A 71,564-nucleotide genomic window follows, 5' to 3' on the forward strand; every position below is an offset into this window, starting at 1 on the left:
GAGTAAGGCAAAATGGAATGCTTTGGTTTAAATTTCTTAAAAGGAATTGAATTAACAAACCCCTCATTTCTCTTCTCAAACGCAACTCTTCATTCTTCTTCCTCTCAATCTCTTCCTTTTGATCAAGGATTTCCAAGGGGTTTGTAAGTGATTTGAGGTAGAAAACAACCTAAGGCTTCCTAAGGTAAGAATCTCTACTTAAGTGGTGTGATTTGGGGTTTTAACCCAATTGAAGTTTGAGGGTTTTCATTCTTTTGGTTAAGATTAGAGGGAAAGTCAAGCTAAACAAGTGAAGGAAGAATTTGTGAAGTCCCTCCATAACAGGTAAGTAAAACCCAACCTAAGTTGAGATTTTGTTTTTCTTGTTGGGTTTTGATGAGAATGTGATGTGTATGTAATATAAATGTGATATGCCATGTATGGAGTTTAAATAAGATTTCTATGCTTGTGATGTTTACACCTTGCAAATATGAGAAATGGTTGTTGTTTGCAAGGTAGTTGAGATGAATTGAAGGGGTGTTATGGAACCCTTTTTGGAAGTGTCTTGTTTGACAGGTTTTCATGGCTTTGTAGGGTTTTTTCCCCATTTGGATGGTTAAGAAAAGTTTTAGAATCATGGCTATAATAGAGTTTTATCGGCACATGAGTTGTTGATGAAATCCTATAGAGTTTGAGTGTGATAGTGAACCTTAATTCCTGCAACATTGCATGTTGGCATCTCATAAGTGATTGGGAATTGAACCTCCATAGGCACTAATTGTACATAAAAAAGTGACCTAAGAAAGAGTAGGAAACTTTGTTGTACAAATACTCTATGAGTAAGAGCTTAGTATTACAATTACTCTAAGGTAGAAGCATTGAAAAATGCTACAATAGAATGATTTAAAGAGTAGTAATGTTGGAGTATGCTTTGTGATCATCACCCGACCGTTATGAGATCGGATTGATGCTTTGTGATCATCACCCGATAGCCCTTAGAGATGGGTCGATGCTTTGTGACCGTCACCCAATGAGTAATGAAATGGGGTAGATGCTTTGTGATCACTACCGATAGTTATTAGATAAGTGGGTTGAATGCTTTGTGATCATCATCCAACGGTTAGTAGAAGCGGGTTGATGCTTTGTGATCATCACCCGATAGTGACTAGAGACGGGTAAATGCTGGTGAACGTTACCAAAAATCCATGAGGAACGGGTAGGTGCCTAGTATCTCCACCCGATAGTTAGGAAGAATCGAGTTGGTGCTTTGTGATCCTCACTCGGTAGTCACTAAGAACGGGTTGGTACTTTGTGAATTCCACCCGATAGCCATAGAGAGCGAGATGGTGCTGTGTGAACGCCATCCGGCCGTACCTCCGGTAAGATGAGGCCATGATGTTTAGTAGAAACAGAGATAGAATCAGAAATAGTATAAGGAAAGAATTAAGAGTTATTCTTACGGGGACAGACAGATAGAGAGTTTTACTTACTGAGCATTATTTTGTGCTCACCCAGTTATTTTCCTTTGTGGATGCAGGTTCTAGGTGATGACGCAGTTGGAGGGGCGTCGGCAAGCGAAGAGGAATAGCTACACTGTTTTCCCCTGTGTTGTCTTTTAAAATGCATTTTTGTAAACAGTAATCTTTGTGTATAAAAGACATATGATTTCTAATGAAAAGAAATTTTTGGGGCCCAATTTTATATTGTTATTATGCATGCATGGTACTAGTTTTCAGTAGTTGTTACATATTTAGTGTAGTAATTATGTTTATATCTCATAATGTAGTAACTATGTCCACGTTATAATGGAATATATATTGTTTGTGTTAATAAAGGAAATCAAATTGCTAGTAAATTTTATAAAAGTGTGTATGTTCTAGTAAGTATTACTATGGATTTCATAATTTACTCCAAGAAAGGAAACTATACTTTTTTATTATACAATGAACTTATTATAGTTAAGAAAAAAAAATTAAACACATATATCTAAATATATGTTTTAAACTACAAGTTTATTCTTTAAATAGGATTTTAAAATAAACTTCTTTCCTATTAAATAGGATTTTAAAATAAACTTCTTTCCTAGGCGTGTGTTTTCTAGGTTCTCAATGGCCAAGGGATACTTAGGAAATACCCGGCTAGGGAGGGGTTTTACACCAATCTTGGTCTGTGTTTGGTGAGACGATTAATTGGTATTAATCGCGATACTACACACTACCGATATGATGAGGAGCCTATGGGTCACACACATAGAAAATAATTTAAGACTCAGGAAGAAAGAATGGTGCTTTCGTCTTTTTAGGTGAAAGGGTATTTTGGTAATTTCATAGTGCAATTAAATTTGCTGAGGTCGTAGCCTTTTATTTAATTTGTTAGAAAAATTAAATAATTGAAATTACGTTTAAATATGTGCTTGCATATATTTAAATAAATTATCATTATTGTTACATGTTAATATATATTAAATATTTATTATTTGATTTTAATTGAGATAATGATAAACAAAATTAAAAATATCTGAATGGGAGTGTTTGGAAACAAGGGGTGTTTGGGTTGGGGCCCAAGCCTATTCCATAGGGGAATAGGGCAATTAAACTTTCACTATAAAAGAAAAAGTTTAATTGAGAGAGAAATAGATTTTTCATTAATTCATTCATTCATTGAAAAGCAAAATCTGCAGCCCCAAAACACTCTCCCACGCCAGATTGCTTTTTGCTTAGAATCAAAGTATTCTTTGATTTTTCCTTTTTGTTTCTTAAGACTAAAGAGGATCTAGCAAATCCCTCTTTAGTTCCTTGCGATTATCTTCGTGTGGACTACATCTATTCGATCCTACACTTGGGTCAGTAGCAAAATACATTCAGAGACAAAGTTAGAGGAGCCTCCAAACGTGCGTATGATTTCTTAAACTCTAAACTAATTTTCTATGGATTCTTGTTTTGATATAAATTGTAAATTTGTGCCTTGATCTTGGTTCTATGGAACGATCTGTGTTGTTATTAATTTTTGTTTTCCTCTGCCTCAATGGATCGTTTCTAACATGTTCCATTCTTATGTTATAGAATTTGAATTAACTGTTAGTTCAAATGATCATTCCTGGATATTAGATTCAGCTGCTACATCTCACATTTGTTTTTCATTGCAGGCCTTGCGGAATAGTTCTGCACTGTTAAAAGGTGAAGTCATTTTGAAGATGGCAAATGGAGCAAAAGTTGCGTCCAAGGTAGTAGGGACTTGCCATTTGACATTGCCATCAGGAAATATTTTGTATTTGTACAGAACTTTGCATTTTGCCAAAGCAACTAGAAACCTCATTTCTATTTCTGTTTTATGTAAATCTGGTTACACAATACAATTTAATGGAAATGAATGTCTAATTTATTTTGGAAATGAATGAGCTGGCAAAACAATTAATACAAATGGTTTGTATGTTTTGGTAATGAATGATTATGACATAATTAATACCATTACAAATAAGAGATCTCAAAATAAAATTAATCCAAAATTACTTTGGCATCATCAATTAAAGTCATATAGGAGATAAAAGGATAATCAGGTTAGAAGCAAATGGGCTTTTAAGCCTATTGGGTTCAGAACCCTATCCAACTTGAAAATCATGTCTTTAAGGAAAAATGACCAAATCACCCTTTAAGGGTAAAGGGGAAAGATCCAAAGAATTATTAGAGGTTATACATTCAGATGTATGCGGACCATTTAATGAAATGGCTCGAGGAGGTTTTCAATACTTCATTACCCTTACTGACGATTATTCTAGGTACGGGTATTTGTATTTAATGAAATACAAATCTGAATCCTTTGAAAAGTTTAAAGAGTTTAAAAATGAAGTAGAGAAACAAACCGGAAAGAGTATTAAGTCTTTACAATCAGATCGTGGTGGTGAATACTTAAGTACAAAATTTCGAGATTTTGTAAAGGAGAATGGTATAATATCCCAGTTGACTCCTCCATATACGCCGCAACATAATGGTGTGTCTGAAAGGAGAAACCGTACTTTATTAGATATGGTACGGTCGATGGTAAGTTTTATGGACTTGCCAACGTCACTATGGGGATTTGCCCTTGAATCCGCTGTGCATATTCTGAATAGGGTACCATCTAAATCTATTGAGATGACACCATATGAGATGTGGTATGGTTTACCTCATAGTCTCAAATATATGAGAATTTGGGGTTGTCTAGCTTATGTCAAGATTGTCAAGACAGATAAGTTGGACGTTAGATCTTAAAAAGGTCGGTTTATAAGGTATCCCAAAAATAGTTTGGGATATTATTATTACTTCCACACTGATCAACGAATTTCAATTAGTAGGAATGCACACTTTCTTGAGAAAGAGTTCTTAGAAGAGAGTGGCGCGGAAGAAAAATTGTGCTCCAAGAAGAGTCCGAGGAGCCTCAGACCGAAAATACTCAAATGGGTGGTCCCTTTCAGGAAACCTTAATACCTGAAATAGTTTCAGTTTGTGATATAGAGTATCTCGACTTCTGAAAAGATACGGGTTACTTCATGAAGAGATTTTTGAATCTATCATGATTGGAGAAGTCAGTCATGGGGATGATCCTAGAAGTTATCAAGAAGCGATATTAGATATCGATTCTGGAAAATGGCTAGAAGTTATGAATTCTGAGATAGAATCCATGTATGCTAATCAAGTATGGACTCTCATTGATCCTCTAGAAGGAATAGTTCCTATTAGATGTAAATGGATCTTCAAGAGAAAGATTGGCAAAGATGGAAAGGTAGAGACCTACAAAGCAAGATTGGTTGCGACAGGTTATACTAAAAAACAAGGGTTGGATTATGAGGAAACTTTCTCACCAGTCACTATGCTTAAATCAATCAAAATTATGCTAGCCATAGCTGCACATTATGATTATGAGATATGGAAGATGGATGTCAAAACAACATTCCTCAATGGATTTATTGAGGAAAATATCTACATGCAATAACCTGTAGGTTTTGTATCCAATTCTAAAAGAAATATAGTGTGCAAGTTGCATAAATCCATTTTCAGGTTAAAACAAGCTTCAAGAAGCTGGAACATCCGGTTTGATGAAATAATCAAAACATTTGGTTTTATAAAGAATCTGGATGAACCCTGTGTTTATAAATGGACAAAGGATCATGTAATCATATTTCTCATACTGCATGTAGATGACATACTATTGATGGGAAATGACATTGGGATGATGATTGAAGTTAAGTTGTGGTTATCCGGAACTTTCTCCATGAAAGACTTAGGAGAAGCGACCTACATCGTAGGAATTCGTATCTATAGAGATAGAACGAAAGGATTAATAGGCTTATCCTAGAAGATGTACATAGAAAAGATGTTGAAACAGTTTGGCATGCAAGACTCCAAAAAGGGGAATTTTGCCTTGCAGTCACGGAATCATCTTTCAAAAGATATGAGTCTAAAGACTGATCAAGAGCGTGAGTTGATGCGTGGGATACCCTATGCTTCAGCCGTAGGTAGTCTCATGTACTCTATGCTATGTACTAGGCTTGATACTACATATGTTGTGAGTGTTACAAGCAGATATCAGTCCGACCCAGGGGAAAAACAATGGTCAGCTGTTAAGACGATCCTTAAGTACTTAAGAAGAACTAAGGATCTAATACTAAATTATGGAGGTTCAGAGTTGAAAATTGATGGATACTCTCATTCTGATTTTCAATCAAATGTGGATGATAGAAAGTCTACATTCAGGTTCATTTTCACATGCAATAGAGGTGCAATCAGTTGGAAGAGTTCAAAACAGTCGACTACTGTCGATTCCAATACAGAAGCTGAATACATTGCCGCTTAAGAAGTAGCAAAGGAAGCTTTCTGGATGCGCAAGTTCATGATTGAACTTGGTGTGGTTCCAAAAATGGTTTATCTGATAACCTTGTACTGTGACAATACTGGTGCTATTGCACAGGCAAATGAGCCAAGAGCGCACCAGAAGTCATATATTCAACGTAAATATCACATTTTGAGAGAATTTGTTGGAGCAAGAGAAATTCTAGTGTAGAAAACACCTTCAACAGAGAATGTAGTTGACCCACTCACTAAAGCGACGACATAGAAGCAGTTGGACTATCATCTTGAGAAGATGGGTATTAGATACTACAACGATTGGCTCTAGTGCAAGTGGGAGTTTTGTTAGTGTATGCCCTAGGAACCAATCGTGTTGTCGGTTTAAGGACATTATATATTGTAAATGTATTATGAATAAAAGAAAGTGTTCTTATTTCACATGTTGATTTCTGCTTCATTTATATTATAATTAATATTGCATGTGAAATGTCCGGATGACACGGATCTTTAAAAGATCAGATTATCGAAGAATTCCCTACACAAGTAATGTTAATTGGGCAATAATATTGCATAGTAGGCATGCTGAATGTCTCTATTGAATATCATGTGATGGTATTAGTGTGGGTGATTATAAGAGGTATGTCACTAAGATATTAGCATGGATAAACGGTTAGTGAACTATTTATCGAAAACGACCGATTACAATGAATCACATGGACGTGGTCAATGATGCATCGTAGGATCGTGCTAGTGTATCACTGATCCTTAGACCTGAGACATCACGGTTGAATTCAACATAGGATGCATATAGTTCATATGGTGTATAAGCATGAGACTAGTCATGTCTTGTGTAATAAGTCGGTTTGGTCATATGTTATTCATGTGCAAGGACAAGTGATAGTCAAGATGGGATTTATTAATTCAAAATAGTCCAATCTCAAGTTCCCAGATGAATGTCAATAAACATTGGAAAAAGGAAATCTCTAGCCAGAGTATAATGAATGTCAGATGAAAAGTAGTTTCATTTTGACGCGTTCCATTGTATCGATTAACAATTTGATTAAAGATTAAGTTAAGGGTTTTGACATACCATGAACCATTCTTAATCGGGATTAGATAACGAAGGGGTTTTACTACACGGTACGTATGATTAGAATAGGTTCATTGGAGTTTACACTTTATTATGGTTTAGGGGTTATGGAATATTGCTAGACGTCTACCATAATCAGTGGGAGTTTCGATTATAAAGAGTTATAATGAAACATATCAGAATCTGATATTGGGCCCACGACTAGATCATAGTGAACCAAAATGGTCACATATAAAACCAAGCTTAAGAAGAGAGAGTAATACACATAATTGATCGAATTAATGATGTTCGGATGTAAACAGTTGCATCTGAAATAATGTATTGGTGAGAAATGACTGTCCATGGATAGCTAGCACTAACTAGGGGTGTAAACGAGCCGAGCCGAGTCGAGCTTTTGGCTTATTGAGCTCGGCTTGTTTACAACAGTGTCGAGCTCGAGCCTGGCGAGCCTCAAAATTGAGACTCGAGCTCGAGTCGAGCTCGAGCCGGCTTGCAAGCCGGTTCGATATCGAGCTCGCGAGCCTTGTCTAGCTCGAGCTCGATAAGGCTCGATCAAACCACCATTTATCCGGGTTTGATCGAGCCAAGTTCCCTTTTTTTACAGCAATCCGCCTGCGTACAGCATTTCATATTTATATCCAATGTTGAATTAACCATGATAGTTTTGAACATTACAAAATGTCTATTACCTTACAAAATCAAAAAAACAGTTCTGAATATATACAAATAACATTCCTAGGAGATTACCGATTTTAGAGTGTCTGGTTCGCGATTTGGGATTTAGGGGTCTTTGATTGCGATTTGGGATTTAGGGCAACTAGGATGGGGAACTAAAATTGAGTAATTGACACTCTGTTTTGGTGTATCGTGTTATTTCAAATTTGCACTTTGGGGGGGGGGGGGGGGGGGGGGAACTATCATTTTTTAAACTTTTTTCACTGAAAAATATCAGTTATACCTAATAGTTTAAAAAATCACCAAAATACCCTATTAAGTGTACAGTGCTTAATCGAGCCGAGCTGAGCCAGGCTCGCGAGCCCACAAGCGAGCCAAGCTCGCCAGCCCATAAGCCGAGCTTTATCGTGTTCGAACTCGACTCGATTAATGAACCGAGTTCGAGTCGAGTCGAACCGAGCCTTATCGAGCTGAGCTCTAAATGAGCTTTTATTGAGCCGAGCAGAGCTGGCTCGGCTCGTTTATAGTCCTAGCACTAACCAAGGGTAATAAGGATTTATTAAATATTATTATTGAATTAGATCATAAATAGGACAAAAGTGCATTGGTTTTATTCTAAAGAGTTAGAATAATTAATAGGATTAAATTGGGCTAATTATGATTAACCATAAAAACCAGGGACTTGACTAAATGCTCTTTTCCAAGATTAATTTTAAATTGTTTGAGGACCTCCTAAGACAATTTAAAATTACACTTTGTGCCCAGGTATATAAACCAAGTGTTATACCATTTTCATTCAATTTGCAACAATTGAAACAAAAAGGCACTCTCTCGGCTCTCTCTCATCTTTGGCTTGGGTGGATTACATTTTGAGTTTCTTTATTTCTTTTGAAGAATCTAGACTCCAAATTTCAACATCAAGCATTTAATAACAAAGAAGTAGGTAATATATATTTTTTTTAAAAAAAAAAATTGCCATTGACGTTATGTTTGTTTTCTCCCTTCCATCCATCATTTTGTTCTTCTATTTTACACCATTTCCATGTCCAAATGTATGAATCCAAACAATATACCCACTTCTTCTAACCTCTGCTCTAAATACGCCCCGTAATAGACGCCTTCCCCCCTCCCCCCCCCCCCCCCCCCCCCCCCAACTTTAGCCAAGTTATCGGCTGCCCTACTCTCTTATTCTCACTTGTTTGCCGCTTCTAGAAATGCCCCACATATTCCATCACCAAAACGTAGTGGCTTTCATCCACCACGAACAACATTTTTTTTTTTTTTTAGCTTTTAACTTAGTGCAGCAACATATAATGCACTCCCTGTCCCAGAACGCCTTTTTCCAATTTTCTCCGATGTTCACAAATGACCGAAGCAACTCTCTTTGAATCGATCTATCTCTTCTTCGTTCGGTAAAATCTCCATTATTCTCGTAAAAACTTGCCAACTCGACCTAACTGTCACCCTTACGGGCAAGTACGGTACCTTATCGTTACAACCTCCAACCACTGGTCTTTATAATACGCTCGAAAAATTTGCACAATCAATATAAACTAAATATCAGCAAAAAAAAAAAAAAAAAAAAAAAAAAAAAAAAAAAAAAAAAACCAAAACAACCAATAGGCTGCCAATTTGGGGGATATGGGCTTCGATGGCATTGGGGAGTGGCCAAAAACACCCATTTCCCCAATGCCAGCCAACTGCTTGACAAAACGCCACAACTACCATAACAATAAAACCAACTACATCTCCCCCAAATTCGCACAAATCAATCAAATTTCTCATCCAATTAAAAAAAACAAGTAAAAAAAAAAAAAAAACATACCCTTTCTTCATCGGCATCCTCCTCCTCGCCTGATTCTCGCCGGCATCCTCCTCTTCAGAACCGTTTTTCGATTTTTCTCTATGTTCTTTTGCGTTTGGATCACCTTCACTCATCAGATGATTCACCGGAGCGTCTTCTTCGACAACCTTTGAACTACCACTGCTACTAGAGTCTAGGATCTGAAGTGGGGTTGGGTTTTCCTCCTCTTTCTAAATATCACCATGATGTTGTGTAAGGAAGCTTTAGGATCAAATATTTGCCGGAGTTTGGCACTTTCGTCACCGAAAATGGCAGAAAAATCAAAGGTGGTCGTCGGTTGTTTTTTGGGTATTTGGCTCGATTAAGCGATTTTGAAGGGTGGGGGTCATTTTTAATTTTTAAAATTTAAACAAACTTCTATTAATTATATAGTACCCATATATATTTAAATCCTTTCACTTTTAACCCATTTTATTTGTTTAATAAATCCTAAATGTGCTACGTCCGTTTTTTTAAATTAAAAAAAATTGAAAAATATTTTCAGAGTCAATTTTTTTAATGCAAACTTGAAGGTCTGGGAGTTAATTCCCCTTGCCCCGGCGCACTTTAGCACCGCAAACCCCACTCCAAAGACTGCAACTCCCAAGTCCAACCCCTCCCTCTCTCTCACCCACAATACGGAACAAAACCACAAACGAATTGTTTAAGAAGGGAAATTTATACACAAAAAAATTGAAGAAACTTGATACTGATGAAGCGTACGATAATGTCCGACCCGAACCCGTACAGCACAGCAAACGGATCCTCCAACAAGCGCTCCAAGCCTCCGCCCCCTCCTCTCAACGTTCCCCACGGACACGTTGCCTTTCGTCTCCTCTGCCACGCGTCACGCATCGGTGGCGTCATTGGAAAGTCTGGCAACGTCATTAAGCAGCTACAGAACTCGACCGGAGTCAAGATCCGGATCGAGGAGGCTCCGGCCGACTCCCCGGACAGGGTGGTTACGGTTATTGGACCGACGAATGTCGATACGCGGATGAGTTTGAACAGTAGTAGGAGTAGTGGCAGCTTTGTAAATAGTAATGGGAATGAAGGTAACGGGGAAGATAGGGGTGACAAAGATGGGAATTGTTTTGAAGTGTCCAAGGCGCAGGAGGGGTTAATTAGGGTTTTCGAGAGGATATTGGAGGTGGCGGCGGAGAATGATGGGATTGAAATTGGGGTGGTTTCGTGCCGGTTGTTGGCGGAGACGCACCAGGTGGGCTCGATAATTGGGAAAGGGGGGAAAGTTGTGGAGAAGATAAGGAAAGAGAGTGGGTGTAAGATTAGGGTTTTGACTGAGAATTTGTCTGCTTGTGCTGGTCCTAATGACGAGATTGTGGAGGTAATGTAATTGTGCTTCAATTTAGTGGATTAAAGAGTTGTATTGAGCATAGTTGTTATGTCTTGAAATTCTGAATATCTGTTGCTTGGAATGTTAGTTGTTTAGATTCTTTCGAGGTTGAGGTTGAGTTATACTAGTTTTTTTCGTTTTTGTAGAGGATGTATAGAGGCTTTGTGACTGACGGGAGTTTTTCAGTTTAAAGACTTGCATTGTTCTGGGTATGCGGAATTTCTGTTCAATTTGTGGCAAAAAAATTCGATTTCTTTAGTAAATCATATGTCGGTGTGTTGTTTGTCTGGACTGTTGCGGTTTAGTAATGCTGGTTCTTGTGGGCAGAAATTTGACTATTGTAGTATTATACAGTAGGATTTCTGGCTTGTGGAAAAGCACACCCTACCTATTGTTCAATTTTTGTGTATCCTCTAATGGAATTGATAAGCATATGAAAAACTTTGATTTTGAGATATCTATAGCAAATGTTGCATAAAGATCTAGGTATTGCAAAATTATCTGTTACTACTTTGGAGGGGCTTTTTTAGTCTTTAGTTCACATAAGACCTTAGTGTCTGTTGGACTCATTTTCAAGCACTAAAATGTCTACGAATAAAAGAGGGTAATAGAATAACGGGAAAATATGCATGTTCTTATTCTTGATAGGATTTGTTTAATTTTGTTTTGCTTACCAGTGATGGGGGTGGCTTTTGGTGCTTTTCTCAAAATATTAAACATTGCACGGTATATGGAAAAATTATGATATTGGATTAGGATGGCTTATTTGGGAAAACAGTCTCAATAAATATTCATCAGGCAAAGAGTTTTCTAGATTATTCTATTGGAAACTCCTTTTCTTGAATTTTAAGAAAGCTTTGACGTTAAAGTTGGATTTGGTAAGGGGCCTATTACAATAGAAGTTCTGTAAAGTATTGGAGAAGAAAGAATCTGTTCATTACTGCAGAAAGGGTCAATAAGATGCTTTCCTCATTTTCAAGTTTAGGTGGTGTAAAACTCCCTTTTCCCTGTTTTCCGTTTATTTGTCATTGAGTGTACTCATTTGGATTATTAGATGAAGGAAGAGATGTTCTTTTTTGCATGGGGAAACAGATATGGATTGTACCACCTAATCTTTTTCTATAACTTTGTAAGGTGATTTGAGTTGAAAATAACTCATGCAAGAGTACAGTTGGGAGCTATTAGGAAGGTGGGAAAATTTCATCTCTACTGGTGATTTGGTTCTGGTACTAGCAGATGTCAGATTAAGTATTAAGGTCTCCCATGGTGGGGGAATATAGAGATGTAGCTTTCTGGTATTTATTTTCGAGAAAGGATAATACATGTCTACCTAGGCAAAATGGGTTTACATATCCCAAAGTTGGAGTGTTGGTTATATGTTCTTATAATTATATTTGATCAGATTCTTANAGGTAATGTAATTGTGCTTCAATTTAGTGGATTAAAGAGTTGTATTGAGCATAGTTGTTATGTCTTGAAATTCTGAATATCTGTTGCTTGGAATGTTAGTTGTTTAGATTCTTTCGAGGTTGAGGTTGAGTTATACTAGTTTTTTTCGTTTTTGTAGAGGATGTATAGAGGCTTTGTGACTGACGGGAGTTTTTCAGTTTAAAGACTTGCATTGTTCTGGGTATGCGGAATTTCTGTTCAATTTGTGGCAAAAAAATTCGATTTCTTTAGTATATCATATGTCGGTGTGTTGTTTGTCTGGACTGTTGCGGTTTAGTAATGCTGGTTCTTGTGGGCAGAAATGTGACTATTGTAGTATTATACAGTAGGATTTCTGGCTTGTGGAAAAGCACACCCTACCTATTGTTCAATTTTTGTGTATCCTCTAATGGAATTGATAAGTATATGAAAAACTTTGATTTAGAGATATCTATAGCAAATGTTGCATAAAGATCTAGGTATTGCAAAATTATCTGTTACTACTTTGGAGGGGCTTTTTTAGCCTTTAGATCACATAAGACCTTAGTGTCTGTTGGACTCATTTTCAAGCACTAAAATGTCTACGAATAAAAGAGGTAATAGAATAACGGGAAAATATGCATGTTCTTATTCTTGATAGGATATGTTTAATTTTGTTTTGCTTACCAGTGATGGGGGTGGCTTTTGGTGCTTTTCTCAAAATATTAAACATTGCACGGTATATGGCAAAATTATGATATTGGATTAGGATGGCTTATTTGGGAAAACAGTCTCAATAAATATTCATCAGGCAAAGAGTTTTCTAGATTATTCTATTGGAAACTCCTTTTCTTGAATTTTAAGATAGCTTTGACGTTAAAGTTGGATTTGGTAAGGGGCCTATTACAATAGAAGTTCTGTAAAGTATTGGAGAAGAAAGAATCTGTTCATTACTGCAGAAAGGGTCATTAAGATGCTTTCCTCATTTTCAAGTTTAGGTGGTGTAAAACTCCCTTTTCCCTGTTTTCCATTTATTTGTCTTTGAGTGTACTCATTTGGATTATTAGATGAAGGAAGAGATGTTCTTTTTTGCATGGGGAAACAGATATGGATTGTACCACCTAATCTTTTTCTATAACTTTGTAAGGTGATTTGAGTTGAAAATAACTCATGCAAGAGTACAGTTGGGAGCTATTAGGAAGGTGGGAAAATTTCATCTCTACTGGTGATTTGGTTCTGGTACTAGCAGATGTCAGATTAAGTATTAAGGTCTCCCATGGTGGGGGAATATAGAGATGTAGCTTTCTGGTATTTATTTTCGAGAAAGGATAATACATGTCTACCTAGGCAAAATGGGTTTACATATCCCAAAGTTGGAGTGTTGGTTATATGTTCTTATAATTATATTTGATCAGATTCTTATAAGCTGATGTATGTGCTAGAATAAATTATGTTGTGGTTGATAAGTTATTTCTTGTTCTCTTATGAAAATGAGTCAGTGTGTTGTGCAGATTGATGGAGATGTTTTGGCCGTAAAGAAAGCGCTCATTGCTGTCTCTCGCCGTCTTCAGGACTGTCCTTCAGTTGACAAGACAAGGATGATTGGAAGCAAATCTCATGAGGCAGTTCCACTAGAAAGTATGCACAGACCTCTTGAGGTGGTATCCCAAGAGACCATGCGCCGACCTATTGAGGCAATTCCCCATGATATTATACGCAGACCTCTTGAGGCAGTTCCACAAGAGAATTTACGTAGACCGCTAGAGGCATTTGCCCCTGAGACTTCACGTAGATCTTTTGAGACAGTTCCCTTAGAGACTTTGCGTAGACCTTTTGAGGCACTTCCCCAGGAGAGTTTGCCTGATCTTCATGTAGATCTTCTATCTCAGCGAAATTCACTGTTAAGTACTATACCAAGTAGCTCCATCAGTTATGCTTCTGGTGTTCATCCTGTGTCATTAGAGGCAGACAGGATCTCCACCCTGGACACAAAAATGCAACAGCAGGAAGTAAGTTTTAGAATCCTTTGTTCTAATGACAAGGTTGGGGGTGTTATTGGAAAGGGAGGCAGCATTGTCAAGGCTCTTCAGAATGAGACAGGCGCATCCATAAGTGTTGGATCTACTGTAGCTGACTGTGACGAACGGTTAATCACTGTTAGCGCATCAGAGGTTTGTTGTGCTATGATGTTTCTTTAAAATTTTCTACACAGGTGCAACTTAAAATGTGAGAGAATTTATGACTTTTTTTTTTTTTTTTACTTTGGTTTCATCTCTTGTAGAACCCAGAATCGCGATATTCTCCAGCACAAAAAGCTGTTGTCCTTGTTTTCTCTAGATTAATAGAGGCTGGATTTGAAAAGGGACCTGATTTGAGCGCAAATAAGGGGTTTCCTGTTATTGCTCGGCTTGTAGTTGCATCAATTCAGGTTGGTTGTTTGTTAGGAAAAGGAGGCATTATAATCTCAGAAATGCGGAAGGCAACTGGTACTGGCATACGTATAATAGGTGAACAGGTCCCAAAGTGTACCTCAGATAATGATAAAGTTGTACAGGTGCGGAAGGTTTCCTTTATCTCTTACTTTTGTTGAGTACTGTGCTGGAGCTCTAGATGGCTAATTTTTCTTTTACTTTTGCTGTTGGGTGGGGGCAACTAGTTACTTCCCTTCTTCAGTTTTTCAACTTATTGGAACATGTGCACCTTGTTTTTTGGTCGTCCAAGTTGCCATAATCTCAACTAAATTAAGCAAAATAATGATGTATAATTTCACTAATTATTGTCCTAATGTTTTGGGTTCGAGTAGTATGTTATTTGTTGACCATTCTATTTTGATCTAGATTATCCATTAACTGTGAGATTTCAGATTCGCCCGCCGACCCCTCTCCCCCCACCCCCACCCCCCCAACCCCAAGTGGCTTAATAGCAATCTCCCTATGTTATTAATTTGGGCTATAATAATTGTTCACAAGCTATGGTGTCTTAATTTAGTTTTGTTTTTTCTGTATAAACCTGGCCCTTTTTTCTTTTTTGTAACTTATTTTCCTTTTCTTTTAATATACATGATTTCAATTTCTTGTCTAAAGAAAGAAATCTGTCATGTCAACAACTAAGATTCATGTTTGCAGGTTTCAAATGCAAGTTTTCTCCGTAAAAGTTGTCAAATTCTTTTTTTATTATGCAAGGATGCAATACCCCCTTTTTTTGTTGGGGGGGGGGTGGGGTGGTGGAGAACAAATGCTTTCTATTGCGAAATTTTATTGTATGTTAATGTAAAAGGTTTAAATTAGTGAAATCTATTGTAGGTTGGAAGTAAAATTTGGTAGAGCTAACTTATATATGATGCAAATCATGTTGATGTGAGTGAACCAGGGCCATGCTGCCCTAAAGGAGCGTTGGAGGAAATTGTATGTAAATTTGTAAAGGGACTTTTGGAGTCAAGAGAATAAAGGATTACCTTGGATTTCTGGGAATTGAACATAATTATTAAGCATGCTTGCTTTGTCATATGCATGAAATAATAAACTGATGGAGTCTGGAAACAAATCCTACCGTGACATAAATTTAAAGGAAATCTGAGTGGAAACCTTGAGATAATACAATAAAGTGCATCTTGATATAAGTTTGTAGAAATAAATTGAGTTTAGGAGATGTTATTGTAGTATTAAACTTAGGTTAACCTTTCGACTTGGAGAAACTTGGGGTTACACATTGTTCCCCTGACCAAATTCCATGCAAAGCAGAAGAAACTAGGTTAGTGAACTCCCCAAATGCCATGAAGTTCTTCATTTATCACTATGTGGTTGTGAAAGCCTTAGCACTGAATAGGTGAATAGTTGAGGGCTACAAAAAATCAAGAGGTGGAGAATATAGAGACTATATTGGATATCTCTATCTCATTTTGAATGTTAATTATTTGTTGATGTTTTCTTATTGCTCTGTCAGTACACTTGTTAGAGAGGCTTTCTTAGTCCTAAAGGATAAGTTTTGACAAAACACTCTGGTATCACGTACATGAAAGCATGTAAATAGCTCCTGTTAAGACAACTACTTGACTTCAACCCAGCTACCACTTGTCATACTTCTTAATTTTATCCTGTGATTTTTTGTATAGTCTGTGATTCACCCCCACCTCAAACAAGAATTATGAAGAGATTGTTGCATGCGTAGATATTGCTATGCTCTTCTTTTTTAATGTTCTCTAATGTGCATTCTCGGAAGGATTTTTTGTTTTTTTATCTTTGAATTTGGGTCTTTATCTGCTGTTAGTTTCAACTAAAAATATTTCTGTATAGCTATTTCAGGGTCTCTAGGTGAGCTTGTCATTTTGATTTTATACTAATTCTTCTTTGTTTCCTAGCAATAATAGTAAAGAATGTTTAAGCATAGAAACGGCTTATGAATGAGCATGGGATCTGAGAACTTCATGGCATTTGAGTTTTTTTATCTTATGATTGGAGCCAAGTTTTATAATTTTCTATATTTTTTTGTTTAATTTACAGATTTCAGGAGAGTTTGCAAAGGTGAAAGATGCAGTATATAATGTTACTGGTAGACTACGAGATAATCTTTTTTCCAGCTCGCTGAACAACGCTGGAATACGGAGTACTAACTCTGTATTAGCTGACACTAGTCCATATGGAAGATTGAGGGAACCTGCCTCTTTTGGGTTACCATCATCAGTTGGTGTTTCTCATAGTGTTAGTCGACATCCAACCCTAACACAGAGTATGGATCATATTGGATTTTCCTGTAGTCTAGATTGTCCTCCTTCACCAAGGTTATGGGCGTCACAGGTAGAATCTCTCTCTCACCCCCCACCCATAAAAATATATCTATATCAAAACATTGTTTGGACTTTATTTATATATTTTTCAGCTCATGGTCGGGTTTGATTACAGGCAGTAAGTGGAGTTCATCCATGGGCCATAACAGATGTCAGCAGAGGTCGGGTTCATCTTAAAGGTGGCTTGGAACTTGGCAGGTTTGTATGAACAACATATTGTATGCAAATATAAGTTTTGTTCTGCTAAGAATTGCTTGTATCTTACATGGTTTGTTATACTAAACTCATGAATGGCACAACCAATTGATTCCGAATTTAATTTTGGACAATAGGAAATATATTCTACTGAGTTTAAGATCATCTGATCATCATACTTGACACAAATTCCATTCCCTGTCGGGTTGCTAGCAATCCCATTATATCATCTCACTAGGAAGCACTACATATCATCTCACATGTCTGATCATTTGACATTGTCAGGATACTTGAATGCATAAGTTAGTTCAACAATGAGCCCACTCATTGCTGTCTTAAATGTTCTAAAAAACGTAGGAGAGAAAAAAAATATTGTTCTCTTTAATAATTTCAATCTTGGTGTGTGAAGTCTGTCTCTCCAATTTGTGGATTTCAACTTCAGTATGCCACTTCATTGGTTTACAATCCAGGATGTAATTTATCTTATTGCACAAAAAAAAAAAAAAAAAAATAAATAAATAAATAAAATTCCCATGTATTACAAGTTCTAGTTTTGGCCCTTTATGTATTCTCATGATATCAGTTTGCACCCTTTGTCTGATTGAATTTGAAATATCAATGACGTAACTAGTTGATGTAGCTGCTTCAGTGCTTTATTCATTTGACTGACATCATCCAGACAATCACGGATCAGTCTTACTTTGGCCTGAAAAGTAAAGTTCTGGAATCCTGCAAATTACTTGTATCTGAGATGTTTTTTTGACATTGCAATAAACTAGATGTTTTGCATGATGGATGGAACAGTGAAGAGGGCAAAGATAAAGAGAAACATTGTTCAAAATGGCCAGCATGGCTTGCTTTTATTAGATTCTGAGTCTTTGATCTGTTTTCTGCAGTGGAAACAAAACTGCTATTGTGACAAATACAACCGTGGAGATTATAGTTCCTGAGAATGTTATTGGCTCTGTTTATGGAGAGAATGGTAGCAATCTGGCTCGTCTGAAACAGGTATCCCTCATCCGATGAATTTACCTAGTACTAGTTTTGTTTCATTGGCAGTATTTTCACCAGAACACGAACTAGTAAAAATATTTCTTAATGTTAGATAAATTTGTAATTTGTATATGGGAGGGAAAGTGAGTTTCTCGAGTGAAACTAAGGAATAATTAATAGAAATTCATTTTGGGGATGAATAGTTCCCCAAAATGAAACAATAAAGTAGTTGAAAAAAATTTATTCCCAAGTTATGTATGTGTGTGTGTGTGTGAGAGAGAGAGAGAGAATTCCTAGGAATGTGAAACAATGAAATAATTAAAAAAAAAAATCATTCCCAGGAATCTGAAATAAAGTAGTTTGTGTGCCTGTGGGAGAGAGAGAGAGAAATTCATCCCTACTTGGTATGAAAGAAATATGTCCTTAAGTACATTACAAAGCTAGATGGACTAGTTTTTAGATTTATGCCACAAGCTGCTTATTGATTGAATTTTGGTTATATATATATGAAGTGTGCTAAAGAGATCAACTCTTAACAGCCTTAAAACATTAAAATTATGGTTCGTTAGTCAATTTGAAGCTAATCTCTTTTCAATTTATTAAAAATTTATATATGGTGTATTTACTTAATGAACTCCAACTTAATCTACTTGATCAGATTTCCGGTGCTAAGGTCATCGTGCACGAACCTCGCTTAGGGTCAACTGATAGGATTATAGTGATATCCGGGACACCAGATGAAACCCAGGCAGCTCAGAGCCTCCTCCAAGCATTCATCCTCACCGGACCATCATAACGATATCATCCTCAACCACAACTAATTAATCTTCACAGGCAAAGAGAAGTCCAGTCTGTTGCCTGTGTTGTAGCTCACTTTAACATTATTTTCCCGGTGAAGATAACTCCAGCTTGTTGCTTGTGTAGTAGTCAAATCTGTACATTATTATATCCATGCCAACCCTACAAAAGAATTCAAAACACAAATTTTTTGTAGGGAACTGTTATTATTGAATATTCGCGGGGATTTTATTTTTGCTTTTGTATTTGAAGGTCGGAGTTGGGATGGCAGCGGGACAATAGAGGAACACCTTGTTAATATTCTTACAACTGTTTACAGAAATGTTTAACTTTTTAATTTATTGGTAACACAAACAATAAACTCAAAACATATGCTTTCATTATTTGGTGTCCAAAAAATAATACTATTCTGAACTTCAAATCATTTGCCTGGGCATGAGTGGTGTCCAAAGGATTATAGAGCTTTTTTCTAAAGGTTCCATTATGAATTCTGAATTATTTATATCTTTTATTCACTTTCTTATCACCGAGACTTATTGCTCACCTTCAGAGCTGTTGATATCTTATCACATTCCAGAATAATTCTGTGCTACACTGGAATACCATGCTTTCTCTAATGCCAATTGCCAGGTCTTTATTTGAAAGAACAGAAGCTTTAGTTTCCAGAATTTGTCGTCAAATTATATGATAAAAGTTGTCACAAAACCGTGGCACAAATGATATGAAAAACCCACTCTTTAAAGCAAAGGACCAAGCTGTATGGCACTGAGACCCTCCAGTTTCCATTTATCGATTAACATATTATAAGTATAAAGTGGGTACAAACATGGTGTCCTTCAGCTTGACTTCTGATTCAAAGAAATAAAAGGAATGCAAAGGGAAGCTCGAACATGGAATAAATTGACAATATACACACATCATGACTAATCAATATAACGGGATTTGCAGCATAGCAATCTCTGCTCAAAGCCTTTTGACTAGGTTGTGGCTGGTGCTGGTGCTGATTCTGATGCAGGTGCTGGCGTTGGTTTAAGTATGATTTCCACATTATCATGGACTCCTTGCAGCAGAAGCTCACCATCATATGTAACAATTTTACGCCTCTTTGCTGCTCTCAGTGTCCCAACAAGTGCTTCAAATATGTTTGCACACCTATCATCATTAAATAGCACTCCAAATGTGACCTGCAAAACAGAAATCAAATTGGACCTTGTATTAGAAAGCAATGATTATGTATTGACATCATTTATGCTTGGTTGTTTCCATAAAAACACAAATTTATCAGTTAGCAGTATCAAAAGTTAAAGAGACAGGTTAGAAACTGCTATTAGAGATAACTTATGAATGTAACAAACACGTAGGCTTCATCTGCAGGTTAAAAAATGCTAGAGAGATAACTTATGAATGTAACAAACACGAAGGCTTCATCTGCACGATTTGTCTATGAACTTGCATATGATATGTTATCAGTATGCTTCCCAGCAACCAAATTCTTTTCCTAAATTACGGCTATTAATCGAACAAAATAATTTCAATTCAGAAATCTTAGATAGACAGATGAGGCTTCTGACATTCTTCCTCCTTCATGGACTCCTATTTTACTTCACCTGACTAGATCTCTCCTGATAAACAACTAAATGACCTATAAACTTCATTTATGATCCTAAACCCACAAAGGTATGCCCATATGATGTAGCAATTTTAAGTAAAAAGACAGATCAATGGAGATCAAAGCTCTATCTATACTGCAAATATTATAGCTATAACTCAAGGAATACCCTGCTAACTGGTAATGCCTTAGATGGAGATCTTCAGTTCAACTTCCTAATTCAAACAGTGAAAGTTGCCAACATTACAAGGATAATGAGTTCCAGAAAGTTACTCAAAAAAGGAACCTAAAAGTTCTAGCAGACATTCCCTATCCTCAGATTCAACATGAGATCTTCCAACTTTCACAATCCCAATTCTAGCATTCATAAACATCCATAATGCAAATGGCCTTCTAAATCTTTCACCTCCAAGATGTTCTAGTCTTTGCCTTTCAACAAATTGGGTTCAAACAACTCTACTAATAAAGCATAAGGGGCAATAAGAGAAAGACAATCAAACATGTCAACCATGCAGATTACTCAAAATGAACATTATCACCATTTGCTATCTATTGATATCATGTCAGTCAAACTCTTCATCCCACATACTGAAAAAGTCAACATTGTCACCGTACTTGCAGAAAAGGGAAAATTTGATAATTTGATACAACAAGAGAAATATTCACATAAACGATCAACAATACATAATCAAACTGAAATGACAAAATACCAAAGAGAAAATAAAACCGTTTCCTCCATTGTAAAATTAATCATCTCAAGTAAATCCAGAGTTTCTGATCTTATCTACCAGTCTAGATTATATATTTCAATTAGGCCACACAAATCACAAACAAGATTAAATTTTGCATACCTTTTCATATTAACAACATTAATTCACTTGATAGTTGCAGTTTTATTTCCATTTCAAACTGTTGTTAGCCACACAAAAGCTTAAAAGCAAACAGGCCAAGTATTTCACAGAGTGAGCTCCTGAAAGATGATATTTTCGGCATTCAAAATGAGATTCCAGAAATTTTAAGGCATACCCATTAATAAAAGATGCACCAACAATGAAACTAATTTAAGTAAATAATGAAAGATCCATCATTTGACATGCTCCCAGCAATGTAGATCCAGATCAAATGTAAAAGAAAAAAATACTTATATTAAAAAAAAAAAAAAAAAAAAATCCCAGGGAGAGAAAGAGAGTGGGAACCTTGTAAGAGCCATCAGGCTGAACCTTGCCTAGCCTCTGAATTTCTTCCTTGAGTCGTTGAACCTCCTCTTCCACGTTCATCTTTTTTCTCTCACTTTCACTCTGTTTTTCTCCTTACCATTCTTTTATATTTATATAGTTATAATGGTTCTCATTTTATTTTGATGTTATCTCTATTTATATTTTATTTATTCTTTTATATGTTTTCACTGTGTAATATTTCCATTTTCTTTTCATTTACTATGGAATTTTTAAAAAATTAAAAATCTTAATATATATATATATATATTTTTTTTTTTTTTTAATTTAAAGTAAAGTTTCATTAGATTTTATGCCAAATATGATATACATATTCAAATAATTTAACTAGTATTTTGCACGAATTATTAAGGGCTTATTATCAAGGAAAGAAAGATTAATTATGCATAAATTTATTTCAATCTATTTTTGTGAGATTTTTCCGTTATTAATTATTATTAAAAAATATTAAAATAATTTTATTTTGTCTTTTTATATTCTTTTCCTTACAATATCTTCATATTAATCAATATCATTCATAACACACATTTATTGATTTAACTTATAAGTAATTTTTCAAATACAAAACAATTTTTTTAACTTATTATAAATAAACAAGTAGATAAGAGTTAATAACTTTTTCCCACCTAAATAATAGCTTAATAACACTTTCTCACCCACAAATTTTTAAAATACAATTTTATTACCTAAATTTATATTTCGACAGCTAATAAAGAGCAAACTTGGTTTAGGCTATTGAGACTTTTAAAGAGTCTCAACCAATGAGTCTTTTGATAGTAGAATGTTAGATTTTTGTAGTTAAGATGGATCAAAATTTGACTTAGGACGGACAGTGGTACAAACTTTAACCGCTCGATTGTTAGCAATTGACGAGATTGACAGGAGTAGAGTTTGAGGGGTTTTGACGAGTGATGATCGGAGAAGAGAATGATGATGGGTTGGGGTTGCAACGATACTAAAATCGAAAACAAAATATAAATTTGAGTAATAAAATCATATTTTAAAAGTCTGTAGGTGAGAAATTGTTATTAAGCTATTATTTGGGTGGGAAAAAGTCATTTACTTAGCAGATAAACATTTTACAAGTACTCTAATTAATTTTGGTTTTTACAATAAATTGATAATTAGAATCTAATCAAATTTAGTTTATATAAAATTAAAATCTAATTTGCACCTCACTTCTTATTGCAATGGATATTTATAAATTTTAGTTTTAAAGATAAATTATTCATAGAATCATATTGTGGTGAATGAATGGAATATTCCTCCAATCACAATCCTCCAACTCCCTGTATTTCACATTTACAAACTAACCCTTTATCCAAACTCCATCTCTCCAACAACTCTCATCTCTTTTCTCGCAGTTCCAGCCTTTTTTTCTTTTTTTTTTTTCATTTAATTTTGGATTTTTTTTTAGTTGTTCTACTCTTTTTTTCCTAAAGAATTTTAGTGTTCTTAATTTTTTATATTGATCTTCTTCAAATTTGTAATGATTTAAAATAACAATGCCAAACTCAAACCACCAAGCTTCAATGTACCCCTGTGGGCCCATGATTTCTCACCAAGAAGAAGAAGATGATGATGAAGATGTTGCCAATGGAGAGGAGTCCATTGATAACCCTCCCCAGATTCACTACCAAAACGACACAGTCGTCTCGGTTATGAATGGTGGTGTTCAAAATATTGTTCCTCTTTCAAACGGTTCCTTTGTGCCTGGTTCCGACTTCTCTGCCGTTCCTGCCGGTAATGGCGCTTCTGATCAGCTTACGCTGTCGTTTCAGGGCGAGGTTTATGTGTTTGACGCCGTTTCGCCTGATAAGGTTTAGTTTTTTTTTTTTTTTCCTCCCTTAATAATAAAATGTTTAATATTTTGGCATCTGGGTTTTGCTTTGTTTCATGAATTGTGTGGTATATTAGGTGTTTTGATGGTGTATTGGTCAGTTTTATGATTTTTTTTTTTTTTTTTTTTTTGGGTGCTGTTCTATCTGGACATATTTGTGAAGTGGTGCAGTTTGGGAATTTTCTTGTAATTTTTGGATTTTAATCTTTGTTTATGTAACTTAAGGCGCTCTGAGTTGCGGATAATTGACCGTATGACATGGTGTTTCTGTGATCAAAAGTGTCTTATGCACTTAAGTGGGTTTTATGGTTTTGATTAATCAGTGAACCAAACCATGGTCTGTTCAAGAAAGTGTTTACTTTCATTTAATGTGGGTTTTTGGTTTATTTTGTCAATTTTGCTTTTAACTTCTGTTTGATTTTTCTGTTGATGAATTCAGTTAGGTTTTTTTAATTGTGTTGCTTTATAGAATATAAAGGAATCATGTGAGGCATTATAAAATTTTGTGGTTGTTGATTTTCACAGGTGCAGGCAGTGTTGTTACTTTTGGGCGGATATGAAATCCCTTCTGCCATTCCTGCCATTGGGACAGTCCCAGTAAATCAAAAGGTACTTGATTACCTCAATTATGGTACTTATGTTTATATCTTTCTGAGGCAGCATTATTTTGTTATTATTCTCATTGCTGCTTCCACATTTATTTAGGACGGTCTTGACTTTTCTGCTAGGTCAATTCAACCACAGAGAGTTGCATCTTTAAACCGGTTCCGAGAGAAGAGAAAAGAGAGGTGCTTTGATAAGAAAATTCGATACAACGTGCGAAAAGAAGTGGCACTTAGGTAACTTAGGTATTTTAAAGATAAATTTCTATTCTATTTGCCTTTCTTCTCTTTCCAGATTGAGGGTCTCTTGTTTTGTGTGGAAACTGTAATCAGCAAAAAGTAGTGTACAAATGTCGTTTGATAATACAACTTGCTTAGTAGAAGCTTATCATCCTCTTTTCAGAATATGATATTCTGAATGACACCTTGTTTTCTTGTAGTCTTTTTCTTTTCTTTCCTTTGGTAGTTAATTGGGATGGGAGGAACCTTAATTTTATCTTGTAGCTCTAGTGCCTGCATGATTTTGAGAAGAGAAGACAAAGAAAAGATGGTGGAACCATGTATTTCACAGTTTATTTGTCTCCAGATAAAGATTATTGTTTTTCCATAGCAAAACTGGGATGGATAAACTCGTGCTGATGTAACACGCTGATGTCCACACAGATACTTATAGTTCAATTTGTATATACAACGACAATAAAGGGTAAAATTGGGAATTATTTAAAAGGGAATCTTCCCTCCAAATTTGTAGCATCAATACCCCTTAAATGGGATGAATCAAGCGTCATCTCCTTTTTTCCTTGGCTCAATTTCTCTTAAGACCAAGAATATCGTTTGTAGATTTCTTTATTCTATGGTACTTCCCTATAATTTGAAATCTCAAATTGGAGATCAAAATTTGTTATCAAAAAGCTCAAATCTCCCCTATTTGTCTCACAAATGTAGGAATAGTCTTGTGACTCTTGTTATGTACCTTTTTCCTTTTTGGGTGCTATAATAGGTTAGAGATTTTTTGAAGAACTATTAGCACTGGATTGTGAAACTAAAGGAAGAATGCTTGTTCTTTGCTGTCATGTCAGGATGCAGCGTAAGAAGGGCCAGTTCACATCAGCAAAAGCTAGTTCTGATGAAGTGGGTTCAACTTCTTCAGGTTGGAATGGAGCGGGACCAGATGAAAGTGCACAGGAAATTTCGTGAGTCTCAATCTTTTAGCCATTGTTAACTGACAGCATTTAATTTTTCAGATTGGTCTTGTGTCTCACTGAAAGATGTTAATGACAAAGTTTGGGTGGGAATTTCAATTTTCTCTGTTTGAAATAAATGCTGATTATTCATTTCTTTTCTTGATTCTTTCTGTAGATGTACTCACTGTGGAATCAGTTCCAAATCCACTCCAATGATGCGTCGTGGGCCTGCTGGTCCAAGGTCTCTCTGCAATGCATGTGGGCTCAAGTGGGCTAACAAGGTTTGCATTTTTTGAAAATTTACTTGTTCATGAAATGTTATACTTCAATAAAATACATGTAATTTTCTTTGCAATTGTGCATTTAGTCCTTTACTATTGCATTGACCATATGCATGGTGATTTAATGATTTTTGTGAAATGAGATGGTTAGAGTGCTGTATTAAATGTCATTGAACTCATTTCTATGATTTGTCATGTATTTTATGACTATTAATGAAGTTATTTAGAAGCTTATATATTATTGTTAGACCCTCATTCTCCACTCATGGTTTCTTAATATGGTATCAGAGTTAAGTTGACCAAGTAGTCTTGTCCTCATATTGTTTTAATTAATTCATAATAAGTTGTGTTTCTAACCCAAGGTTTGGCTTAGTGGTAAAGCCCCTTGGTTTCAACTAAGAGGTCAAGAGTTGAAATCCATTTGGAGCCACTGACTTGGGGTATAATAGCCACCAAGTTTATTGGCTACCAAACGTTTGTAGGGTCTGGAAAGTAGCTCCCAGTTTAAATCTCCTTGAATATGTTGGAAGGGTCAAGAGATTTTTGGGTATACAAAAAAACTAAAAGAAAAGATGTGCTTGTGATTATGGTTGTATTTGTTATTGGGTCCTTGTCTATTAGCTTAAACTTTAGGTCAAGCGGTTTCTTAAAGCTACTTTGGATTTAGAACTTTCAAAATAGCTTTGCTTATTCTCACTTGCAGGAAAGCGGCATTCTGTTTTGCTCCAGTAATGGACTAGTTGAAGTAATTTGTTTTTTTTCCTTTTACTGAAAGGATGTTGTCTGTAACTGGAGTGAGATTGTGTAATCAGTGAGTATCTGTAATTTACGTAAGAGAAATTATTATGAAGGAAGTATGATGCCAGCAATCTGTCCTTGGACAAGACGTTGGATTTGACTGTTAATTTTTCATCATGATAAAAGATGCTTGTATTCAAGAAGCACTCCCAAAACTTAGTCTTCAAGTGAACTCTGGATTTTGAGGTAATTGAGTTGCACATGCACAAAAGATGAATGTCCAACTTTCACTGAATGTATGGTCAGGAAATGTAGCTGAATATCTACATGCCTTTCCATATTTATATTAACTTAAAAAATCTCATGGTTTTGAATCCCTGGCTGTATAGAGTCATCTTATTCCTAATTCATTCATTATAGAAATTCTGAAGAAAAGAAAAAAAATCTGTTCTTATGCTTTTTTTTAAGGCAGAAGTGTTACTTGTGGTTTTCGGACAATCATGGCCTTAATTTATTGGAAGACTTCACTACATGTTATTACTTCTGTTGCTTTATTGCCATCTAGTCTATCCTCGCTGGTGTTTTTAACTTTGCATTTAGCTGTCATAGTTTACTGGTACCTTAATTTAGGGTCTTTAGGAATTTCTATTTTCTGAACTCATTTGTCTCCTTAGCATTCTTTTTTCTGCTTAATTTGAATGAAGTTAACAAGCAACATACATTCTGTGCTTACTTATATCCTAGTAAATTCAAAAAATAATTGATTATGCTTCTGCATTGACACGGTACAGGGAGTTTTGAGAGAGGTTTCCAGGAATCCAGTGATTGGTGTCGAAGATCCTTCTGCTAAGACAACTGAACAGGTATGACTGCTGTGGAGAGCATACTTTCCATTGGACTCTAAGTGTTTTATATCTTTCTCATCTCTGGACGTAGCCTGTAACATTGATTTGCTTGGTTTCATGATAGAGTGATGGCGAAGCTGATGCCAACGACATGAGGGCAGCTGCTAATGGTGATAACTCAGCTATGCCTGCTGAGCAGTGAGTAACAAACCATCTCTGTGCTATGTTGAAACTTATGTAAAATAGATATCTGTGTAATAAGTTTCCATCACAGTTCAACTGGTGTATATAATCCGTTTGTTATAGAAAATGTATTCTATTCTATTCTATTATTGGGCTGGCATGAAAAAGGGATTCTCTTACTCTTATCTGAAAGTGTAGCTATGGAAATTCAGAATCACTGAGACTGAGAGTGAGTTTTGTGATTTGCATCAACAATTACATCTAATTTATTCCTCTTATGTAACACTTTATAAACATAAACCCTAATTCTCTATTTCTTATTCAACTGCTTTGATATATTTGAAACAATTTAGAGAAGTGGAGAAAGATAAGAGTTAAAACAATTTTAAAGGGAAGAAATAATTTTTTCTAGGAGATATATTTGGTTTTCAATAATATTTTTAATTGTGAAGCTTATCATAAAGTATAAACCATATGGGTGATTTGTATAAAAAAACTATTTGTTTAATAAAATTACATTTTTATGGATGGTTAAATATCATAAAAAGAATACATACGGGTACCATTCCTTGTACAGAATCAGAATATGATACGCCCCGTTTCGTCACGTCAAATGTTCTTTCCACGTGTTGATAAGGAGATTCTTTCACTTTCATTTTCTCCTTTGACCCGCATCTCTCGGGCATCGTCAAAAACCCTCGTAAGTCTACGCATGACGACACATCAGAAATCAGTATCTTCCACCAACCGTCTGATTGTCCTTTAACGACCTGTACGCCTCCAGTCCCCCATCACGTGACAGCTTACGTCACAGGGCCCCGGGATTGACGGCTCTGATCTTATCTCCTCCTACCTTATTTATTTCGGCAGCGTAGACTCAGAGAGTGTTTTCTTTTCTTCGAAACACCAACCATATAAATTAGTATTTCTCAAATTTTATTTAAAAACTTAAATTAAAATAATTTTATTTCCTTAATTCTAGAGTGACAAATTATTTGTTGTAAATTTTTGTTTATACATTGATGTATCACTAAGCTTTATTCTGCGATTTTGAAACTGATAAATCTTTGATCATTGTTGCCAATTATTAGCTTTTCATGTTAAATGGTACTGAGTTGATCACACCATCATCATGTAGCGTTTCAATGTGCATGGTCCAAGTTGATTTAGGTTTGACCCATCAACCTGTTCAATTAATAACCGGAATCAAACCAAATTAATTTAAATCCAATTGATTCAGCTCGGTTAATTAGTTTTGTGCATAGACTTTTTTTGTTAAACTTAATATTTATCATTATTGGATAATCTGATTTTATATATATATACATATATATATATATATATATATATATATATATATAAAAGAGGATTTACGTTTACACAATCTTTCAAGTTTAAATCCTCATAACCCTTAATTAGTGTGATCATATTAAAACTCTTACTCGATCGATAGTTTTAAAGTACTCGAAAAATTAGTTGAGATATACATAAGTTGGTCCAGACAACCCGATCATAAAGAAACAAAAACATGTCAAATTATCTTAGATATTATGATTATTAATTATTTTATTCTTTTACGAAGTTTGATTAAAATGCATACAATAATAGTTCAATATTAACTAAAAAGACATTTTATTATATGACCTACTAAAAAACAAAATTTAATTAGGAATATATCATCAGTAATTTTACTCAGCTTATTTGTATTTTATATATTTGTGTGTTGTGAAGCTACGCCCACGCTTGGAGACTTGTATGTATATTCTATTTTCTCTTTGAAAATGGAAACTAATTTTTACCAAAATCTGTAGCGGAACTCCGTCTCATTCAGTAAACCATTCTGATTTAGGGTTTCTGTTTGGCAGCCGAGAAAATTTTGTTTTCTGAGAACCATAATATTTATTTTAGACATGTATTTATGTTTGATATGGTAGAGAAGTGTATGCAATGAATCCACGACCACTTCAAGCGCGACCCTACGGAGACTTTGAAGACCGTAATAATAATAATAGCAATAATCATCATCATTCGGCGAACCAAAATGACGCCGAAGAAGCCGGATTGTTTGACTCCGAAAGGGAAGTAAATGAAGAAGAAGCTCAAGTTTGGTCGGTCAACCATGAGGACACTAATGGTAGACCTGGTTCTACTGAGTCAACTTGCACCGGTGAACTCACTCTTTCCTTCGAAGGCGAGGTCTATGTCTTCCCTGCAGTAGCTCCTCAGAAGGTTACGCTTTTTTTCTTTTCTTTTCTTTTTTTTTGGTTTAATTTCTTGTGTTATTTGTTTTAAAAGAATGTAAAATTTAAGGTGTGCTTTCGGTGGTTGGGGCTTCAATGTTTTCTATTATTTCTCATAGTGGCGAGTATGTAGGAATAATTGAGGGAAGCAAGCCACATTGGACATTGTGACGATGTTCTGAAATTCGGTTTATTGTTTTATAAGCAATTTTTAGATAATTGAAAGCTTTAGGAGTTCTGTTTTGGTGTATTTTTGTTTCTTAACTTGGTGGAATGCGTATGTCAGGTGCAAGCACTGCTTTTATTGCTGGGGGAGTGTGATATTCCTGCTGCTGTTCCCAACTCTGAAGGTTTTCTCCAAGAAAACGTAAAGGTTGTATCACATCAATACTACCTTTCTTATAGAAAATTATGTAAAGCTGTGTTACATTGTCAATGTTTACTGATAATCTCTCTTCCAGGTTGTGGGAAATGCCTCACATGGGTCAAAGCTTTCACGAAGAATTGCCTCTCTCATGAGATTTCGTGAAAAGCGGAAAGAAAGATGCTTTGAAAAGAAAATTAGGTATAGTTGTCGGAAAGAGGTTGCTGAGAGGTAAGGTGCTAACTCTGTTCCGCAAGTACTCCATTCTTACTTAAGAAAGGGAGTACATGATAGGAGATAAGTGTACTCTAATTGTTCTTTTTTCAAGAATAGAGCAATTGTAAAATCTTTATTGTCATGCACTCTTAATTGTCCCTGCAATTCTCTACAATCTGCACTGGGAAAAAAATGAGGGGTTTTGATACTGGTTGTATATGATGTGAACTTCACTTTGGGTTTCTCCTCCTTTCTCACACATAAACAAATGTATAACTCAGTGCATTAGAACATACATCCTCAAATTTGGTGCAAGCATAGTAGGTGAAGCTATTTTTGCATATAAATTTGCTGAGATATGTGAGTGTAGGTTCATTGATATCTTTATTAATTTATACTTATTTGAGTTTATATGTTTTCTTAGAGTGATTTATATTCTGCTGTTCTTCATTTGTTAGATGTGAATCATTATCCATCATGGAGGCTTGTGTTATTTGAGACATTGAAATGTTGGTATTAATGCTATGCAATTCTATTTTCATGCTAGGATGAATTGTAAGAATGGACAATTTACATCATCGAAGGATTCTTATAATACAGATGTTGTAAACTCGAATCGAAGCAATGGTGCTGCTCCTGAATCTGTGTGAGTTTGATTTGTATTTGTTATTTGCAAAGTTCAGCTATTAAAGCATTAGGTCTATGATTGATGCTTCTATGGCTATGACATTATTTTCTTTATGTTTTCATTTCTTAATTCTAATAGTGGTCTTTTTTCTTTACTGCTTTGTTTATATGCAATTGCAATTAGTTTACGAAGATGTCAACATTGTGGGGTAAGTCAGCAGTTCACTCCAGCAATGCGTAGGGGGCCAGCTGGTCCAAGAACTCTTTGCAATGCTTGTGGCCTTATGTGGGCAAACAAGGTAGATATGGTGAACTTATATGTATACTTTCCCTGAAATACAAGATAATTGAATTGTTTTCGGCTGTCAAGTTGCTGAGCTCTTTTAATTTTTTGGTTCCTCCTACTTGGAATTGCCTATTTCCATTCAATTATAAGGTGCAAACATGATATTCTTCAATCTATGCAATTTTAATGTAGTCAGCTGCACATTGGGTTGTCAAACTGTATCTGAAATGGTTTGCTTGCATGAAAATGAGTGAAAAATCCTGTGCTGTTGATGAACATTTATCCTCTCATGGACATAAATGTGTCTTAGATATTGTTTACCTCTTTTTAACTGGACACTTGTGGGCTTGTACATGCATTAACTCTTGTTTTAATAAATTTTGATTTTCCTGCTGGCTGTAACTTACCTTTTAATCTGTTTTATTGGAAGGGAACCTTGAGAGATCTTACGAAGGGGGGAAGGACTAGTTCTTATGAAAATGAGTTGGTATGTACTTGAATAACCTAGGTCTTGTACACTTAGAGAAAGCTAATATTTTTTTTCTTAATTATGTACTAAATTTTGTAAAATGATCAGGAGATAGAGTAGGTTCTGCAAATAATCTAAAAATCAGAGAAGAGAAAATAATTCTATACACCTATCTTTGAGGCTTAATATTTCTGTTGCTTGAATGAAAAAGGGTTTAGAAAAATACTTATTAATGATGTTCATTCATTGTCATTTTTTGTGTGTGAATCAATTATCAATTAAAGAGCTAGCATTAGCAGTGCTATGGGGCTCTTATTTCAATTTTTTTTTCTTAAATAACAAGCTCAGATTATAGGATGAAAACTCTGATGGTTGCTCATTTAACCTTCAGGAAACTCAAAGTGATGTTAAGCCTTCAACCATGGAAGTGGAAAATTCTTATGCCAACCAGGATGAGCAGGTTAATGTCAGTTTTTTCTACCAAAAAAAATAAAAAAATAAAAATGTGAAACCATTTTATTAATGAAGAAAGAAATTACAGAAATTCTGAACCATCAGTGCATCATAAAAGCTTAGTCTAAAGAAACAGGGAGATAATATTCTAAATATCAAACTAATACAGAATTCCATTCTCAAAATCATCCAAAATGTACAATGATTTTAAACTTCCTGAAAATCAATTCTGAACAAGCCTTTCTTTCTCTTTCTACACTTTTGCACATAAGACGACGAGACTACATCAAGAATTTTTCTTCCTCAAAAAAAATCTCATTGTGTTTTTGACACCGCATCCTGCAGCACCTTCAATCTCTGAGACGCTACGCCCTTTTTTTATATCATATTTTATAAGCTTGATACAAATGTAATAGGTCTCAACTTAGTAAGTTTCCACAAATCTATCTTCTGTGAAGACAATAAAATAATATGCTATTGCTCTTTTTTCTGGATTGAAAATATTGAAACTTGTAAGATAGCTTCTATTTTACTTATGTACTTGGTGATGATTTTTCAGGGTTGTACTAGATTGATCTGTAAAACAGATTACATTATACATCATCAAACACTAATTATTGATACTTCTGTCAAAGATATGTTTATTTGGACCAAGATGATTTGTGAGTTCTTAGTTTGCTAAGATGCAAGATTTTGAAATTTGAAATTTGAAATATTGATTATAAATTTGCTTCTATTGTTATGTTTTTTTGTTATGAGTTAGGGTAGTGGATCTACACAAAACTTAAACTTTTATTCCATTGAAGTAGGTAAGACCTGAGACTTATTTTTGATGTAAAATTGGATTGACTACTTGAAATTTTCTGTATCTCAACAATCAGGGAAGCCTGGATGAGATGAAGCCTGTAGCTATGCAACCAGAAAATCATTTGTTGACGCCAAATGGGCAAGTATGGCATTTATTAAGAACTTGAAACAATGTACCTTCTCTGGATGATTTGTGACTTCTTAGTATAACTATCTTCAAAGGTGTGTCAGACAACTTTTGTTACTTAGGATACAGAATCAGAAGTTCTATCCATTTTTTTTTTGTTGGCACCAAGTATATGTGAGGTAAATCATCAAATCTACATAAAAAAATACCTGTTCAAAATTTTCTTTAGCTGCACCATTGAAGTTTCCCAACTGTGATGAATAGAAAAGAAAGAAAATGCGAATTCTGAAGTAATAGACGCCCAAAATGAATCTCAAAAATTTACTTTATGCCACATAGACAAGATCTCTTCCCCACTTATATTTTAAAAAATTCTTCTCTCTTGCCATAGAACCCAAAAAATTTCCATAACTACAGGATTCCATAACACAAAAGCTTTTCTTCTGCCTCCCAAAACAATGTCTCTCTAACAAAGCCAAAGAACAAGAGGGTGTTGCCCAAAACTGATTAAACTCCGTAAGCACATTCGTCCACAAAAATTTTGCAGAGGGGCATTGCAAGAACAAGTGGTCAACACTCCCAAAGTCTTTTATTTTGCAAAAAAATGCACCAATTCAGAGATGATGAGATATAAACTCTTCTCTTTTGAGTCAAATCATTTGTGTTGATTTTTCTAAGAACTATAGTCCACACTCACACCTTAACCTTGCTAGGAAATTTGCCTTTCATTTCAAGTATAATCAACTAGTCAAGGAATTACATGTTTTATTGTTGATATGGAATATCCAGAAAATTTGATGATAAGAATGAATTAAATATGCATAATTTTCCTATTTACAATATTTCATTGGTATGTATATCCAAAAGGTCTTTGGCTGGTGAATTGGCAAGGGTTTGGATTTAGCTTGGTGAACTAGTCTAGTGGATCCTATCCACTCAGACAAAGAAATTAGTGAATATGACCAACTACTTTGAATTGGAATGTGTTGTTGGATGGTAAAAGTAATGGTGGGCTCAAACCTATCTATTGATACTAGTTTAGGATAGGTTGCTGAAACCTCTTACATTTTGTAGTAGTCCTGGTTTTACTTGTTTGTTTTGTGGAGTGTTGATGCTCCAAGTTAAATATTGAACATTTTATTGGGACAGTACTGGTATTTCCAATTAAAAAACTATTATCCTAATAGAACTAGGAACCTAAGTAGGTGATACCCTAAGGAAATACATATTTTTGTTTTGAGATTTCTACTTTTAAAAATTTTCTAGTGATTGATTGATGAATAGAAAGGGAAGAGAATGAAAGAGGAAACTATGAATATATGATAGTGTTCTGCATGTTTGGCATCTACTTGCCACAAAACTTCTGTATTGTATTTGGTTTTTGTTTACTCACTACTTGTAATGAGTGTCATGATTCTCCTTTTTCTTTCTTGTTTGTTCCTCAGTATACATCCATGATAAAAAAGGAAAGGTAGAAAATGTTAATTCTTTTCTCATTCTCCTTGATAATGTAACGCTTGAGAGCTTGTTTCTCATTTTTAAGTGGGCTGTTGTGGAAAATATAATTGAAAGTGAGTTGTTATTGCTATTATTATTCTTGCTTACTGCTAAATAAAACCAAAACAGTCATTATGGTGTCAGTATTAATATTGATTTGCTTGAGAACTAGGAAAAAGGAAAAAGAACATGAAAATATCTGCATTGATGGGTTTTTTTTTCCCTCTTATAAGAAACTATAGATGAAGTTACAATTGTGGACTATTTAGATCACCATGAGAACGAAAACCCTAATGAGCGATGACCACATCTCTCTCTCTCTCTCTCTCTCTGGATAGAAAACTGAAATTGTATTGCAATATAAATGTTTCACATCTCAACTTACTTTTAATTTTTCATTTTCTGGTTGGATAATATGGTGACTAATGTTAGCTTTTTAGTTGTAATGTTGTTTTTCATAATCTTCTAGGCTTCCATGGATTTGTTACATGTTTGTTCCATTTGGTTGTGCATTTAATTGACATTTTAAATTCCTGCTAGTAAAACCAACAATTTATAGCTAACTGTTATATTCATGCTTGTCAAATAATAGTTGAACAATGAGCAGTATTTGTTGGAAAGAGATGATACAAATCATTTGCCCATCGAAGTGGAGAATTCATTGATGAACCTTGATGAGGAGGTATTTTGCTTGCTTATAAATAATTTGTATGATATAGATTCACAACCACTACTTGGCTCAGTATCTTTAATTCTTTTGCAAATATGTGCTGCATATCTACTTAAGTTTACAGTAGGAAGCAACTTTTAGCGTATATTACATGAAAATTAGAAAAACCAAGAAATGGAACCAAAATTAATTGCAATATGGCTCAATAGCTTTATCATTTTAGATGGTAATATGGTTCCCTATATTTATAACTAGAAACCAATTGGTTGTTGGAGATTGATCTTACACCTTGTCGATTGAAAGAAATTTAGTACTGTAGTGACTTGAAAAGAAGTGATAATAACTTGTCTTAATATGCAGCAGGACTTGCAGGACACAGTGGATGAGCTTGCGGATGCTTCAGGATCAGATTTTGAAATCCCTTCTCATTTCAATGCTCAGGTATTGATTTCATATCTGAGCTTTGCCCATATAATGAAAAATAGTTAAAATAATAGTGTGCTTCAGCTCATGATACCACTTTTTACAGGTTGATGTTGACGGTTCCAATTTGGTAACTGACTGGCCGGAGACTTGAGATCGTGCCATGTGTTTGCGACATTGTGCACTTGCTAGTAAGATCAAGGCAGTCTGCTAAATATTAAATACCTAAAGATAGTTTGTCTATAGACACAGAATAGACGTATATTTTGTTGTAGCTTGTTCAGTTAATATAATGTGAATAAAATCCTGAAACTTTTATCTGAAATTTTTTGTTCCGAGTGAATTCAATTTGGATTAGTTGCACATATATAGTCATCACAATCGATTGATTTTGGTCTTAATAAGATGTCTATTTAGTACATTGTTTAATTTTCAGTATTCTTCACATTGTCATACTTTTGGATTCTCATGGAACTGCAAGTAGCTACAATATATATATATATATATTTATATTTTGTTTTTTTTTATCATGCGGTTGTTCAGGCCAGTTTGCGTAACGTTATTTATTTATCAATTTTATACATTTTGATATATGCAATAATATCACAAATGCTGTTCTCTTCATGGGATAACCCAAAAAGAAGAAAAAATATGTTGCAAGTAAGATAAAATAAAAAACTACAAAAATTATTTTGCCATCAGAAGTGCATAAAGCATGATTACGATGTTAATTTGGCAACAAAACACAGAAAAAAAAAATCTATTTTAATTTGTAATACCCGAACAGACATGATACAATATTCAGCCCAACATAATTTCTTTCATTTATTGAATCTTTAGGCTTAGAACAGTATCTTTATAAAATATTTTCAGTTACTAAAATTAACAGAAAATCAAACATTAGAAGCTTTGTACAATTTCCAAAGGCAATGAGCTCATCAAGTGCCCAAGCCAAGATCAGCCGAAGTCATGGAATTTGAAAGAACCTCTTCTTCATTCTCAGGGAAAGCATCTTGTAAAACTTTAGGAATAATTGAGGGAAGCAAGCCACATGGACATTGGACGATGTTCTGAAATTCGGTTTATTGTTTATAAGCAATTAGAAATTGAAAGCTTTAGGAGTTCTGTTTTGGTGTATTTTTTGTTTCTTAACTTGGTGGAATGGTATGTCAGGTGCAAGCACTGCTTTTATTGCTGGGGGAGGGTGATATTCCTGCTGTGTTCAATCTGAAGTTTTCTCCAAGAAAACGTCAAAGGTTGTATCACATCAATACTACCTTTCTTATAGAAAATTATGTAAAGCTGTGTTACATTGTCAAGTTTACTGATAATCTCTCTTCCAGGTTGTGGAAATGCTCACATGGGTCAAAGCTTTCACGAAGAATTGCCTTGCAGATTTCGTGAAAAGCGGAAAGAAAGATGCTTTGAAAAGAAAATTAGGTATAGTTGTCGGAAAGAGGTTGCTGAGAGGTAAGGTGCTAACTCTGTTCCGCAAGTACTCCATTCTTACTTAAGAGGGAGTACATGATAGGAGATAAGTGTACTCTAATTGTTCTTTTTTCAAGAATAGCAATGTTAAAATCTTTATTGTCATGCACTCTAATTGTCCCTGCAATTCTCTACAATCTGCACTGGGAAAAAAATGAGGGTTTTGATACTGGTTGATATGATGTGAACTTCCTTTGGGTTTCTCCTCCTTCTCACACATAAACAAATGTATAACTCAGTGCATTGAAACATACATCCTCAAATTTGGTGCACATAGTAGGTGAAGCTATTTTTGCATATAAATTTGCTGGATATGTGAGTGTAGGTCATTGATCTTTATTAATTATACTTTTTGAGTTATATGTTTTAGAGTAATTTATTCTGCTGTTCTTCATTTGTTAGATGTGACAATATTCCATCATGGAGGCTTGTGTTATTTGAGACATTGAAATGTTGGTTTAATGCTAGCAATTCTATTTTGCTGGATGAACTGTAAGAATGGACATCATACATCGAAGGATCTTATAATACAGATGTTGTAAACTCGAACGAAGCAATGGTGCTGCTTCTGTTGTGGAGTTTGATGTTTGTTATTTGCAAAGTTCAGCTATTAAAGCATTAGGTCTATGATATGGCTTCTATGGCTATGACATATTTCTTTATGTTTTCATTTAATTCTAATAGTGGTCTTTTTCTTTACTGCTTGTTTAGCAATTCAATTAGTTTACGAAGATGTCAACATTGTGGGGGAAGTAGCAGTTCACTCCAGCAATGCGTAGGGGGCCAGCTGGTCCAAGAACTCTTTGCAATGCTTGTGGCCTTATGTGGGCAAACAAGGTAGATATGGTGAACTTATATGTATACTTTCCCTGAAATACAAGATAATTGAATTGTTTCGGCTGTCAAGTTGCTGAGCTCTTTAATTTTTGGTTCCCCACTTGGAATTGCCTATTTCCATTCAATATAAGGTGCAAACATGATATTCTTCAATCTATGCAATTTAATGTAGTCAGCTGCACATGGGTTGTCAAACTGTATCTGAAATGGTTTGCTTGCATGAAAAGAGTGAAAAATCCTGTGCTGTTGATGAACATTACTCTCATGGACATAAATGTGTCTTAGATATTGTTTACCTCTTTTAACTGGACACTTGTGGGGTTGTACATGCTTAACTTGTTTTAAAATATGATTTTCTGCTGCTGTAACTTACCTTTTAATCTGTTTTATGGAAGGGAACCTTGAGAGATCTACGAAGGGGGGAAGGACTAGTTCCTATGAAAATGAGTTGGTATGTATTGAATAACCTAGGTCTTGTACACTGAGAAAGCTAAATTTTTTTTCTAATTATGTACAAATTTTGTAAATGATCAGGAGATAGAGTAGGTTCTGCAATAATCTAAAATCAGAGAAAGAGAAATAATTCTATACACCTATCTTTGAGGCTTAATATTTCTGTTGCTTGAATGAAAAGGGTTTAGAAAAAACTTTAATGATGTTCTTCATTGTCATTTTTTGTGTGTGAATCAATTATCATTAAAGAGCTAGCATTAGCAGTGCTATGGGGGCTTATTTCAATTTTTTTTTCTTAATAAACAAGCTCAGATTATAGGATGAAACTCGATGGTTGCTCATTTACCTTCAGGAACTCCAATTGATGTTAAGCCTTCAACCATGGAAGTGGATTCTTATGCCAACAGGATAGAGGTTGTATCGTTTTTTCTAAAAAAAAAAAAAAAAAAAAATAAAAATGTGAAACCATTTTATTAATGAAGAAAGAAATTACAGAAAATTGAACCATCAGTGCATCATAAAAGCTTGTCTAAAGAAACAGGGAGATAATATCTAAATACAAACTAATACAGAATCATTCTCAAAATCATCCAAAATGTACCATGATTTTAACTTCCTGAAAATCATTCTAGCAAGCCTTTCTTTCTCTTTCTACACTTTTGCACATAAGCGACGAGACTACATCAAGAATTTTTCTTCCTCAAAAAAAAAAATCTCATTGTGTTTTTGACACCGCATCCTGCAGCACTTAATCTCTGAGAAGCTACGCCCTTTTTTATATCATATTTTATAAGCTTGATACAAATGTAATAGGTCCAACTTAGTAAGTTTCCACAAATCATCTTCTGTGAAGACAATAAAATATATGCTATTGCCTTTTTTCTGGATTGAAAATATTGAAACTTAGATAGCTTCTATTTACTTATGACTTGGTGATGATTTTTCAGGGTTGTCTAGATTGATCTGTAAAACAGATTACATTATACATCATCAAACACTAATTATTGATACTCTGTCAAGATATGTTTATTTGGACAAGATGATTTGTGAGTTCTTAGTTTGCTAAGATGCAAGATTTTGAAATTTGAAATTTGAATATTGATTATAAATTTGCTTCTATTGTTATGTTTTTTGTTATGGGTTAGGGTAGTGGATCTACACAAAACTTAAACTTTTATTCCATTGAAGTAGTAAGACCTGAGACTTATTTTTGATGTAAAATGGATTGACTACTTGAAATTTTCTGTATCTCAACAATCCGGGAAGCCGGATGAGATGAAGCCTGTAGCTATGCAACCAGAATCATTGTTGACGCCAAATGGGCAAGTATGGCATTTATTAAGAACTTGAAACAATGTACCTTCTCTGGATGATTGTGACTTCTTAGTATACTATCTTCAAAGGTGTGTCAGACAACTTTTGTTACTTGGATACAGAATACGAAGTTCTATCCATTTTTTTTTTGTTGGCACCAAGTATATGTGAGGTAAATCATCAAATCTACTAAAAAAATACCTGTTCAAAATTTTCTTTAGCTGCACCATTGAGTTCCCAACTGTGATGAATAGAAAAGAAAGAAAATGCGAATCTGAAGTAATAGACGCCCAAAATGAATCTCAAAAATTTACTTTACCACATAGACAGATCTCTTCCCCACTTATATTTTAAAAATTCTTCTCTCTTGCATAGAACCAAAAAATTTCATAACTACAGGATTCATAACACAAAGCTTTTCTTCTGCCTCCCAAAACATGTCTCTCTAACAAAGCCAAAGAACAAGAGGGTGTTGCCCAAAACTGATAAACCGTAAGCACATTCGCCCAAAAATTTGCAGAGGGGCATTGCAAGAACAAGTGGTCAACACTCCAAGTCTTATTTTGCAAAAAAAATGCACATCAAGATGATGAGATATAAACTCTTCTCTTTTGAGTCAAATCATTTGTGTTGATTTTTCTAAGATTAGTCCACACTCACACCTTAACCTTGCTAGGAAATTTGCCTTTCATTCAAGTATAATCAACTAGTCAAGGAATTACATGTTTATGTGATATGGAATTCCAGAAAATTTGATGATAAGAATGAATTAAATATGCATAATTTTCCTATTTACAATATTTCATTGGTATGTATATCACAAGGTCTTTGGCTGGTGAATTGGCAAGGGTTTGGATTTAGCTTGGTGAACTAGTCTAGTGGATCCTATCCACTCAGACAAAGAAATTAGTGAATATGACCAATACTTGAATTGGAATGTGTTGTTGGATGGTAAAGTAATGGTGGGCTCAACCTATCTATGATACTAGTTAGGATAGGTTGCTGAAACTCTTACATTTTAGTAGTCCTGGTTTACTTGTTTGTTTTGTTGGAGTGTTGATGCCTGATAAATCTTTGATCATTGTTGCCAATTATTAGCTTTTCATGTTAAATGGTACTGAGTTGATCACACCATCATCATGTAGCGTTCCAATGTGCATGGTCCAAGTTGATTTAGGTTTGACCCATCAACCTGTTCAATTAATAACCGGAATCAAACCAAATTAATTTAAATCCAATTGATTCAGCTGGGTTAATTAGTTTTGTGCATAGACTTTTTTTTGTTAAACTTAATATTTATCATTATTGGATAATCTGATGATAAAAAAAAAAAAAAGAGGATTTACGTTTACACAATCTCTCAAATTCAAATCCTCATAACCCTTAATAGGTGTGGTTATACTAAAACTTTTATTCCATCGATAATTTCAAAATCCTCGAAAGATTAGTTAAGATATACGCAAGTTGGTCCAGACAACCTGATCATAGAGAAACAAAAACATGTCAAATTATCTTAGGTATTTATATAATTATATTGCGTGATTATTAATTATTTTATTCTTTTACGAAGTTTGATTAAAATGCATACAATAATAGTTCAATATTAACTTAAAAGACATTTTATTATATGACCTATTAAAAAACAAAATTTAATTAGGAGTATATCATCAGTAATTTTACTCAGCTTATTTGTATTTTATATATTTGTGTGTTGTGAAGCTACGCCCACACTTGGAGACTTGTATGTATATTCTATTTTCTCTTTGAAAATGGAAACTAATTTTTACCAAAATCTGTAGCGGAACTCCGTCTCATTCAGTAAACCTTTCTGATTTAGGGTTTCTGTTTGGCAGCCGAGAAAATTTTGTTTTCTGAGAACCATAATATTTATTTTAGACATGTATTTATGTTTGATATGGTAGAGAAATGTATGCAATGAATCCACGACCACTTCAAGCGCGACCCTACGGAGACTTTGAAGACCGTAATAATAATAATAGCAATAATCATCATCATTCGGCGGCCCAAAATGACGCCGAAGAAGCCGGATTGTTTGACTCCGAAAGGGAAGTAAAGGAAGAAGAAGCTCAAGTTTGGTCGGTCAACCATGAGGACACTAATGGTAGACCTGGTTCTACTGAGTCAACTCGCACCGGTGAACTCACTCTTTCCTTCGAAGGCGAGGTCTATGTCTTCCCTGCAGTAGCTCCTCAGAAGGTTACGCTTTTTTTTTTTTTTTTTTTTTTTTTTTGGTTTAATTTCTTGTGTTATTTGTTTTAAAAGAATGTAAAATTTAAAGTGTGCTTTCGGTGGTTGGGGCTTCAATGTTTTCTATTATTTCTCATAGGGCGAGTATGTTAGGAATAATTGAGGGAAGCAAGCCACATTGGACATTGTGACGATGTTCTGAATTCGTTTATTGTTTTATAAGCAATTTTTAGAAATTGAAAGCTTTAGGATGTCTGTTTTGGTGTATTTTTGTTTTTCTTAACTTGGTGGAATGCGTATGTCAGGTGCAAGCACTGCTTTTATTGCTGGGGGAGTGTGATATTCCGCTGCTGTTCCCAACTCTGAAGGTTTTCTCCAAGAAAACGTAAAGGTTGTATCACATCAATACTACCTTTCTTAGAAAATTATGTAAAGCTGTGTTCATTGTCAATGTTTACTGATAATCTCTCTTCCAGGTTGTGGAAATGCCTCACATGGGTCAAAGCTTTCACGAAGAATTGCCTCTCCATGAGATTTCGTGAAAAGCGGAAAGAAAGATGCTTTGAAAGAAAATTAGGTATAGTTTTCGGAAAGAGGTTGCTGAGAGGTAAGTGTCTAACTCTGTTCCGCAATGTACTCCATTCTTACTTAAGAAAGGGAGTACATGATAGGAGATAAGTGTCTCTAATTGTTCTTTTTTCAAGAATAGAGCAATTGTAAAATCTTTATTGTCATGCCCTCTTAATTGTCCCTGCAATTCTCTACAATCTGCACTGGGAAAAAAATGAGGGGTTTATACTGGTTGTATATGATGTGAACTTCGCTTGGGTTTCTCCTCCTTTCTCCACATAAACAAATGTATAACTCAGTGCATTAGAACATACATCCTCAATTGGTGCAAGCATAGTAGGTGAAGCTATTTTTGCATAAACTTTGCTGATATATGTGAGTGTAGGTTCATTGATATCTTTATTAATTTATACTTTTTGAGTTTATATGTTTTTTAGAGTATTTTTATCTGCTGTTCTTCATTTGTTAGATGTGAATCATTACCTCATGGAGGCTTGTGTTATTTGAGACATTGAAATGTTGGTATTAATGCTATGCAATTCTATTTTCATGCTAGATGAATGTAAGAAGGGACAATTTACATCATCGAAGGATTCTTATAATACAGATGTTGTAAACTCAATCGAAGCAATGGTGCTGCTTCTGTGTGAGTTTGATTGTATTTGTTATTTGCAAAGTTCAGCTATTAAAGCATTAGGTCTATGATTGATGCTTCTAGGCTATGACATTATTTCTTTATGTTTTCATTTCTTAATTCTAATAGTGGTCTTTTTTCTTTACTGCTTTGTTTATGCAATTGCAATTAGTTTACGAAGATGTCAACATTGTGGGGTAATTCAGCAGTTCACTCCAGCAATGCTAGGGGCCAGCTGGTCCAAGAACTCTTTGCAATGCTTGTGGCCTATGTGGGCAAACAAGGTAGATATGGTGAACTTAATATATACTTTCCCTGAAATACAAGATAATTGAATTGTTTTCGGCTGTCAGTTGCTGAGCTCTTTTAATTTTTTGGTTCCTCCTACTTGAATTGCCTATTTCCATTCAATTATAAGGTGCAACATGATATTCTTCAATCTATGCAATTTTAATGTAGTCAGCTGCACATTGGGTTGTCAACTGTATCTGAATATGTTTGCTTGCATGAAAATGAGTGAAAATCCTGTGCTGTTGATGAACATTTATCCTCTCATGGACTAAATGTGTCTTAGATAGTTTTACCTCTTTTACAGGACACTTGTGGGTTTGTACATGCATTAACTCTTGTTTTATAAATATGATTTTCCTGCTGGCTGTAACTTACCTTTTAATCTGTTTTATTGGAAGGGAACCTTGAGAGATCTTACGAAGGGGGGAAGACTAGTTTCTATGAAAATGAGTTGGTATGTACTTGAATAACCTAGGTCTTGTACACTTAGAGAAAGCTAATATTTTTTTTCTTAATTATGTACAATTTTTTAAAATGATCAGGAGATAGAGTAGGTTCTGCAATAATCTAAAAATCGAGAAAGAAAATAATTCTATACACCATCTTTGAGGCTTAATATTTCTGTTGCTGAATGAAAAGGGTTTAGAAAAATACTTATTAATGATGTTCATTCATTGTCATTTTTTGTGGTGTGAATCAATTATCAATTAAGAGCTAGCATTAGCAGTGCTATGGGGCTCTTATTTCAATTTTTTTTTCTTAAATACAAGCTCAGATTAGGATGAAAACTCGATGGTTGCTCATTTAACCTTCAGGAAACTCAATTGATGTTAACCTTCAACCATGGAAGTGGAAAATTCTTATGCAACACCAGGATAAGCAGGTTATATCAGTTTTTTCTACAAAAAAAAAAAAAAAAAAAAAAAAAAAAAATAAAATGTGAAACCATTTTATTAATGAAGAAGAAATTACAGAAATTCTGAACCATCAGTGCATCATAAAAGCTTAGTCTAAAGAAACAGGGAGATAATATTCTAAATATCAAACTATACAGAATCCCATTCTCAAAATCATCCAAAATGTACAATGATTTTAACTTCCTGAAAATCAATTCTGACAACGCCTTTCTTTCTCTTTCTACACTTTTGCACATAGACGACGAGACTACATCAAGAATTTTTCTTCCTCAAAAAAAAAATCTCATTGTTTTTTTGACACCGCACCTGCAGCACCTTCAATCTCTGGAGACGCTACCCCCTTTTTTATATCATATTTTATAAGCTTGATACAAATGTAATGGTCTCAACTTAGTAAGTTTCCACAAATCTATCTTCTGTGAAGACAATAAATAATATGCTATTGCTCTTTTTTCTGGATTGAAAATATTGAAACTTTAGATAGCTTCTATTTTACTTATGTACTTGGTGAGGATTTTTCAGGGTTGTACTAGATTGATCTGTAAAACGATTACATTATACATCATCAAACCCTAATTATTGATACTCTGTCAAAGATATGTTTATTTGGACCAAGATGATTTGTGAGTTCTAGTTTGCTAGATGCAAGATTTTGAAATTTGAAATTTGAAATATTGATATAAATTTGCTTCTATTGTTTAGTTTTTTTTGTTATGTTTAGGGTAGTGGATTCACACAAACTTAAACTTTTATTCCATTGAAGTAGTAAGACCTGAGACTTATTTTTGATGTAAAATTGGATTGACTACTTGAAATTTTCTGTATCTCAACATCAGGGAAGCCGGTGAGATGAAGCCTGTAGCTATGCACCGAAAATCATTTGTTGACGCCAAATGGCAAGTTGGCATTTATTAAGAACTTGACAACTGTACCTTCTCTGGATGATTGTGACTTCTTAGTTAACTATCTTCAAAGGTGTGTCAGACAACTTTTGTTACTTGGATACAGAATCAGAAGTTCTATCCATTTTTTTTTTTTTGTGGCACCAAGTAATGTAGGTAATCATCAAATCTACATAAAAAAATACCTGTTCACAAATTTCTTTAGCTGCACCATTGAAGTTTCCCAACTGTGATGAATAGAAAAGAAAGAAAATGCGAATTCTGAAGTAATAGACGCCCAAAATGAATCTCAAAAATTTACTTTATCCACATAGACAAGATCTCTTCCCCACTTATATTTTAAAAAATTCTTCTCTCTTGCCTAGAACAAAATTTCCATAACTACAGGATTCCATAACACAAAAGCTTTTCTTCTGCCTCCCAAAACAATGTCTCCTAACAAAGCCAAAGAACAAGAGGGTGTTGCCCAAAACTGATTAAACTCCTTAAGCACATTCGTCCACAAAAATCTTGCAGAGGGGCATTGCAAGAACAAGTGGTCAACACTCCCAAGTCTTTTATTTTGCAAAAAAATGCACCATTCAGAGATGATGAGATATAAACTCTTCTCTTTTGAGTCAAATCATTTGTGTTGATTTTTCTAAGAACTATAGTCCACACTCACACCTTAACCTTGCTAGGAAATTTGCCTTTCATTTCAAGTATAATCAACTAGTCAAGGAATTACATTTTTTATTGTTGATATGGAATATCCAAAAATTTGATGATAAGATGAATTAATATGCATAATTTTCCTATTTACAATATTTCATTGGTATGTATATCCAAAAGGTCTTTGGCTGTGAATTGGCAAGGGTTTGGATTTAGCTTGGTGAACTAGTCTAGTGGATCCTATCCACTCAGACAAAGAATTAGTGAATATGACCAACTACTTTGAATTGGAATGTGTTGTTGGATGGTAAAAGTAATGGTGGGCTCAAACCTATCTATTGATACTAGTTAGGATAGGTTGCTGAAACCTCTTACTTTTGTAGTAGTCCTGGTTTACTTGTTTGTTTTTTGGAGGTTGATGCTCTCCAAGTAAATATTGAACATTTTATTGGGACAGTACTGGTATTTCCAATTAAAAAACTATTATCCTAATAGAACTAGGAACCTAAGTAGGTGATACCCTAAGGAAATAATTTTTGTTTTGAGATTTCTACTTTTAAAATTTTCTAGTGATTGATTGATGAATAGAAAGGGAAGAGAATGAAAGGGAAACTTGATTATGATAGTGTTCTGCATGTTTGGCATCTACTTGCCACAAAACTTCTGTATTGTATTTGGTTTTGTTTACTCACTATTGTAATGAGTGTCATGATTCTCCTTTTTCTTTCTTGTTTGTTCCTCAGTATACATCCATGATAAAAAAGGAAAGGTAAAATGTAATTCTTTTCTCATTCTCCTTGATAATGAAACGCTTGAGAACTTGTTTCTCATTTTTAAGTGGGCTGTTGTGGAAAATTAATTGAAAGTGAGTTGTTATTGCTATTATATTCTTGCTTACTGCTAAATAAAACCAAAACAGTCATTATGGTGTCAGTATTAATATTGATTTGCTTGAGAACTAGGAAAAAGGAAAAAGAAACTGAAAATATCTGCATTGATGGTTTTTTTTTCCTCTTATAAGAAACTATAGATGAATTACAATTGTGGACTATTTAGATCACCATGAGAACGAAAACCCTAATGAGCGATGACCACATCTCTCTCTCTCTCTCTCTCTCTCTCTGTTGATAAAAACTGAAATTGTATTGCAATATAAATGTTTCACATCTCAACTTACTTTTAATTTTTCATTTTCTGGTTGGATAATATGTGACTAATGTTAGCTTTTTAGTTGTAATGTTGTTTTTCATAATCTTCTAGGCTTCCATGTTTTTACATGTTTGTTCCATTTGGTTGTGCATTTAATTGACATTTTAAATTCCTGCTAGTAAACCCAACTTTTATAGCTAACTGTATTTCATGCTTGTCAAAAATAGTTGAACAATGAGCAGTATTTGTTGGAAGAGTGATACAAATCATTTGCCCATCGAGTGGAGATTCATTGATGAACCTTGATGAGAGGTATTTTGCTTGCTTATAAATAATTTGTATGATATAGATTCACAACCACTACTTGGCTCAGTATCTTTAATTCTTTTGCAAATATGTGCTGCATATCTACTTAAGTTTACAGTAGGAAGCAACTTTTAGCGTATATTACATGAAAATTAGAAAAACCAAGAAATGGAACCAAAATTAATTGCAATATGGCTCAATAGCTTTACTTTTTAGATGTAATATGGTTCCCTATATTTATAACTAGAAACCAATTGGTTGTTGGAGATTGATCTTACACCTTGTCGATTGAAAGAAATTTAGTAGTAGTGACTTGAAAAGAAGTGATAATAACTTGTCTTAATATGCAGCAGGACTTGCAGGACACAGTGATGAGCTTGCGGATGCTTCAGGATCAGATTTTGAAATCCCTTCTCATTTCAATGCTCAGGTATGATTTCATATTGACTTTGCCCATAAATGAAAATAGTTAAAATAATAGGTGCTTCAGCTCATGATAACCACTTTTTACAGGTTGATGTTGCCGGTTCCAATTTGGTAACTGACTGGCCGGAGACTTGAGATCGTGCCATGTGTTTGCACATTGTGCACTTGCTAGTAAGATCAAGGCAGTCTGCTAAATATTAAATACCTAAAGAAGTTTGTCTATAGACACAGATAGACGTATATTTGTTGTAGCTTGTTCAGTTAATATAAGTTGAATAAAATCTCTAACTTTTATCTGAATTTTTTGTTCCGAGTGAATTCAATTTGGATTAGTTGCCATATATAGTCATCACAATCGATTGATTTTGGTCTTAATAAGATGTCTATTTAGTACATGTTTTAATTTTCAGTATTCTTCACTTGTCATACTTTTGGATTCTCATGGAACTGCAAGTAGCTACAATATATATATATATTTTATGTTTTTTATCATGGGGTGTTCAGGCCAGTTTGTGCGAACGTTATTTATTTATCAATTTTATACATTTGATAAATGCAATAATATCACAAATGCTGTCTCTTCATGGGAATACCCAAAAAAAGAAAAAATATGTTGCAAGTAAGATAAATAAAAAACTAACAAATTATTTTGCCATCAGAAGTGCATAAAGCATGATTATGATGTTAATTTGGCAACAAAACACAGAAAAAAAAATCTATTTAATTTGTATACCCGAACAGACATGATACAATATTCAGCCCAACATAATTCTTTCATTATTGAATCTTTAGGCTTAGAAAGTATCTTTAAAATATTTCAGTTACTAAAATTAACAAAAATCAAACTTAGAAGCTTTGACAATTTCCAAAGCAATGAGCTCATCAAGTGCCCAAGCCAAGATCAGCCGAAGTCATGGAATTTGAAAACCTCTTCTTCATTCTCAGGGAAGCATCTTGTAAAACTAATTATCTCTAACCCATCAAACAATGTTGTCAAATCAGGCTCTTCATTTATACTTGAATTTGTAGTAGTTTCAGTCTTGGTTGCACTACCATCATCAACTTCGTCTGCAAAGGGATTGTACTTGTTTCTCGTCCTCTGGGAATAGCTCTTAGATGTATAGGCCAAAATTCGTTTTGGACTGACGAGGTCCAATAGCATCATTAATGTGACGACCCCGAGTCTTGGCCCAATCCCGATTGAGCCCACACTTAGAGTACCTTGGGAACTACCTGCTCTACGAGTTGGGTCATCCCCCGAGTTAAGTTGAACTGGTCCAACCCATTCACCCAACAATCCATAACAAGGATCAAAATCCTAGACATATTCCTCTTTAACAGATCCCGTTATCTCACTCAAAGAGAAAAGCCTAAACTGATAAAGGCAGAAAATCTAATCTCTTTCTGAAAAGAGAACTCACCTACCAAGTAGGACTCAGAGTTCTATAAGGATTCGACCCCTTAGGTTCATTATATTAACCAAGGCTGACCCTCTCATTAGGCTCAGAAATCACTTCTAACCTCCAACTCTCGTATTGTCAAACCTACCATCTAATCTAACTTCCCTACACCGCTAAAGCTCCCCCTAGCCTTAGGGGTATCCTCCCCAGGTCCATTTAGGTTGTTAGTGGCTCATTCCACAAGATTATGTCTTTCATTCAATTGTAAATTTTAGCGTTTACAATTTGGCGCCAGCCATGGGGCCCTATCAATCAAATGATCCAAAGAGACCTGTTGTTGACCTTTTCCCTTCCGTTCAGCTCTCATGCCAACCACACGGAAAGCGCAGTGCCAGACGTAGCGGCCCAGATCAAAGCACTCATCGCATTGGTATAGGAAAGCAACAACAAATACCAAGCCCTGGAAGCGAATGCCACCATCCGCACCGAAAATCAAGCTCTCTAGGATAAGGTAAATCAATTCTACTCTTTGGATTGGTCATTCAACCAACATCATGCGTCCACCTCCTGAACCCCCATTCAACCTAGGAAATTGTTCCTAAGCCCAGATAGTGGCGCCTTTACTGGTACCTGCACCAACAGAGACCCAAACACCACCACAGTTGTGGTCGAGCCGACCTAATAAGATAATGTCCACCGCTCCACCAAACCCAATCGCCGAAATACATGCCCAAACCATGCCATCCCAATAGTTAAACATCCCCCTTACACTCCAACAAACACACCCTGTGCAATCACTAACCAACACAATTCCCTGGACCATACCGCTTGGCATGACTATTCACATCAACTCATGGGTGTTCCCTTCATTCCTCCAAAACTTCAACGCTCTTACACCAACCGCCCTTGAACAAACACTGACCAAGTGCCTAGCCAAAATGGAAGCTATGATCCAACGCATCCAAAGGATGCCAGCACCCCTAAAAAAGAGTCAACCCTAGAGCTATGCCAAGTTGCCATTTGTGGATGCCATTGCCCTTGCAGATATCCCTGCAAATTCACGTTCCCCAACATGAAGTTGTATGATGGTACCATTGACCCAAATGACCATATAGCCTCCTACAAGTAGAGAACGTTTATCTTCGCCAAACCAAGAGATCTCCGAGAGCCATGCATGTACAAAAGCTTTGGCTCTAGCCTAGTAGGACCTACACTCCAGTGGTACACAAACCTCCCCAATCACTCCATCACCTTATTCACATCAACCCATGGGTGTTCCCTCAATTCCTCCAAAACCTTAGCGCTCTTGCACCAATCGCCCTTGAACAAACAATAACCAAGTGCCTAGCCAAAATGGAAGCTATGATCCAACGCATCCAAAGGATGCCAGCACCCCTAAAAAAGAGTCAACCCTAGAGCTATGCCAAGTCACCATTTGTGGATGCCATTGCCCTTGCAGATATGCCCCATAAATTCACGTTCCCCAACATGAAGCTGTACGATGGTACCACTGACCTAGATGACCATATAGCCTCATACAAGTAGAGAATGTTTATCGTCGCCAAACCAAGAGATCTCCGAGAGCCATGCATGTACAAAAGCTTTGGCTCTAGCCTAATAGGACCCGCACTCCAGTGGTACACGAACCTCCCCAATCACTCCATCACCTCCTTCACATCAACCCATGGGTGTTCCCTCAATTCCTCTAAAACTTTAGCGCTCTTACACCAACCGCCCTTAAACAAACACTAACCAAGTGCCTAGCCAAAATGGAAGCTATGATCCAACGCATCCAAAGGATGCCAGCACCCCTAAAAAAGAGTCAACCCTAGAGCTATGCCAAGTCGCCATTTGTGGATGCCATTGCCCTTGCAGATATGCCCCGCAAATTCACCTTCCCCAACATGAAGCTGTACGATGGTACCACTGACCTAGATGACCATATAGCCTCCTACAAGCCCAATGCATCCCAAGGATGCCAGCACCCCTAAAAAAGAGTCAACCCTAGAGCTATGCCAAGTAGCCATTTGTGGATGCCATTGCCCTTGCAGATATGCCCCGCAAATTCACCTTCCCCAACATGAAGCTGTACGATGGTACCACTGACCTAGATGACCATATAGCCTCCTACAAGCCCAATGCATCCCAAGGATGCCAGCACCCCTAAAAAAGAGTCAACCCTAGAGCTATGCCAAGTAGCCATTTGTGGATGCCATTGCCCTTGCAGATATGCCCCGCAAATTCACCTTCCCCAACATGAAGCTGTACGATGGTACCACTGACCTAGATGACCATATAGCCTCCTACAAGCCCAATGCATCCCAAGGATGCCAGCACCCCTAAAAAAGAGTCAACCCTAGAGCTATGCCAAGTAGCCATTTGTGGATGCCATTGCCCTTGCAGATATGCCCCATAAATTCACCTTCCCCAACATGAAGCTGTACGATGGTACCACTGACCTAGATGACCATATAGCCTCCTACAAGCAGAGAATGTTTGTTGTCGCCATACCGAGAGATCTCCGATAGACATGCTTGTGCAAAAACTTTGGCTGTAGCCTAATAGGACTCGCACTCCAGTGGTACATGAAGCTCCCTAATCACTCCATCACCTCATTCACCCAGCTCACGGACACCTTCGTGGAGCAATTTACTAGCAGCAAAAAACTAGAGAAGTTATCCAACGACCTTTACCGAATTTGGCAGCACAACAATGAGCCCTTCCGAGACTATGTGGGACGTTTCAACCGCAAAAAAGTCTCAATCCCGTACTGTAACCAAGATACCACATTTGATGCCTTCAGGAAAGGTCTACTCCCAGATGGAGAGTTGTACAAGGAACTTACCAAGTTTAACTGCAATACCATGGAGGACGTATTGACCCGTGCTTGGGTTGAGATTGTTAGAGTAGATGCCCTAGAGCCAATCAATTATTGTAGAATTGACTCTTTGTAATAATGTTCATTGATCAATAAAAGACGTTTTATACTATATCGCGTAAATCATCATTGTATGTATTGATATATGTCCTTAGAATGGTAGAACCGTGACGAGGGTATCAAGTGTTTCAAATCTTAATAGTGAGAACCCTATGAGCACATATGGTGGCCATTCTAGAAACGCCCGTAGCCCCAATATTATTCTAAAGTAAGGGCACAGATAATATGATAAGGCTATCATAGTGTTTAACGACCCTGTCGAAAGACAGTGACTGATCTCACTTGTCAAGGTTGTTTGGTGACAACCTGGTGTAACACATGGGTGCTTGCTGTAGGCAAGTTCACTGGACTGACCCACCAGAGGATTCCATATGGATGGTAACCCCAGTGTCTATGGAACAAATCCTCTAACGAATGGTGGTACATGTGATCCTTAGACTTGAGATCACCAAAGTTCCTTGTGCACCGATTGGTGTAGCTTGACACTAGCCTAACACAGTTATATTTAAAGTTGTCAATACGGTAGTGATTGACTACATCAAGAAGTGTATTAAGACTATGGTGGATAGACAAAGGATTCATCACTCCCGAGTATGAGAGAAGTTATCTCACAGCGCAATTCAGTAAATGGCAATGACACTAAAACTGTGGCCGTAGTGGGATTGAGTTGTTGCTCTATCCAGTTTATAATACAGGTCATTGGTCCAGTAACTGAATATACAATATCGAGAGTAACTGAAGGTTGACACTATTTCTATGCCTCGGTCTCGTCGAGATAACGTATGATGAAATGATCAAATTGTATGGTAACCATATCGTTGACAGGTAGCTACTTTGCTGAATCCGAAAGCATGCCAGTCAAGAACCTCTTCTTCATTCTCAGGGAAAGCATCTTGTAAAACTTATTATCTTCTAACCCATCAAACAATGTTGTCAAATCAGGCTCTTCATTTATATCTCACTCAAAGAGAAAAGCCTAAACTGATAAAGGCAGAAAATCTAATCTCTTTCCGGAAAAGAGAACTCACCTACCAAGTAGGACTCAGAGTCCTATAAGGATTCGGACCCCCTAGGTTCACTATATTAACAAAGGCTGACCCTTTCATTAGGCATTCATAAATCACCTCTAACCTCCAACTCTCGTATTGTCAAACCTACCGTCTAATCCAACTTCCCTACACCGCTAAAGCGCCCCCTAGCCTCAGAGGTATCCTTCCCAGGTCCATTTAGGTTGTTAGTGGCTCATTCCACAAGATTCTGTCTTTCATTCAATTGTAAATTTTAGCGTTTACAATTTGGCGCCCGCTGTGGGGCCCTATCAATCAAACGATCCAAAGAGACCTGTTGTTGACCTTTTCCCTTCTGTTCAACTCTCATGCCAACCACACGGAAAGCGCAGTGCCAGACGTAGCGACCCAGATCAAAGCACTCGCCGCATTGGTGTAGGAAAGCAACAACAAGTACCAAGCCCTGGAAGCGAACGCTGCCATCCGCACCGAAAATCAAGCTCTCCAAGATAAGGTAAATCAATTCTACTCTTTGGATTGGTCATTCAACCAACATCATGTGTCCACCTCCTGAACCCCCATTCAACCCAGGAAATTGTTCCTAAGCCCAGATAGCGGCGCCTTTACTGGTATCTGCACCAACAGAGACCCAAACACACCACAATTGTGGTCGAGCCGACCTAAGAAGATAATGTCCACCGCTCCACCAACCCAGTCGCCGAAATACACGCCCAAACCATTCCATCCCAACAATTAAACATCCCCCTTACACGCCAACAAACACACCCTGTGCAATCACTAACTAACACAACTCCCTGAACCATACCGCTCGGCATGACCATTCACATCAACCCACGGGTGTTTCATTCATTCCTCCAAAACCTCAGCGCTCCTGCACCAACTGCCCTTGAACAAACACTGACCAAGTGCCTAACCGAAATGGAAGCTATGATCCAATGCATCCTAAGGATGCCAGCACCCCTAAAAAAGAGTCAACCCTAAAGCTATGCCAAGTTGCCATTTGTGGATGCTATTGCCCTTGCAGATATGCCCCGTAAATTCACGTTCCCCAACATGAAGCTGTACGATGGTACCACTGACCTAGATGACCATATAGCCTCATACAAGTAGAGAATGTTTATCGTCGCCAAACCAAGAGATCTCCGAGAGCCATGCATGTACAAAAGCTTTGGCTCTAGCCTAATAGGACCCGCACTCCAGTGGTACACGAACCTCCCCAATCACTCCATCACCTCCTTCACATCAACCCATGGGTGTTCCCTCAATTCCTCTAAAACTTTAGCGCTCTTACACCAACCGCCCTTAAACAAACACTAACCAAGTGCCTAGCCAAAATGGAAGCTATGATCCAACGCATCCAAAGGATGCCAGCACCCCTAAAAAAGAGTCAACCCTAGAGCTATGCCAAGTCACCATTTGTGGATCCATTTGCCCTTGCAGATATGCCCCGCAAATTCACCTTCCGCAACATGAACCTTACGATGTACCACGACCTGAATGACCATATAGCCCTACAAGCCCAATGCATCCCAAGGATGCCAGCACCCTAAAAAGAGTCACCTAGAGCTATGCCAGTAGCCATTTGTGGATGCCATTGCCCTTGCAGATATGCCCTCAAATTCACCTTCCCCAACTGAAGCTGTACGATAGTACCACCGACCTAGATGACCATATAGCCTCCTACAAGCAAAGAATTTTTTGTTCGCCATACCGAAGATCTCCGAGAGGCATGCATGTGCAAAAGCTTTGGCTATAGCCTAATAGAACCCGCCACTCCAGTGGTACATGAAGCTCCCTAATCCACTCCATCACCTCATTTACCAGCTCACCGGACACCTTCGTGGATCAATTTACTAGCAGCAAAAACTAGAGAATTTATTGGTGTGCTGTCGTAGGCACCAAGATTAAAAACCTTCCTAACCTAACTACTGAACTGTAAATAAGGTAAGCAAGGGTCGATCCCATGAAGAGTGTCTAGCCGATTTTTCGATGATGTGATAAGGATGGGGGTTTTGAGTAAAACAGAAAACAATCTTAGCCAAAACAAAATAAAAACAATTCAATTCGAATCAATTAATATCCGAAACTTGGTCTCCGTCAACACCCCATCGGAATCTTACAATTGATCATTGATGCAAAAGTAAATAAATTCTTACTTGAATATTCACCGTTGGAACTATTTTCCTATCTCTCCTTAATTGTAATTAACTAGGAAACAAGCGATCTTAATTAATCTACCACTAAACAAGCCTAGACAAGCCCTAAAGATTTAATCTATGGCAGCCTTAAGAATTAGGGAAATCGATGAAGCTAAACAACACAAACACAAGCGGTTGTATTAATTTAGTTGAATGTTCTTCTTAAGATTACTAATTCCTGACGCAACAAATTATTAACCCTAATTGCTTCACAAGTTAGAGGGATCAAAAATTACGGATTTGATTCAAACTTAGCAGTAGATTGCAACAAATAATACAAGTAGGCCTCCTGTAATTAAATGCATCAATCATGAAGATATCACAGAATACATTCAATACTCAAACACGAAAATTGAACACTAAAATAATGATTAGATCTCACAGTTGGTTGATTCCGAGGTCTTCGTTTCCTTCGACCAAGTTACCAAAAATCAAACACTCATGGCCATCACGAAAATACAAAGAAAAGTTCTAGCAAAGACCAGAGAGAGGCAGTGTGTGTTTTTCTCCAAAAACCCTAATCTCATCCCTTTAACAAAAATCCAATTCAAGTCTTTGAATCCCACTAAATCTCCTAAAAGATATCTAATATCCTAAAATAACTAATCCTAATTTAATTCTAATTAATTGATAATAAGATAAAGTCCAAAATAAAATAGGAAAGTGGTGTTTTTCACTGTAATTTGCGTGCATAGTCTTCAAAACTTCTTGTAATAATCTGCCTATTTGAATTGCATACAAGGCGGAATGTTCCAGAACGTCAGCAGTGCAGTGCGTCAACTTCAAGCGATTAAAACCTTGTTGCAGCGAGTATCTCTCCAAACTCAAAACGAAAGTTGTAGATCTCTTTCTTATGTTCCACAGAATTTTGAATCATCTCAATCGGATCTCGGACGAGAGCGTTATGCCCAGATTACGAAACAATGTCAAACTATCCGAATTCACTTAATTATTTCCATTTGCAATAACGCCTCCATTTCATCCTAAATCAAAATAGAAATAATGGTACATTTAGGCAACAATAAGTTAAAATACTAAACATTAAGGGGGGTAAATATGACTTTTGCATTCTCATCAGTTATCCACGACCTTTACCGAATTGGGTAGCACAACAATGAGCCCCTCCAAGACTATGTGAGACGTTTCAACGCGAAAAAGTCTCAATCCCGTACTGTAACCAAGATACCACAGTTGATGCCTTCAGGAAAGGTCTATTCCTAGATGGAGAGTTGTACAAGGACCTTACCAAGTTTAACTATAATACCATGAGGACGTATTGGCCCGTGCTTGGGTTGAGATTGTTAGAGTAGATGCCCTAGAGCCAATTAATTATTGTAGAATTGACTCTTTGTAATAATGTTCATTGACCAATAAAAGGCGTTTTATACTAATCGCGTAAATCCATTGTATATATTGATATATGTCCTTAAATGGTAGAACCTGACGAGGGTATCAAGTGTTTCAAATCTTATAGTGAGAACTCTATGAGCACATATGATGGCCATTCTAGAAACGTCCGTAGCCCCAATTTATTCTGAAGTAGGCACAGATAATACGTAAGGTTATCATAGTGTTGAATGACCCTATCAAAGATAGTGACTGATCTCACTTGTCAGGTTGTTTGGTGACAACCTGGTGCAACACATGGTGCTTGCTGTAGCAAGTTCACTGGACTATCCCACAGAGGATTCCATATAGATGGTAACCCTAGTGTCTATGGAACAAATCCTCTAACGAATGGTGTTGCATGTATCCTTAGACTTGAAGTCACCGAAGTTCCTTGTGCATCGATTGGTGTAGTTTGACACTAGCCTAACGCAGTTCTATTTAGAGTTGTCAATACGGTAGTGATTGGCTACATCAAGAAGTGTATCAAGACTATGGTGGATAGAAAAATGATTCATCACTCCCGGGTACGAGAGAAGTTATCTCACAGCGCAATTCAGTAAATGACAATGACACTAAAACTGTGGCCGTAGTAGGATTGAGTTGTTGCTATATCCAGTTCATAATACACGTCATTGGTCCAGTAACTGAATACATAGTGTAAACCCCACCGATGCATCCAAGGATAAAATAGTATTTTCCTTTTTATGTGTTAAGTTAACTACCATGCACGTGCCTTAGGGGTAAAGTGGTAAAAGAATAATGATATTTTGTTGGCTCGACAAGATAAAGATGATGAGGGATTAAGGAGTAATTAAAAGACAATTGTTAAGGGCAAAAAGGGAAATAATGTTATAGGACATTAAATGCAAAAGACAAATGTTAAATGAATAATTCTTTTGCAAAAACAAAGAAAAGAAAAAAAAAAAAGAAAAAAAAAAAAAAAAGGAAGATGTTAGGTGGTAAGAGTCGGCCAACATTTGTCTTCTACCACTTTTCATTCTCTTCCTCAAGTTTTCTACAATCTTCCATAATTTTCTTCACTACTCCATTAAAATTTCAAGTCTCTTAGTTGCAATCTCTCAAGTGTTTATATTTCTTCCTTTATTAAGGATATTAGGAGGTAAAGTTCAACTCCTTATCTTATATAAATATTGTGTATTTCAAGTTATTGAAATTTCTTTATAATTTATGTTAGGAAAAGGGTCAATTGGAGATAAGGAGGAGGAAATTTGCAAAGGAGTGTACCAACTGAACTAGGTTGAGACCTAAAAGTTGTAGCGCTGTCTCTAAGATTTAAAACGAGACTAGGATCATATCAATCCGATGTGTATAACTCAAGTTATGCCTTCTTGAATCTGACCTGTACAGAATAACTACCTCAAAAGTGCCTCTAATTTCTTAATTTATTTTTAGCCTAATAACCTATGGTTGATTCCAAGTATGGAAATGATGCTTAAAGGGTTTTGAAGTATGTTTCAATGAGTGATCTTTATGATTATATAATGATTGTATGAGCATATATAGTTGATGTAATGAATGACCAAGAAGGTTATGTGTAATATGTTATGTATTACCTAATTATGACCTTGTGTATGTATAAACAAACCTAAGTATGATATGTTCTATGAATATGTTATGCATCCAAAAAATGGTCATGATGAAATGATATGTTCATATATGGAAAGTGTATGTTTTTTTTTAAGAATAAAGCATGTCAAGCATATTAATGATGAAAAAGGTGGACTTGATCCCAAGTTTGAGCAAAATGCTTCCAAGATACATAGACATGCATTTTTGTGAAGGAAAATGATTTGTAAATTTTATGGAAGATGTTGGCATGTTATGGGGAACCTGAGCTCACTCATGCACATGTCTAGACCAAAAGAAATGAACAGTCCATAGCTTGCATGACCATGGGGACTGTGTTATAAGTTAAAGTTAGGTTATTGGCCAAAGGTTCCGTAATCCATGCCTCAGCTTAGTCTGATCGGTAAACAGTAAAAGGTTTTCAAAGAAAAATGTATTTATACATGCAGGATATTGATGTGCATTATTCATGAACATTAAAGGAAAGCATTACATGAATTATGTTATGCCTTCTGATATGGATTGATTATGCTATGTTATATTTCTTTTATGTTATTAATGCTTGGTTCATGTACAAGTAAATAAGATAGTTCCTAAGTTTAATAATGTTACATAGGGTTAAATGATCGATACCCTTACTGAGTGATTAGCACTCATACCCCTAGTTTCCATGTTTTGCAGGTAATGGTTAAAGCGGTAACGACAAGTGGCGGTCAAGAAGGCTTGGGGCATGCATGTTTTTTTTTTTTTTTCTAAAGTTATGATGTTATATAAAGGATGTTGCTTTTGAATTTAATGTATATAGTTTAATGCTTATAATCTAAGTTTTATGAAATAGTAAATATGTTTTGCTTATAAATGATGGGAGATATTTTATATTTGCTTCTGCTATTAAACAATTGATGTTGTTGTTTTCTTTAAACCATATTTTTCATGTATAGTCATATCTTGATAGGTTGATTAAGAAAGTAATGTAAATCAAAGGACACGTTTTTATTTATTTATTTTCTTATAGTACATGTTTGTAACCAGGATTTACGATTTAAACTACACAACCTTCCAGGCATGAATTCTCTAATTTTCCATCCTAATGGAATACTTAGAGGGTACTCGGCTGGAGGGGGGTGTTACAGTTGGTATCAGAGCATGGTTTTGGTACTTAAGAGACGTTTTCTATTTTATGGAACTAGATTGTTATTTTATGAAATTTTAGTATGTCCCTCATGCTACATTGACACGCCCTCGCAAGTTAACTATTGTAAGTTTTTCCATTACTTGTTTAAGTTTAAGTTGATGAACTAACGAAGTTTGTTCATTTCTTTTGATTCCATAAGTGTCAGGATGAGTCGAGAAACTAGATCGAGGCGAGGTAAACAGACTTTAACTCCACTTGTAGGTACCAATCCAAATGTTACAACAGGATTGGATGTTACCACAATGGGAGATATGATCCAGGCGGCAATAAGGGAGGCCTTAGGTAATCAGAATACGATTGTACCACTTCCAAATCAGGGTGCAGGGCCTAGTTCATCAACATCTACAACTTTTCAAGCACAACTAGAACCTATTTATGGGCTCCCAAGCAAGCACCAGCCACCTGAATTCAGTGGCACTATTGATCCATCAGCATCTGAGGAATGGATTAAAGTAGTAGAGAGGGCAATGGCATTGTTTACGATGACAGATCGAGATAAGATTCGATATGCCACCTTTTTGCTATGGGGTGGTGCCAGAATTTGGTAGGAATTAATGGAACAGACTCACAATATTGTTACTCTTACTTGGGGTGATTTTAAAAGGCTGTTTGATGCAGAGTATAGGACATCAGATATGTTGTTTGTTAAGACTCAAGAGTTTATGAATCTGCAGCAAGGAAGTAAGACAGTTAAGGAGTATTCTACTCTATTCAACTCATTAGCTTGATTTGCTCCTGTTATGGTTGGTACTCCTCTGGCGAGAATGGAGAGATTTGTAAATGGGTTAGACCCCGAGATAGCTCGAGATGTTATGACGGGTGCTCAGCCTCCACAGACATATGGTGAAGCCTTGAATCAAGCACTGCGGGCAGAAGTGTATGTCAATAGAGTTGTTCAGCAGTCCAAATCAGTGGTTGTCGCAAATAATCTTCTTTCAGAGCCACAAAAGAGTAATGATGAAGCCCTCTCTCTTGCCAAAGATAGTAAGAACAAGAAGAATTTTCAGCCTCGGGTAAATAAGAAGAATTGGAAGGGTAAAAGGCAACAACCGAAGAAGAAGAATCTCCCTTATTGTCAAAAATGTGGCAAACAGCATAAAGGGGAATGTCTGATGGGAAAAAATGTGTGTTTCAAGTGCAAACAACCAGGGCATTTGGCAAGAGATTGTCGAAATCCTCATCCCTCGGTAACTCAAACAATTGGAGGAGCTAATGCCAGAGTATTCATTGTCTCTCAAAGCCAAGCAGAAGTCAACCCATCAGCAGTTAATGGTCAGTTATATTTCCACTCTGTCCCATTATATGCTTTAATTGACTCAGGAGCTACCTACTCTTTTATTTCATATGGAGTTGTTGAAAGGTTAGGATTAAAGCCTAATAAAGTGGAACCAGTCTTAAAGATAGAGTTGCCAGATGGGAAAAATGTAGTAACTAGTAAGGTTCTTTCTGGGGAAATAATAGTTATTGATGGACGGGAGTTAAAAGTTGACTTGATTATTTTTGATATGCCTGATTTTGATGTTATCCTAGGCATGGATTTCCTAGGTAGGTATGGAGCAAAGATAAACTGTTGCAACAAAAGGGTTAGATTTAATTTAGATAATGGGGATAAGTTTAATTTTGGAGAGGGTCGCATACTTAGTGGTATGATAAGTGCCATCAAAGCGAGGAAGATGTTGAGAAAAGGATGTATGGGGTATATAGCTCATGTAGTGAATAAGGCAAAGACTCCAAGTCCTAGTGTGTATGATGTGCCTGTAGTTCGAGAATTTGCGGATGTATTTCCAGACGAATTACCAGGTGTGCCACCAAAAAGGGAAGTAGAATGTTGTATAGAATTGGATCCGGGTACTACACCAATTTCAAAAGCTCCGTATAGAATGGCTCCAGCAGAACTCCAAGAGTTAAAGAAGCAACTTCAGGAGTTATTAGATAAAGGTTTTACGGTTTTCCATGACTGCCTAGATAAGTTTCTTGTGGTGTTTATAGATGATATCTTGGTCTACTCTAAAACAAATGAAGAACATGAAAAACATTTGAGGTTTGTATTGCAAAGATTAAGGGAGAAGCAATTGTATGCCAAGCTCTCCAAGTGTGAGTTTTGGTTGGATCGGGTAATGTTTCTTGGTTATGTGGTTTCCAAGGAAGGCATATCAACGGATCCTAGCAAGGTAGAGGCAGTACTTGAATGGAAAAGGCCAACAACAGTGAAGGAGGTGAGGAGTTTTCTAAGCTTGGCTGGGTATTACAGAAAATTTGTGCAAGGGTTTGCTAAACTTGTTCGTCCACTCACTACACTTACCAAGAATGAGATTCCCTTTCAGCGGACAGATTTATGTGAATAGAGTTTCCAGGAGTTAAAGAGGAGATTGACCACAGCTCCCATTTTAGCTTTGCCTGAGGAAGGTGTTAATTATGACATTTATACCGATGCTTTACATAGTGGTCTTGGGGCAGTATTGACGCAGAATGAGAAGGTAATAGCCTATGCCTCTAGACAGTTGAAAGATTATGAACTAAGGTACCCTACACATGATCTAGAATTGGCAGCAGTGGTGTTTGTGTTAAAAATCTGGCGTCATTACCTATATGGTGTCAAGAGTAATATTTACACAGACCATAAGAGTTTAAAGTATTTCTTCACTCAAAAAGAGTTGAATATGAGACAGCGAAGATGGTTAGAGTTAGTCAAAGACTATGATTGTGAAATCAAGTACCATGCAGGGAAAGCTAATGTAGTAGCAGATGCCTTAAGCCAGAAAGTTCCTCTATTCCAGATCACAGTACAAAAAGAGTTGCAACGAGAAATTCTTAAGGAGAAAATTGAGCTTGTGTTTGGAGGATTTGCTAGATTGGAAATCAAATCTACTTTAATGGAGGAGATCAAAGAAAAACAAGTAGTTGATGATTCTTGCAAGGAAATCTACAGGCAAGTAAATGAGGGCAAAGAGATAGATTTTAGAGTAGTGAATGGTATTCTGAAATTTCGAGATAGGTTGTGTGTTCCTCAAGATGTAGAGCTGAAGAGTAAAATTCTTAGAAAAGCAGATGATACACTTTATACAGCCCATCTTGGGAGCGTAAAGATGTACCAAGATTTGAAGAAAAGCTACTGGTGGTCAGGTATGAAGAAAGATATCAGTGATTATGTGGGTAAATATTTAATTTGTCAGCAGGTTAAAGCTGAACACCAACGACCGTCGGGATTACTACAGCCTCTTAGTATTCCTGAATGGAAATGGGAAGACATATCTATGGATTTTATTGTTGGCCTCCCAAGAGTACAAAAAGGTTATAATGCGCTATGGGTGATTGTCGATAGACTTACTAAGTCAGCGCACTTCATACCCGTGAAGGACACAACTACTTCAGATCAGTTGGGTCAAATTTATGTAAAAGAAATTGTGAGGTTGCATGGTGTGCCCAGACAATAGTGGTCAGATAGAGATCAAGATTTGTCTCAGCTCTGGCATGGGTTACAAATGGCACTAGGTCAAAGGCTAGTTTTAGTACGGCTTATCATCCCCAGACAGGTGCCAAACCGAGAGAACAATCAAGTGATTGAAGATAGTTACGGGCCAGTTATGGATCATAAGCGACTTGGAGTGATATAATTTCATTAATGGAATTGCATAATAAAACAGTTATCGGCACTATCCAGATGCCACCATATTAAGCTCTATATGGGAGAAAATGTAGATCCCCTTTGTATTGGGATGAAGTAGAGAAGGAGTCTTTGGTTGGTTCAAACCTTAGGACCAGAGATGACTCAAAGATGATCGAAGATATCGGTTAATCAGAGAGAGAATGAAACAAGCCCAGGATCGCCAAAGAGCTATGCAACTTGAAGAGAAAGGATTGGAATTTCAAATGGGACAAAGTGTTTATTAAGGTTTCCCCATACAAACATGGTTATGAGATGGTAGAAAAGGAAAGCTTGCTCCACGATATTGGTCCTTTGAAGTACTAGAAAGGTGAGGAAAGTAGCTTACAGACTTGCATTACCACGAGCATGGAACAAGTGCATATGTTTTCCATGTGTCATTGTTACACAAGTACATAAATGATCCTCTCATGTGTTACAATTTGAGGAAGTACATTGAAGGAGACTTTGATTTTAGAGGAGCGTCTATCCAAATATTGGATAAAAAGATTAAGAGCTCTGGAATAAAAGCATTCCACTGTCAAAGTTCTTTGGAGAAATCACAAGATTGGGAAGCTACTTGGAAGTGGAGCAAGACATAAAACCGCTACCCAAGTTATTTGCTTATTTTGAGGACGAAATTCCTATAAGGAGGGGAGAATGTAAACCCCACGCAGTGATCAACAGGTCAATAGTCTTTTCCTTTTTATGTTTAAGTTACACCATGGCACATGCCTTAGGGGCAAAAGTGGTAAAGATAATGATATTTTGGTGGCTTGACAAGATAAAGATGATAAGGATTAGAGTAATTAAAGACAATTGTTGAGGGCAAAAAGGGAATAATGTTATAGGACATTAAATCAAAGACAATGTTAAATGATATATTCTTTTGCAAAAACAAAGAAAAGAAAAAAAAAAAGAAAAGAAAGAAAAAGGAAGATATTAGGTGGTAAGAGTACGGCCAACATATGTCTTCTACCACTTTTCATTCTCTTCCTCAAGTTTTCTACAATCTTCCATAATTTCTTCACTACTCCATTAAAATTTCAAGTCTCTTAGTTCAATCCTCAATGTTTTATATTTCTTCCTTATTAAGGATATTAGGAGGTACGTTCAACTCCTTATCTTATATATATTGTGTATTCAAGTTATTGAAATTTCTTAAATTTGTTTAGGAAAAGGGTCCATTGGAGACAAGAGGAGGAAATTTGCAAAGGAGTGTTGTTTCTTGACATAAGTAAGGGAAACTCCCTTAATAGAAAAGAATTAGGTTTCTAGGGTTAGTATTAGGGAACCTTAAATTCTTGTCACACAATAGCATTGAGCTTGGTTTTGTGCTATAATTGATGGATTTATATGTATGTAGTAACATTGAAGTTTGATGACACCAATGGATTAGTTGTACATGAGTTTTTAACATATTAAGGGAGGTTATATTGATCATTTAGAATGTTTTTCACAGGGGGGAAGGTTAGGAAGGTTAGGGATTAAGTGGAGGTGAAGTCAAGGAAAAGCCCTAAATAGGCATGTTACCATGGTTGCCTGTCACAACCGTGACTTTCTGATATTTGGGCATCTACCGATTGAACTGGGTTGAGCCTAAACATAAAAAGGGTAGCCCTATCTCTAAGATTTAAATGAGACAGGATCATATCAATCCGATGTGTTAACTCAATTTATACCTTCTTGAATCTATCTGTACAGAATAACTACCTCAAGGTGCCTCTAATTTCATAATTTTTTTTAGCCTAATCCTATGTTGATTCCAAGTATGGAATGAGGCTAAGGGTTTTGAAGTATGTTTGAATGAGATCTTTATTATTATTATATTGTATGGATATATATGATGTATGATGACAAGGAGGTTATGTAATATGTTATGTTTACCTAATTATGACCTTGTGTATGTAAACAAACCTAAGTTGATATGTTTCTATGATATGTTATGCATCCAAAAATGGCCATGATGAAAGATATGTTCATATATGGAAAGTGTATGTTTTTTGTAGAATAAAGCATGTCAGCTATTAATGATGAAAGGGGACTTGATCCCAAGTTTGAGCAAAATGCTTCCAGTTACATAGCCATGCATTTTTGGTGAAGGAAAATGATTGTAAATTTATGGAAGATTTTGGCATGTTATGGGAACCTGAGTCACTCATGCAATGTCTAGACCAAAGAAATGACAATCCATAGCGTGCATGACCATGGGGACTGTGTTATAAGTTAAGTTAGCTTATTGCCAAAGTTCCGTATCCATGCCTCAGCTTAGTCTGATCGGTAAACAGTAAAAGGTTTTCAAGAAAAATTTATTTATACAGCAGTATTTGATGTGCATTATCATGAACATTAAAGGAAGCATTACATGAATTATGTTATGACCTTCTGATATGGATTGATTATGCTATGTTATATTACTTTTATTTATAATGCTTGGTTCATGTACAGTAATAAGATGTTCCTAAGTTTAAGAATGTTACTAGGGTTAAATGATCGATCCCCTTACTGTTGATTAGCACTCATAACCTTAGTTTCCATGTTTTGCAGGTAATGGTTAAAGCGGTACACGCGCGAGTGGCGGTCAAGAAGGCTTGGGGCATGCATGTTTTTTTTTCTAAAGTTATGATGTTACAAAAGGATGGTGCTTTTGAATTTAATGTATATAGTTTAGGTTTATAATCTAAGTTTTATGAAACAGTAAATATTTTTTGCTTATAATGATGGGAGATATTTTATATTGCTTCTGCTATTAAACATTGATGTTTGTTTTCTTTAAACCATATTTCTCTGTAAGTCATATCTTGATAGGTTGATTAAAAGTAATGTAAATCAAAGGACACGTTTTTTATTTATTTATTTTCTTATAGTACATTTTGTAACCAGGATTTACAATTTAACTACACAACCTTCCAGCGTGAATTCTCTAATTTTCCATCCTAATGGAATACTTAGAGGGTACCCGGCTGGAGGGGGTGTTACACACAATATCGAAGTAACTGAAGATTGACACTATTTCTATGCCTCGGTCTCATTGAGTAACGTATGATGAAAGGATCGAATTGTGCGGTAACCATATCGTTACAAGTAGCACTTTGCTGAATCCGAATCTATTGGGTGGCCATGATGCCTTGCTAGGGGCCACTCTTGGTCTGTGTTTAGTGAGACGATTATGGTGTTAATCCGATACTACACACTGCTGTTAAGAGCCTATGGGTCACACACATAGAAGATAATTAAAGCTAGAAAGAAAGAAGGGTGTTTTCATCTTTTTAGGTGAAAGGGTATTTTGGTAATTTCACAGTGCATTAAATTTGCTGAGGTCGTAGCCTTTATTTAATTTGTTAGAAAAATTAAATAAGTGAGATTACGTTTAATATGTGTTCACATAATTTAAATTTATCATTATTGTTAAATGTTAATATATCAAATATAATATTGATTTAATTGAGATAATGATAAACAAAATTAAAATATCTAAATGGGTTGTTTGAAACAAGGTGTGTTGGTTTGGAGCCCAAGCCTATTCCATAAGGGAATAGGCAATTAAACTTGCACTATAAAAGAAAAGGTTTAATTGAGAAAGAAAAAGATTTTTCATTATTTCATTCACTCATTAAAAGAAAACTTTCCAGCCCCAAAACACTCTCCCACGGTAATTGCTTTTTGCTTAAAATCAAAGTATTCTTTGATTTTTCTTTCTGTTTCTTAGGCTAAGAGGATTTAGCAAATCCCTCTTTAGTTCCTTACGATTATCTTTATGTGGACTACATCGGTTTGATCTTAAACTTGGGTCGGTAGCAAATTACGTTCAGAGACAAAGCTGAGGAGCCTCCAAACGTGCTAGATTTCTTAACCTTAACTAATTTTCTGTAGATTCTTATTTTGATATAAACTGTAAATGTGTGTCCTGTCTGGTTTTATGGAATGATCCATGTTGTTATTAATTTTGTTTTTCGCTGCGTCATGGACCTTTTCTAACAGTGGTATCAGAGCCTAGGGTACCAATTTTACAGTTTTATGTCGATGGTTGTACATGTATTTGATTGATAATATGTTGCCTTAAAGAATCTGTGTAAAATCTGCCTAAAAGCTGTTTTAAAAAATCATTAATCGATTAATTTTAATTTGTTGATGATCTGCAGTTTGGTATATTGGGTTATAGATTTTTTGTTGAAATTAGTGTTCATGATGATTGCAAAATCTGTTTGGTTGTTTTTGGTGACTGGTTGAACTGATCCGGAGTTACAGATCAGTGTACCTCGCCGGCGATATAACCATCACCGCGGCATGCATTTTGGCTTTCACAAGATTGCAAAATCAGCACTTGCTGCGGCGATATAAACCATCATCGCGTGGATCGTCCCTAGGATGAACGCTGTAACGAATCAGTGCTCGCTGCGGCGATATAACCCCGTTTGCGGCGATCGCACTTGAGCGGGAACGTCAGTTAATTACTGCCGCTGCGAGATATAACTCATCGCCGCAGCGAGCGCACTTTCGAGGCACGGGGCTAATTGTATAGTTTTAGACCAAATTACAGATCTATAAATTGTCAGGGGGTAATAATATTAACCCACCAATTTCAAAATTGATTGTTTTTGAAATGTATGCTATGTATTTGTTTGTATGTTCATGTGCCCTATATGAGCCTTCGACTTATGGTGAATGTTTTAATATTTTTTTTTTTGGGTATGTATGGTTGTAATTTATTAAATAGGGCCTGCGTGCATCCTTCTCCTCTTTCTCAATTACATTCTCTTCTCACTTATCCCTCGAATGTAATCGAGGTTTTCTAAATTTATGGATGTAAGATTTTGTATAATTATTCTTACTGTAAATTTAATGATGTTTTTGATGTACTTAAGAGGAGCAAAGGACGAGACAACCATACTTAGACTCAATATTTATTACAGGACCCTAGGTGACCCAGCGATTCCTCTAGCCTCAGGAAATCGGTTTTAGTTGGGCCATGTCCGGCACGTTTTAATATTTTGTTAGAATGGTTGATGAGGTTGAATGTTCAATAACATGCCAAACAATGTCATTCTAACAAAGATAATAATCTGGTGAGCATTAAATAACAACCCTCATTAAAGTATATTAAGTCACTTAAGCCTTCCATCACCATGGTTTTAACAAACTACTGTCATCGAAACCTTGTTCGCCGTAGCGAAGGGTACACTTCACCAGTGAGGGTTAAAATGCATTGGATTTTCCTTAATGGTGATGGGTTGACTTAAAATGCGGTTTTGCTTGTTCGCCAAAGCGAAGGTTGATAAACGCGTCATAGGCATTAGAGCATTACACATATTGTGTGTACGTGGGGACATGTAGTGTCCACTCTACTGATACTGAGATCACACTTGAGGACAATGGTTGGTGCCATTTGATTGTGTGATTGGCTTGTTGGCTTTTTCACATTTGAGGTTGATAGTAGCAGCTATAAACTAGTGTGGATTAAGTTTGTTGGCCTACCTAACAACTCATTTTGGCTTGTTCGCCAAAACGAAGGTTTGAAATGGGAAGATGGGATCTCAGTCCACTAGGAAAGTCACGGGCTTCCCGGTTAATAGTGAGGGCTATTGACTTGAGTAAATGGTGGGAGCATCGTTTAATAAAAGACCATATAAATAATATGAACTTTATAATGACTTTATCTTTTCTGCATTGTAGATTCACCAAATGAGCATTTTGAACCTGCGACCGATAATCGAGAGAAAACCTTGATGGATCCAATTCTTAGATTGGCATCGTAATCTTTGATTATACTCAAGTCGAAAAGAAATTGTATATCCTTGAAAGCCATACTTGGCTGAGCCGATCCTGATGCCACTTGGAAGTAAGTAATACTATCAAAAGTTCCTTAATGATGCTGTGTGTTGCAATGCTTGATGTTAGAATCGGACACCATGCTGCAAAAGCAGCATGAGAATATGGACACTGATTCCATTATTCTACCCTAAGAACCTTTTCAAAGGAATGCTGACATGGAGTTACAAGGTGTCGAAAGCACTGTTTGGGAGTCGTCTGACTGAGGGAGCCCAAGTTGGTCCTCATGGCTCAAGATGATCGAGCACATAGAGACTTGAGACTTTGGGATTTGAGTTGGATGTAGAATTACAAATAGATTTGATTCTGCAATCCTGCCTGACTCTTATGCACCATTCATAATGAATTTCAATATGACCACGATTGTTGAAAACCCTGTCAGAACTCTTAACATGCTGAGAACTATAGAGCAGACTTGAAGAAGTCTAATCCTATTTTACTGGTTGCTGCCAGTAAAGGATAGGGTAACGCAAGGGTAAGGCCAAGGACAAACCAACCCAAGCCCAAGCCCAAAGGACAGGTTGCTCTTAGGCCTGAGATTGGCATGGGAAGGGCAAAGTTCTTCTTCTTTTTGGCAGCCTGGCCACTGGAGGAAACACTGCAAGGCTTTCCTCGCAAGCAAGAACAATGTCAGATGCTATGACTCAAGTATGTTTATGATTGAGATTAACTTCTCTCCCTCAACATCTTGGGTCATTGACACAGATGTGGTACTAACATTTGTACTGATGTGCAGGGACTAAGGCAGAGTAGAGTCCTCGCAAAGGGAGAATGGACCTACGAGTTGGAAATGGAGCACATGTGGCTGCATTGTTTGTAGGGACTTACTGTTTATTGTTTGCCTATGGGCTTGTTTTGGAACTACATAACTGTTATCACGTACCTTCTATTTCTAGAAAATATTCTTTCAGTATCCGCTTTGGATAGTGGGTATCATTTTGATATAAATGGATTGTTGTCCTTTAGTTTGAATTTATTCTATTTGAATTGCAAAGTTATATAATGGATTATATGTTCTTGATTTAAAACAATAAAGATATTCTCATATTGAAACTAAGAAACCTAAACATAGCAATCAAAACCAGACATATCTCTGGCATTGTAGTGCGTCATTTAATAAACTCGCATTGCACAAAACTTCAAAGGGAGTGTTTTAACCCTTTGACTTTCAGTCATTTGAGGTATGTGAGTCATGCCTATTAGGCAAGATGACCAAGTCTCTTTTCACAGACAAGGTAAGGCTACTGAGCTATTACATCATCCATAGTGGTATAGTGGTCCACTAACAGTTAAGGCCAGAGGAGTATTCATACTTCACAATTTACTGATGATTTCAGTAAGATATGTTATGTCTACCTTATGAGACAAAATTTGAAGCCTTTGATAAATTCAAGGAATTCAGGAATGAAGTATGAATATGTTGGGCAAAAGTATTAAAGCTCTTTGTCGGATCGAGGAGGTGAATACTTAAGCTTAGGTTTTTAGAGTACCTGAAGGAAGTGAGATAGTATCACAACTCACCCCTCCTTATACAACCCTAACAAAAGTATCAGAAATGAGGAACAGGACCTTACTTGACATGGTTAGTGTCTATGATGAGTTTTAGTGATTTACCTGATCCGTTTTGGGGTTATGCCCTAGAGACTGCGACTCACATTTTGAACCGTGTGCTGTCAAAGCCTATAGATAAAACTCCATATGAACTATGGAGTGGGCGAAAGCCCAACTTGTCTTATCTAAGGATTTGGGGTTGCAAAGCTTATGTTAAGAAATCGACTTCGAGCAAGCTGGGCCCAAAATCCTGTAAATGTATATTTGTGGGGTATCCAAAGGAGATCAAATGATACTATTTCTACTACCCAGAAGAGCGCAAAATTTTTGTTGCTTGATCTAGTGTCTTCCTAGAAAAGGAATATTTTCTAAGAAGTATTAGTGGGAGAAAACTAGAACTCGATGAAGTTCTAGAACCATAAGATATACCAGACAAAGGACGGGATGATGTGCCACAGGAAGTGGTTGAGCATAAAGAGGAGGTTACTCAACAACTTATGGATCAAAGTGAACCACCTTAGGTAGCACATGAGCTACGTAGATCTGGGAGAGTACGCCATGCACCCGAGAGATACGGTTATCTCGTGACTCAACATGGTGATGTACTAGTCTACCAAGATGATGATCCCAGAACCTACGAAGATGCTATATCGGATCTAGATTCTGTTAAATGGCTTGAAGCCATGAAATTTGAGATGGACTCCATGTACCAGAACCAAGTGTGGTCTCTAGTGGAACCACCTGAAGGAGTAAAACCCATAGGGTGTAAATGGGTCTTCAAGAAGAAGACTGACATGGATGGCAATGTGCATACTTATAAAGCACGACTGGTTGCCAAAGGTTTCAAACAAATTCATGGCATTGACTATGAAGAAACCTTTTTGCCTGTTGCCATGATTAAATCCATCTGGATTATGCTTGCGATTGTTGCATATCATGACTTTGAGATTTTACAAATGGATGTCAAAACTGCTTTCCTGAACGGAAACCTTGAAAAGGATATGTATATGACACAACCCAATGGT

At 36.1% G+C, this 71,564-nt stretch overlaps 6 protein-coding genes across 7 annotated transcripts; 5 read left to right on the forward strand and 1 right to left on the reverse strand.

The window, feature by feature from the left end:
* Positions 1-5,313: 5,313 nt before the first annotated feature.
* On the forward strand, positions 5,314-5,808 carry LOC116120582 (secreted RxLR effector protein 161-like). Its single transcript, XM_031406572.1, has one exon. It carries the CDS (start codon positions 5,314-5,316, stop codon positions 5,806-5,808), a length of 495 nt encoding a protein of 164 aa, XP_031262432.1.
* Positions 5,809-9,926: 4,118 nt separating this feature from the next.
* LOC116119736 (KH domain-containing protein HEN4) lies at positions 9,927-19,322 on the forward strand. Of its 2 annotated transcripts, none has more exons than XM_031405699.1 (7): positions 9,927-10,754; positions 13,670-14,341; positions 14,452-14,724; positions 16,670-16,963; positions 17,069-17,151; positions 18,045-18,156; positions 18,800-19,322. In XM_031405699.1, the coding sequence occupies exons 1-7, from the start codon at positions 10,122-10,124 to the stop codon at positions 18,935-18,937; spliced, it is 2,205 nt and encodes a 734-aa protein (XP_031261559.1). In that variant the 5' UTR covers positions 9,927-10,121; the 3' UTR covers positions 18,938-19,322. The 2 variants fall into 2 exon arrangements, with proteins under 2 accessions (XP_031261559.1, XP_031261613.1); XM_031405753.1 differs by having other exon boundaries at positions 13,682-14,341.
* A 377-nt stretch (positions 19,323-19,699) lies between these two features.
* On the reverse strand, positions 19,700-21,886 carry LOC116121906 (costars family protein). Its single transcript, XM_031407817.1, has 2 exons — positions 21,745-21,886; positions 19,700-20,123 (listed from the first exon to the last, which is right to left on the reverse strand). Exons 1-2 carry the CDS (start codon positions 21,823-21,825, stop codon positions 19,917-19,919), a joined length of 288 nt encoding a protein of 95 aa, XP_031263677.1. The 5' UTR covers positions 21,826-21,886; the 3' UTR covers positions 19,700-19,916.
* A 1,351-nt stretch (positions 21,887-23,237) lies between these two features.
* On the forward strand, positions 23,238-27,641 carry LOC116118364 (GATA transcription factor 28-like). The gene is made up of 7 exons (XM_031404379.1): positions 23,238-23,603; positions 24,149-24,232; positions 24,329-24,462; positions 25,305-25,418; positions 25,585-25,690; positions 27,220-27,291; positions 27,398-27,641. Exons 1-7 carry the CDS (start codon positions 23,289-23,291, stop codon positions 27,473-27,475), a joined length of 903 nt encoding a protein of 300 aa, XP_031260239.1. The 5' UTR covers positions 23,238-23,288; the 3' UTR covers positions 27,476-27,641.
* A 1,540-nt stretch (positions 27,642-29,181) lies between these two features.
* Positions 29,182-30,926, forward strand: LOC116120669 (GATA transcription factor 24-like). Its single transcript, XM_031406670.1, has 4 exons — positions 29,182-29,685; positions 29,983-30,069; positions 30,158-30,291; positions 30,824-30,926. The coding sequence occupies exons 1-4, from the start codon at positions 29,404-29,406 to the stop codon at positions 30,924-30,926; spliced, it is 606 nt and encodes a 201-aa protein (XP_031262530.1). The 5' UTR covers positions 29,182-29,403.
* Positions 30,927-31,066: 140 nt separating this feature from the next.
* LOC116118453 lies at positions 31,067-36,108 on the forward strand. The gene is made up of 6 exons (XM_031404470.1): positions 31,067-31,202; positions 31,620-31,676; positions 32,993-33,061; positions 35,135-35,224; positions 35,573-35,653; positions 35,742-36,108. Exons 1-6 carry the CDS (start codon positions 31,137-31,139, stop codon positions 35,787-35,789), a joined length of 411 nt encoding a protein of 136 aa, XP_031260330.1. The 5' UTR covers positions 31,067-31,136; the 3' UTR covers positions 35,790-36,108.
* Positions 36,109-71,564: the final 35,456 nt, after the last annotated feature.

This window comes from Pistacia vera, unplaced genomic scaffold (assembly GCF_008641045.1).
Source record: "Pistacia vera cultivar Batoury unplaced genomic scaffold, PisVer_v2 Contig102, whole genome shotgun sequence".
NCBI classification, from domain to species: domain Eukaryota; kingdom Viridiplantae; phylum Streptophyta; class Magnoliopsida; order Sapindales; family Anacardiaceae; genus Pistacia; species Pistacia vera.

Excerpts from the sequence above, each read along its gene's own strand:
- LOC116120582 (XM_031406572.1), top strand. The coding sequence starts at position 5,314 with ATGTACATAGAAAAGATGTTGAAACAGTTTGGCATGCAAGACTCCAAA.
- LOC116119736 (XM_031405699.1), top strand. The coding sequence starts at position 10,122 with ATGAAGCGTACGATAATGTCCGACCCGAACCCGTACAGCACAGCAAAC. Across the intron at positions 14,342-14,451 it reads TCACTGTTAGCGCATCAGAG|AACCCAGAATCGCGATATTC; the intron begins GTTTGTTGTGCT and ends CATCTCTTGTAG. Across the intron at positions 18,157-18,799 it reads ATCTGGCTCGTCTGAAACAG|ATTTCCGGTGCTAAGGTCAT; the intron begins GTATCCCTCATC and ends CTACTTGATCAG.
- LOC116121906 (XM_031407817.1), bottom strand. The coding sequence starts at position 21,825 with ATGAACGTGGAAGAGGAGGTTCAACGACTCAAGGAAGAAATTCAGAGG. Across the intron at positions 20,124-21,744 it reads AGCCTGATGGCTCTTACAAG|GTCACATTTGGAGTGCTATT; the intron begins GTTCCCACTCTC and ends TCTGTTTTGCAG.
- LOC116118364 (XM_031404379.1), top strand. The coding sequence starts at position 23,289 with ATGCCAAACTCAAACCACCAAGCTTCAATGTACCCCTGTGGGCCCATG. Across the intron at positions 23,604-24,148 it reads ACGCCGTTTCGCCTGATAAG|GTGCAGGCAGTGTTGTTACT; the intron begins GTTTAGTTTTTT and ends TGATTTTCACAG. Across the intron at positions 24,233-24,328 it reads CAGTCCCAGTAAATCAAAAG|GACGGTCTTGACTTTTCTGC; the intron begins GTACTTGATTAC and ends ACATTTATTTAG.
- LOC116120669 (XM_031406670.1), top strand. The coding sequence starts at position 29,404 with ATGAATCCACGACCACTTCAAGCGCGACCCTACGGAGACTTTGAAGAC. Across the intron at positions 29,686-29,982 it reads CTGCAGTAGCTCCTCAGAAG|GTGCAAGCACTGCTTTTATT; the intron begins GTTACGCTTTTT and ends TGCGTATGTCAG. Across the intron at positions 30,070-30,157 it reads TTCTCCAAGAAAACGTAAAG|GTTGTGGGAAATGCCTCACA; the intron begins GTTGTATCACAT and ends TCTCTCTTCCAG.
- LOC116118453 (XM_031404470.1), top strand. The coding sequence starts at position 31,137 with ATGCGTAGGGGGCCAGCTGGTCCAAGAACTCTTTGCAATGCTTGTGGC. Across the intron at positions 31,677-32,992 it reads GTTCTTATGAAAATGAGTTG|GGAAGCCTGGATGAGATGAA; the intron begins GTATGTACTTGA and ends CTCAACAATCAG. Across the intron at positions 35,225-35,572 it reads TGATGAACCTTGATGAGGAG|CAGGACTTGCAGGACACAGT; the intron begins GTATTTTGCTTG and ends CTTAATATGCAG.